Source organism: Mesoplodon mirus (genome assembly GCF_964341445.2).
Source record: "Mesoplodon mirus genome assembly, chromosome: 5".
NCBI classification, from domain to species: domain Eukaryota; kingdom Metazoa; phylum Chordata; class Mammalia; order Artiodactyla; family Ziphiidae; genus Mesoplodon; species Mesoplodon mirus.
In genome coordinates this window covers 74,629,133-74,690,080 of record NC_138980.1, presented here as the reverse complement: position 1 = coordinate 74,690,080, position 60,948 = coordinate 74,629,133, and the positions used below count along the sequence as shown (strand labels likewise).

Here is a 60,948-nt window from a genome sequence, read left to right as displayed (position 1 = left end):
ACCCAACAGGAGGGAATCCAGGGCCCAGAGATACCTAGGCCAGGCTGGAGGACCCTTGGATTTCTCTTTTTTAGCAAGGTCACCCACAGTAGTGGCCAGCACTGTTCATGCCATCTCCTCCCAGATCAGCATCTCTGAGAGGGCAGGCAAGCATGATCCTGATCATGTTTTCAGCCCTGGCACAGGGCCTGACCCAGAGAATGCAGAGAACATTATCCCACTTAACAGAGCAGGAGACTGAAGTCTAGAGGTGAGAGCATCTGCTTCAGGTCACACAGAACTTCTGGCCTCCAGACTCTTTGTTCATTCATTCATTCAGCTCATGTTTACTAATAATGTGCCTGGCCCCCTCCTGGGTACTGCAGGGACAGGAGAAACAAATAGGAAGCAGCAGTAACAGCAGTCCAGGGTGGTGAACGTGATGGCACACATTCAACCCAGGGGAGACCTCTTGGAGGAGGAAAATATTTGAGCTGGGCTCTTAAATCTTGCCAGGCACCAAAGTGGGGCATAGGACAGCACTCCCAGTCCTGGCTCTGATGTTGTCATGCTGTGCAGCCCTGAGCAAGTTTGTCCCTCTCTGTGTTCACTGGTACAAGTGGGGGCGGATCTAGAGGCTTCTGGGCATCAGGACTAACTAGTGATAAATCTGCTGCCTCTTTATCATCACAAGTGGCAACTTTCTGTTCTGCAAGGCCTCATGTCCACTCTATGTCCAGCCTGCTAGTGACCCTGAGAGCCAGTCAAGGATGGACTCAGCCACTTAGGGCCCAGGTTTTCCTGCAGCTAGGACATCTGGGCCATGCTTCTCTGATAGTGATGGACCCTCTGTAATTTGAGCTCTCCAACATTTTTGAACACTCTCCTATATTTTGATATTTTGATTGTATACACATTGTAAGTACCTCCTTCCCAAGGTAGAATCCAGAAAACCTTCTTTTCCAGCCTTCCTTGCAGGAACAGGTAGATAAGTGACTTAGACTGTACTGGTGAGATGAACCCTCATGAGCCTTTGATTCAAAAGCCAACAATGAGTGGGAGAGAGTCCTACATGTGGGCTCCATCTTGCTGAAACAAGGCAGAAGCAAGAATCCGCCTGCCAATGCAGGGGACACGGCTTCAACCCCTGGTCCGGAAGATCCCACATGCCGCAGAGCAACTAAGCCCATGAACCCCAACTACTGAGCCTGCACTCTAGAGCCCGTGAGCCACAACTACTGAGCCTGCGTGCCACAACTACTGAAGCCTGCGTGCCTAGAGCCCGTGCTCCACAACAAGAGAAGCCACCGCAATGAGAAGCTCGCGCACCGCAACGAAGAGTAGCCCCTGCTCGCCACAACTAGAGAAAGCACGCATGCAGCAATGAAAACCCAACGCAACCAAAAATAAATAAATAAATAAAATTAAAAAATAATAAATAAATTAAATAAAATACATTATTAAAAAAAATGATGACGCAGAAGACTGCACAATGACACAGAGAGATGTTTGTGGCATGTGGCCAGTTGAAAAATGCAGGTTATAAAACAATATATTCAGTATGATTCCAATTATATTTAAAAGCATTTATACATTCATGGGAAAAAATGGAAGAAAGGTTAATAGTGATTATCACTGAGTGGTCAGATTATAAGGGTTTTTTTTCTCTCTTCTTTGAATTTACCAAATTTGCTGCAATGAATAGACATTTTTGCAACAAGAAAAAAATCTATTATAAAAAGAAGTATTTCCAGAGCTCTCTCTTGGTTCAGAAAGGGTTGGGGTGTTTGAGAGGGAGAAGCATGTCATGGGAAGATCATGACAGAAATCAGAATGATGTCCCCTCCTACATGGCATGAACTACAAGGTGTGAGTAGAGGGTCAGTGCTATTGGACCCCTCACATCCTGACCTGTGGTCTCTTGGCATCTGCCCCAGTCCTCCCCTTCTCTGGTAGCCATTAGAAGTCCACATGGTCAGGACTGGAGGTGGCCATGAGGACCTTAAGAGTGACTCATGGCAGCCCAGGAAGATGTTATAGAGGATAGGAGGTGGACAGAGGCAGACCTTTTTAGAGGTGGTGGAAGGAGGAGCTCTCGAGGAGGGGCCAGTGCTGGGTAGTCAAAGGAGAAGTGAATTTTCAGAACAGGATGGTACATCTCCTGGAGGGAGTCAGGCTGCTTCCCAGTCTCAGAGCTTATTACAGGGAACCAAAAAATCAATGCCCAAGACACTGCCCACATTGGGCTCAGACCCACAGATAACAAAAAACAGTACTTTGAGAGGGCACCCTCAGGGCCAGGACAGAAACAAGAGCACAACACAAAGCACTTCAAAGATTAGGACTGACATATATACACTACCATGTGTAAAACAGATAGCTAGTGGGAACCTGCTGTACAGCACAGGGAGCTCAGCTCAGTGCTCTGTGATGACCTAGCTGGGTGGGATGGGGATGGGGGGATGGGAGGGAGGCCCAAGTGGGAGGGGATAAAGGTATGCATATAGCTGATTCACTTTGTGGTACAGCGGAAACAAACACAACATTGTAAAGCAATTATACGCCAATTAAAACAAAAAATAGGTGGGGAAAAAACTACTGGCTAGAAATCTGCTAGAAGGCACCAGAAAGGTGCAGAAGGGGGCTGCCAAAAGAAACGACCCCAAGGACCAGTGGCTGACTCCCCAGAAGAGCCACCTAAGTGGGAGCTCAACACATCTGAGCCAGCTGTCCCGTCCTCCCTAATCCCACAGAGGCCCAGGGAGGGACAGGGACTTGCTCGAGGTCACACAGAAAATTAAGACAAAGACCAAAACATGGACATTCTGACTCCCAGTCTAATGTGCTATCCATTACCCCCTAAGGAGAATTTTATTTAATTTGAAGACATAAATAATCACTATATTATATAAAGTATTTGAAACCATATAAAAACATTATTTATCATCTAATTCAATTTATGAAGTAAATATAGACAGAACTCCAAAAGTTGATGTGACATCAAACTTTCAAACAATTAAAAATAGATAGGGCTCTAGTGAGTATCACAAAACAGAAGCAGACTCACAGATATAGAGAACAAACTAGTGGCTACTAGTGGGGAGAGGGAAGCGGGAGGGGAAATACAGGGATAAGGGATTAAGAGGTACAAACTATTAGCTATAAAATAAGCTATAAGAATATATTGTACAACATGGGGAATATAGCCAATATTTTATAATAACTATAAATGGAGTATAAACTTTAAAAATTGTGAATTACTATACTGTACACATTTTACTTTATAATATTGTACATCAACTATACTTCAATTAAAAAATAATAATAAATTAAGAAAAAAAATTGATAGGCCAGGGACTTCCCTGGTGGTGCAGTGGGTAAGACTCTGTGCTCCCAATGCAGGGGGCCTGGGTTTGATCCCTGGTCGGGGAACTATATCACACATGCATGCCGCAACTAAAGATCCCACATGCTGCAACAAAGATCCCGCATGCTGCAACTAAGACCTGGCACAGCCAAAATAAATATAAATAAATAAATAAATATTTTTTAAAAATAGGCCAATATCAGATATAAATATGGGCACCAAAAAATCCTAAATAAAATTTTAACTGATGATTAAATATGTAACTTGAATTTCCACTAACATAAAATAGAATCTATCTCCAACGTGCCAGGCTGATATGGAACAAGTAGTCAGGGCAGTTCCTAAAGATTTCTCGAGCATCATCCAGGTGTAATTACACAATGACCTCATATTCTACCCTTAGCAACTCTAAGATATAAGGATGCTAGGATTATCTCTACAGCAGCTTCTTTAGGAAATGTTGCTCTCACTATGACCTTCAATCCATCCAAAGCTTTACAATGGGGGTTGTCATGTTCACACAGGTGACTCTGTACCCTGGTCACCAATGATTGGACAAAATGACCAATAACTGGAATAATAGCTGGACCCATTGTAGTTCTTCCCTGGGAATTTGGAACTGGAATTTTAGTCCTTTTCTGCAGAGAGTGCACATCTTCAGAGAACATGAAAGATGAAGCAAATACACCCAGAGAATCAGAGATGAGAAACAGAGGGAAATTCATTGTTGAGTTCTCTATGGGCCAGTGAGGGGTGAGGAAAGTCAGTGAGAGAAACAAGACGAGAAGAGGGCTCAGGCTCAACTATGCTGCATCTCAAAACAAATCCCCAGGGAAAGACTTTTTAGCCAGTCCATGCTAGATTCTGAACTTCTGGTGACCTGCATTTCCAACTGCGGCTGCATCTCTGATTCCAGTGTTCCCTGGAGGCCCAGGTGCATTCCTGCGTTTGGAGCATGTGAGGTACTTCCCAGTGACCTCTAATCAATCTTTAGATGGCTTGGGTAGGTTACTACTGCTTGCCATCATTTGTACTAAAATACCTAATTTTGCAGATGAGGATACTGAGGTTTAGAGAGCTGAAGTAACTTGCCTAAGATCCCACACTTAGCCTGAGATTTGTCCAAAGCCATCCAACTCCCAAGCCCGTGTTCTTTCCTTTATATCTATTAACAGGAAAATTGGCAAAAGTTATATTAAAGAGGAATCCACAACAATTCAACATCTTTTCTCAATAAAAATCTCTTAAAATTAGGAATAGAGGATTTCCTATGTAAAAAAGAAAAGCAAGAGTTAATTTCTTGGGAAGAGGAGACTTGAATTCAGGAGCCAATCTACTTTCTAGTGGGAAAAGATGGCAAGTATAACCCTAGGAACCTGAGTCTTTGCTGTCATCCCTAAAGCTATTAAAGCCTCATTGTGGTTTGTGTGGTGGTATACCCCAGAGAGAAGGAAAGAGAATATCCTGTGCATTCACAGAAACACTGGGGGGAACCACAAGCTCTCAGTGATGACATACAGCAGGGAATCCACCCAAAATACCAATTCATTCTGCATACATGTGCTGTACAACTCCAACCTCACTCAAAATAATTTCCAAAAAATCTTTTTAATCTGTAGAATGAAAGCTCCCAAACAAGGAAAAGGTAATGGAACGTAAAACACCCAGGATGGACATGCTGGGCCCAAGCGTATACTGAAGAGAGGACAGTTTCACAAGGTGAATTCCCAGAGAACGTGGGGTAAAGAGTGAGGGAGGTGATGCTCACCTGTGGGAGCATCAGACTGAAACCCACAAGGCCACCCTCTCCACCCAAGAGAGGCCTGCCACCTGCCACCTCCTCCACTCAGTACTCATGCTGGTATGTGCTCAGTCATCTGGCTTTCAGGAGACACTCAATACAAGTTGGGTGTTGTAGGATTTCAGAATGAAAGAGAAATCATGAAGCAGTTGTAAATACCAACAGGACCTGTTCAGGCGGAGAATTAGAAACAATTTGCCCTAGGGGCAGCATTTTTTTGTGCTAAAGTCAGCATGGGCCTTATAGGAGTGGGGAGGATGGACCTCTAAACTATGCCCTTGGAAAGGCTCAGGAAGGATGTCCTCAGGTGGTGAGAGCAGGCACTGGCACTTGAAGGAAGAAGGAGATTGGCAGACTGGTCCTCCTTCCAGGCACCTCTGCTCCCTCTGGCCTCCTTCCACGGACCCTGCCCAACAACCTATACACATTCAGCCCTCTTCTTCCTTGGGCTCTCCCATTCCCATCACCATGTTTCTCAAGGGCAGGTCCTCCTGCCAGAGCAGGAATTCAGGGCCTCCAACTAGCTCCAAATGCCTGTGACCAGATTCTACTGAACCTCCAGCTGTATTACCCACAACTCCCTACCATGTGCTCTCTGCTTCACCTGGTTTTTGCTCCTCCCAGGAGACCTGATTCCATGGTTCCTTGGCTGGGTAAACCGTGTCCGTCCTGTCTCACCCTAGACATCTATGCATCCAGATCAGACTCATCTTTCCAAGGTAAGCACAAATGATCCCCTTGGGGGAAGATCATCCATATTCCTCTGAGGACAGGAGTTCATGTTGATCTGTCCTCTGGTTTGAGGTACTCAAACTTAGTTCTTCCTCCACCTGTAGATGGAAGAGAGAAGGAGGAAAGACAAAAAGTGAGCACCTAGAGGGTAGAAACTCCAACAGAAGCAACTAAAAACTTTTGTACTACCCAGGAGTGTTTGTAAGGTGATTGAATATTTATTAAATATGAAAACAAATGTAACAGAAAATATATAGGGAAATATTTCCTTTACAAAAGCAACAAAGAAAAAATAGAAAATGGGAGTAAACAAGACATGTTCAGGACCTAGATGAAGAGCAAGAAGACTCCAATGAATGAAGAGATGAATGATATTCCTGGATTAAAATACTAAGTATTACAAAGATATCAATTCTCCCCAAAGTTTTATTTACATTTAATGCAATCTCATTTAATTAATCTCTTTTGTTAATTTTTAAACTTAACAAAATGGGTTTAAATTTAATTTGAAGAATGTTCATGTACAATACTGGCTGAGACATTTTTTAAAGTAGAATAATACTAAAAATTAGGGACAGGTGGTGGTGGGATGAATTGGGAGATTGGGATTGACATATATACACTAATATGTATAAAATAGATAACTAATAAAGAAAAAAAATTAGGGACTTCCCTGGTGGCGCAGTGGATAAAACTCCGTGCTCCCAAAGCAGGGAGCCTGGGTTCGATCCCTGGTGAGGGAACTAGATCCCACATGCATGCCTCAACTAAGAGCTCACACGCCACGGCTAAGGAGCCTGCTTGCTGCAACTAAGGAGTGCATGTGCTGCAACTAAGACCTGGTGCAAACAAAAAAAACCTAAAACACTGCCACAATAATAAATGTCACAATAAATAATGAATCACACAAAAATTAAATCTGTGGCACAGAAATAGATCAATTTACTAGAAAGCTCAAACACTAAACAAAAATACTACATGAGATTTTAAAATTTTACAACTCAAAAATATTTATTATATGAGGAGCTCTTACAAATCAATTAGAAAAATCACACCCTGAAAAGAATAAGGGGCAAGAAGAGGACTAAGCAATACAGAAAAGAAAAAAAATACAAATAGCTTGTAAACATAAAAATTAGCCAATCTCACAAGTAATCAAAGAAAAATTCAGTAAAAATAAGGTACATCTTTACTATTAATTATCAAAGTTTAAAACATGATAATAGATTCCACTGAAAAGGGTTGAGGACATGTGTTTAGATCAGCCTTTTGGGGTGGCAGGGCAATTAGACAAATGTATAGAAGTTTTAAGTAAGCACATTCAATCCAGCAATTGCACTTCTAGGAATCTATCTTCTCAAAGTAATGTGTAGCAATAGCTATATATGAATAGTCAAAGATGTTCAGCCTGATATTACCTATAGCATAAAATATTTGAGGCAACTTCAATATCTACCAATAGTGGGTTATATTTTTAAAATTATTATATACACATAGGATAAAATACCATGCAGCCATTAAAAATAAGGGTGTAAGAGAATACACAATAATGCCAGAAAATGGTCACATGGCATTAAGTGAAAACAAGCTGTAAAATCCACTCTTCTGACAAATATTTATTGAGCGACTCCCAGGTGCCACTGAATAGCAATGAACAAGATAACGTTCCTACTCTCATGAAAGCTTCCATTCCATTATAAAATTTATAAACTGGACTCTAAGCATGGTTCCAGCTAAAAAAAAAAAAGGAAGATGTGGTTTATAACCACATCTCCCTTTATATAAGGGAGTCAAAAAAGACACAAAATGATCTGTCAAGAGAGAAAGCTTGGGATTGAGGGTGGTTTTTGTACTCTTTTTGGTACTTTTCTGAGTTTTCCAAATTGTCTCTCATGAACATATATTACATTTGTAGCCAGAATGAAAATCAAAAAATGTCATCTCTTTTCAAAGAATGTGAGTGGGACCTATGCAGGCAGTGGCTGTAGAGAAGACAGGCCGGGTAGGCGTGGGCTGGCTGCTCTGGGGATGGAGTGAGGGGATGCAGGGGAAGGACCGCACTAGCGGAAGTGGGTGTGGGCTCCAGATAACGCAGGGTGAACAGTGGGAGGAAAGAAAAGTCCAGGCAAAGGAACATCGTATAGGTGTTTATCTAATATCCTCCCCCACAAAATCACATTGATCCTGATAACGGTGTCTTTCCCATGAGTCAGTGTCCTCTCATGCCCAGGCATGGCTGAGGCCCAAGTCTCCCCTGAGGACAGAGAGGTTGCTCACTGATTTGACTCAATCCTTCCTAACCTGGCTTTTTCTTTTTTGAATCTCTGCTGCCTTTTTGGAAATTGGGTTTCAGAGTTGATCACTCATTTGATCACTTGTTCACTTTCATTTACTAAATGTTGTCACTTTTGGGCTCCTTCTAGTGTCCAGGCAATGGTGGCCAAGATTCTTGGCCACACCCTGAGCTGTTATAGATGTCCCCCCTGTCATTCCCGTGACAATCAATCCAGCCACGTCCAAGCCAAGTCTCTCTTCCCAAGAGACCTGAGGTCCCAGAGTCAGCCATGGATAGATCTTTTTTTTTTTTTTTTTTGCGATACGCAGGCCTCTCACTGTTGTGGCCTCTCCCATTGCGGAGCACAGGCTCCGGACGTGCAGGCTCAGTGGCCATGGCTCATGGACCCAGCCTCTCCACGGCATGTGGGATTTTCCCGGACCGGGGCATGAACCTGTGTCCCCTGCATCGGCAGGCGGACTCTTAACCACTGCACCACCAGGGAAGCCCAGCCATGGATAGATCTTGCCCCTGGGAATTAGAGTGATGGTCTTTGCATGCTGACCATCCCTCAGGTGGCTTCTTTCACTGGTGTGAATGAAGCTCTGCGGTGGAGTTTGGTATTTCCTCTTTGCAGCATGAGCTAAGAAACAAAGCTCAGAAAGAGGTTAATACTTCAAAACTATCAAGGCACATGCGATAGCTTAGACTAGTTTATAGGGCTTCTCCCAGGCCAGGTATTACCATCATCTTAGGGCAGCCTCCAGGATGACCTGGACTTTTAGGACCCTGTTCCTGCCCTCCCCTTCCAGTCAATAACTTCTGCGACCCCGGTTCTCCCCTTTCATCACCCTTACCCTTATACATACCACACAAACAGGGCCTCATTACTTTCCAGCACTCATGCTGTTCTTCCCACCATGCTGGCCATTGGACCTCTACTGTCCCTCATCCTTCACTTTCATTTCTGTCCAGCCCAGCTGCACTGCTGCCCACCCCTCCCAACTCCCTATCAGTCATTTTTGTCAGAACCCAGGACTTTCCTCCTGTGCTGATGCCACAGTGAATAGGGCTTAGTCCTTTACTTCACTCTGCTCACCCCTGTGCAAGCCTGGTGCGTTGAGAGGAGGTGGATGTGGGTAGTCACAATATGGTAGGCTGCATGCTCTAACACCAAGTGGTCTGAGGGGCAAAGAGGGGCTCCTAGCCCAGGGCTGCTCTGAGTCCAAGTTCACCCCAGAACAGAGAAGAAAATGACTGTCCTGTGGTCAAGCTGCTCCCCTTGGACCACAACTCCATGGACCACATGGGCACTGAATCCAGCCACGATGACCTAAGTTTTACTTGATTTCATGACCCTCCCAGATGTCATACCTTTTTTCTTCCCCATTGACAGCCAAACTCCTTGAAAGAGTCATCTGTATTCACTATTCCACTTCCTCACCTCATAGTCTGTCCCTGAGGTGTCACTTGTCAAGGTCATTGATGAGCACCATGTTGGATCCATGTCTTTGTTCTCATCTTGCTTTTTTGCTCAGCAGCTTTCAACTCAGCTGAAGGAAAACATTCTCCTGAATATTTTCCTCTCTTAAGTCCATGATTACACATTCCCCAGGCTTTCCTTCTATCTCACTGGCTGCTCCTTTGTTCTCCCTTTGCTGGCTTCTCTTTATAAGAGTCCTTCCTTGAAATGTTGGCATGCCCCAGGGATGAATTCTCAGATTTGCATTTATACTCCTCAGGTATCCTCTTCTAGGCTCATGCTGTAAGTACTATCTATACACCAATGACAAGTGTTTATTTCCCACTCTGACCTCTCTCCTGAGCTTTGGACTCCTACATCCAGCTTTCCCCTTGGTAGTTCCTGTTGTACATCTAAGTGGCATCTCTAATGAACCATGACTCTGTGGACCTTAGGGCTGCTTTCCCAGCATCCATTCTGTTCCTCCCCTTTTTGTAAGCTGATATTCCTGTCCACACCTCCACGGACGGTCTCTGATTGGTGAAGACAACTAACATAGCCCCATTCCCATTTGCCACAGTGATTGGTGATCTAAATTGATCCAATCAAATTGAACAAAAGTTTAGAAATTTTGTTTAATGGTTAGGCAGTAGAAGCTTCTTCTTCTGGTGGGTGTTGAGACTGAAACAATAGTCATTTTATCCCACTGATGGAAGCCAGATTGAGGACAAAGCCAGATTAAGGATCCATGGATCAAAACATGCTTGAATTCTGGACTTTTCAGTCATGAGAGTCAATACATTCCACTTGATGTTTAGGCCAGTTTGACTTGTACTTTCTGTTCCTCTCCAATTGGAGCCTCATGACCATATGAGAGTAAACACAGAACTCTCATGTTCCTACCACCCTATCAACCTACTTTTCTGTTGTCTTCCCCATTTCAGTTCATGGCACCCCAATCCATTCAATGGTTCAGCCCAAATCTTCCAACTCATCCCTGACTCCTTTTATACTCTCACACCCTGTGTCTTGTCTGTCAGCAACTCTTTCAGTTCTGCTTTCAAAATATATGGAGAATCCATTCTCTCCTACTCTTGTCCCATTGCTGTCTACTCTCTCACAGCAGCCAGATGAATCTTTAAAAAACCTAAAATTAGATTACATCATTAGCCTGCTTTAAAATCCTCCAACTTGGAATAGAATTCAGAGTCCTTACCAGGCCTAACAACTGCATGGGATCTAGCCCTGCCTACCTTATTGACTCATCCCCTTCCACTGCCCCCTCCCCAACTACACTGGTTTCCTCTTCCTCAAAGTCTTCCTGTACTCCCATGGAAGGCCTTGGCACTACTCTTCTACATCCCCACTTCTTCCTGTGGTTGCTTCTCTCTTGTCACTTAGGTGTGGACTCAGATGTCCCCTCCTCAGGAGGCCTTGCCTGGGGACGCCACCTCATGATGCTCACCCAGTCAAACTCTATCACAGTGCCTTGTTTTATTTTATTAATGACACTTATCACTGTCTGAGATTGTCTTTTTTTGTGCATGCGTTCACTTCTTCTTTTTTTTTTTTTTTTTTTTTTTGCAGTACGCGGGCCTCTCACTGTTGTGGCCTCTCCCGTTGCAGAGCACAGGCTCCGGACGTGCAGGCTCAGCAGCCATGGCTCACAGGCCTAGCAGCTCCGCAGCATGTGGGATCTTCCTGGACTGGGGCACGAACCCGTGTCCCCTGCATCGGCAGGCGGACTCTCAACCACGGCACCACCAGGGAAGCCCATGTTCACTTCTTTATTGTCTGTCTCTCTCCGTCTCCTGGTTGCTTCTTGATGGCTGGCCCAGTCTTGTTCATTATTGTATCCTAAGACCTAACATTCATTGCATTTGGACAGATTGTGAATCTCAGCAATGTTTGTGGCCGTCGAAGAAGCAGCAGATTGTTGAGGCCTTGCTAATGTAGGACGCTGTGTCCCACTGCAGTGGAAGCCCCGAGTCCTCCACCAGGCTTCTGGGCAGAGCGGGGGTGTGGAGGTAGATGACAGGGCCCAGGGGAGAATCCGTGAGGCTTTCAGAGACCTGGGCTCCAGATGGTGGTTCACATTAGTTCCTAGCTGTTCTATGGAAAAAGCGTCAGAGAAAAGGGGCCCAAGAAACCTTTGCGGCCACAGTCACAGGAAGCCCCAGCCCAGAGAGGCCTTGGGGCGGGGTGTGTGGGGGGAGGTAACCAGTCACCCTGAGGCCTTTGGTCACAGATTCCACTACTGCTGGGGCTCAGAGTCCCTGGTGTCAGCGCCCACCTTGACCACTGCTGTTCCGAGGGCAGGCAGTGCTATCCAGGAGGGAGTGGGCACTGCTGCCATCACAAGGCCTTGGGTCACATCCAGGAGTCAGCCGGACTGAGGCCACTCAGGCCCAGGCCAAGGAGGGGCTGCTGCACACGTTTCCTGGCACATACTTCCTTTCTCCTTTTAGAGAAGCAAATGTCACTGGGGCCTTGGCCACAGCTTCCTGCCTCCTTCTGAGATCAGAAGCCACAGCTGCAGTCTCAGTAGCTGCCCTGCCAGACTAGCTTCAGAGACCCAGGGCCAGGCATACTGCCCCCACCCCCACCTTTCCCAAAGTGGATGCCCTAAGAGCAGGGCGTGCCTAGTGACAACCCGCTTGATATCTCCGGGGGTGGCAGCTCTGGCTCTGAGGGACCAGAGAGCCCTGGGCAGATCTGCACTCAGCACAGGCAGGGCAGAGCTCCCCACCACTCCAGCTCCATGCTCTGGAAAAAATCAACGACCCACTAAGCAGTGGGCACAGACGCACGTACTGAGGGGCTGCCTGTGGTCTACCACCCTGGGCTGAGAGCTTCACTCAAGTGCCCACTGGCTCCAAGATGGACACCTCTCCCTCATCCGACCCTGCCCTCCAGCCAGAGCATGTCTGTGGTGCTCCACTGGGCCACTCTCTCTGTCACTGCTGCCCATGCTGCTTCCTCCTTTCCCTGCCGTCTTCCCTCCTGTCGGCTGACTTCCCATCTTATCCTTCAAGAATCAGTTCACAGGGCCTTCTTCCTGGAAGCCCTCCATCAACCCCACCAGCTGGGTGGAGGCACTTCTTTCTGCTCCCACGACCTCAGCACCACATTGTGTTCTCAAGGAGGCTGCCACCAAGTTCCCCAAGGGTCGCCTTGTCCACCGTATTTTAATTCATTATCCCTCCCTCCTCTTCTCATCTTTTCCCAGATCCCTTACTCTGCTCTACTTTTTCCAAAGCATTTATCACCTTCTAATGTACCATATACTTTTTATTAGGACCTTATTGTTGTATTGTCTTTCTCCCTGCCAAGCTTCACAAGGGCAGGGATCTTTCACTTATGTATACTAAGCCCTCAGAAGAATGTCTGGCATTTAGCTGGTGATCAAAATATATTAGTGGAATGAATGATAGAAGGAAGGAACCATAGTTGTCTGTTTACTTGTTGGTGAGCTCCTCTAGGGCAGGGCCTAAAGATAAGGAATCTCTATATCCTCAGCACTCAGCCAAGGATTGTGTGCAGAGCAGGAATCAGTAAATTAAAGCCTTCAGGCTGGCATTCAAGGCTCCCATCATCTACAACCAGGATTCTTGCCAGCCTCATTCTGCAAAGTAAAGCAGGAAGGAAGTGGTTATGGCTAAAAGGGTGTCCACATGGGTTGGCTTTGCCATCCTCACCGTGGGTCACTCCTGTCTGCCCACTCTGTCAATGTCTGGATCACTGCATGAATGGGACAGATGCCCAAATCTCCTGTCAGTCATCAGTGGAGAGCTGAACCTGGGTGTGAATGATTCTAATATCTGAGTAAGTGTGTGAACTTCATCAGCGTGAGTTGTGTGACCATAAGATATGCTCTGGGGATACTCAGATATAACTGAGGGATATTGTAGGGTCCTGGATGTGTGTGGGAAAGGGCATTTCCTGCAATTGTCCCAATTCCTGGAATTACAGTGGGGAGGGGAATTACATATTATAAATCAAGGAGGAAGGAACCAATTCTTCATTAAATGGTGATGGACAAAATTGTTATCTGAGGGGGGAAAAGCCTGTTAAAATCCCTACCGCACACTACCCAACAAAATTAATTCTAGCTGCTTAAAACGAAATGTTAAAAAGATAATAATAGAAGAAAAAATATATATCCTCTCATTTGGTGGGAGAGGATTTTCTAAGAACAAAAAGCAATGAAAGAATTCATCCAAGAGAAATCAAAGTATATATCCACATAAGGACTTGTACTTGAATGATAGCAGTTTTATGTATAATAGCTCCCAAACTGGAAACAACCCATATTTTCATGGCTAGATAAATATTTAAACAAATTATGGACCAGCCACACAATGAAGCACTACTCAGCAATAAAAAGGAAGGTACTATACATTTGCAGCAACATGGATGGACCTAGAAATTATCATATTAAGTGAAGTAAGTCAGACAAAGACAAATATCATATGATATCATTTATACATAGAATCTTAAAAAATGATACAAATGAACTTATTTACAAAACAGAAATAGACTCACAGACATAGAAAACAAATATATGGTTACCAAAGGAGATAGCGGGGAGTAGGGCAGAGATAAATTAGGAGTTTGAGATTAACATATACACCCTACTATGTATAAAATAGGTAAACAGCAAAGACCTCCTGTTTAGCACAGGGAACTATACTCAATATCTTGTAATAACCTATAATGGAAAAGAATCTGAAAAACAGCCATATAAAACTGAATCACTTTGCTGTACGCTTTAAACTAAAACAACATTGTAAATTAGCTATACTTCAATAAAAAATCATTAAAAAAAGGAAGGTACTATTGATACATGCAACTGCACAGGTGACTCTCAAAATAATTATGCTGACTAAAAGAAGCCAGACGAAAATGACAACATACTGTATGATTCCATTTACATAAAATTCTAGAAAATGTAAAGCATATAGTGGTGAATGGGTAGAAGGAAGAGATTACAAAGGAGTACGAGGAAACTTTTTGGAGTGATGCATATGTTCATGATCTTAATTGTGGTTACGCTTTTACACTTGCCTTCATATGTTAAAACTTATCAAACTGTACAATTTTAAAATGTGCAGTTTATTGTATGTCAGTTGTATCTAAATAAAACTGCTTTCAAAAAAGTCAGTGAAAAAAATCACAAATAAAATGGTAAATGGATTTTTAAACTTCTGAGTTATACCTTACATGTAATAATATGTACAGGTATTATGTGTACAACTCAGTGAATTTTTATATATGTATACACTTCTGTAAGCAACACTCAGATCAGGATCTGGGACATTTCCAGTACTCCAGAAGGCTCCCTCATGTCACCCACTACACAATATCTCCCCAAAAGTAACCCAAAAAAGGCCAGTTGATTTGCTAGCATACAAATTTAAAACTTCTATGTGTGAAAAAATCACCTGGAATTACATTAACAAGGACTTAACATTCTGGAGAAAATATTTTCCACAGATATTACATACAAAGTGTTGCTAATATGGAAAGCTCTTACAAGGAAAATACTTGAGATGTCAGTGGAAAAATGGGCAAAAGACATGAATGAACAAGTCATGAAGGAAGAAAGGAAGGAGAGAAAGAGAAAGAGAACAGAGAGAAAGGAAAGAAGACATTTAACCAGTCAGTCAGTCAACAAGAATTTATGATAGGACTGCTGTCATCTAGGCACTGAGCTAGGTGCTGAGATTATAAGAGGAAAGAAGACACAGTCTTCATAGTGTAGTGAGAAAGGTGGACAAATGGCCATTAAAAGAGGTTGTCCAGTGGTTAGGACTCCGCGATTTCACGGTCAAGGGCATAGGTTTGATCCCTGGTCAGGGAAATAAGATCCCACAAGCTGCGCAGAGTGGCAAAAAAAAAAAAAAAAAGAAAAGGAGAATAAAGTCTTCAATCCACTGAGGAAGCACTGGGGCTTTCTGAGCCTGAGTAGGTGTCTGACCCAGCCGTGGAGTTTTCCCGGAGGAAGAAATGTCTGAGCTCAAGCCTGAGACAGCAAGAGGAGGGAGGTGTGGGAAGGTAGGGGAGGACACCAGCATTCGTTCTTGAGTGCAAGAACAAGTGAGTACAGGCCTGGATGGGAAGGAAAGGAGCATGAGCTGCAGGGGGAAGGGGAGTGATGGGAGAGGAGGCTGGAGGGACGAGAACCCATGGCCTTGAGCACCAGGCAACAGAGAAACTCTGAAGCATTTTGAGGAGCACGAGAGTGAAATCACTAGACCTGAATGCCCATGTGCTTCAGAGTGAGCAAGGCCTCCAGCAGTGCTCTCTTTAGGGTAGCCTTATTGGGTAGTGGGCTCACAGCACACACTGGAGCAGAAAAAAAGGAGAGATGAGGCTGGGGAGAGAACAGAACTGCCACCCAGACCTCAGTGCCCCTCCTTGTCACTTGTGGTCCCTAGGCTCTTGCTTTCCTTATTAACTTCCCGTATTTCCCAAGAAATCAAGGAAGGAAGAACTGATGACAATTACGTAAAAGGAGAACACTGGCAAATATTAAGCTAGTTCTGTTCTCCCAGTAAATTGTGTTGCCCCACAAGGCTTCCCCAATTCCTGCAGATGGAATATGAAGCACATAGGACTTCCAAGGATGGATGTTACCTCAGAAACAGAGAAAAGCCTTTAAACTTTCAAAAGCTCAGACTCTTAAGGATTCAGGACACAGGGAACAACTGCAAGATGATTTAGCGCCAGGTCTCTTGCCCAACTTGATAAAGGTTTCCTGGGCTGGTGGAGGGGTGTGTTCGGGGTAGGGGGAGCCAAAGTCCTGTCCCTTCCTTAAGTTTGGCCAGAGGGATTTAAGGGATCTCAGTGTAGAAGGGTACTCCCTTGTTTGGTTTAGCTAGAGGTTTTCCAAACTAGTAGAAATGAAAAAAATGATCAAAAAAAAAAAAAAAAAAACCAAAAAACTAATCCAAAAGAACAAAAATAAATAAATAGAACAGCCAGGAAAAATGAAAGTCACTAAGTAAGGTGATAAAATTTATCCAAAATATGACAGTAATATTACATTCGAATTAAAAACAATGAAACATTCCAAGTAAAAGATAAAGGCTGTCTGACTAGATTAAAAAGCAAAAGGAGTGGGACTTCCCTGCGGGTCCAGTGATTGAGACTCCAAGCTCCCACTGCACGGGGCATGGGTTTTGTCCCTGGTCAGGGAACTTGGATCCTACATGCCACATGGCACGGCCAAAAAACAAAAACCAAAAGGAGAGACATATCTAAAGTGTAAGAGAAGTTGAAAGCAAAAGACTGAAGAAAGATGTACCATGCAAGCAATAACAAAAGAAAGTGAAGTAAGACAAAATTGACTTTAAGACAAATATCCTTTTAGAAACAAAAGGATTTTAAAATTCATTGTCACTGGGCTTCCCTGGTAGCGCAGTGGTTGAGAGTCCACCTGACAATGCAGGGGACAAGGGTTCGTGCCGCAGTCCGGGAAGATCCCACATGCCGCATAGCGGCTGGGCCCGTGAGCCATGGCCGCTGAGCCTGTGCGTCCGGAGCCTGTGCTCCACAATGGGAGAGGCCACAACAGTGAGAGGCCCGCGTACCGCAAAAAAAAAAAAATTCATTGTCACTTTATAACAAAGAACTGCTCAACTCAAGAGTATACAATTTAAATATTATATGCATAACTTCAAAATATGTAAAGGAAACAGAACTATAAGGATGATTAGACAAATTCACAATCATGGTGGAAGATTTTCTCTGTGATTGACAGAATAACAACCAAAAATTCCAAAAATTCAGTAAGGATACAAAGACTTGAACGACACAGTAAGAAAATGTCCCAACAAATTTTGATGAATGCATTTTGTATAAAATGCTTTATTCATTAACTAAAGAATACAGAATCTTTTCAAATACACATGGAACATTTATAAAAATTGACTATATACTAAGCCATAAAGTAAGTCTTAACAGATTTCCAAGGGTGACATCATCTAGAGCTACACTATCCAATATGGTAACCACTAGGCACATGCCGAGGACTTGAAATGTGGCTAGTCCTAATTATGATGTGCTGTATGTGTAAAATATACACTGTATTTTGAAGACTTAGTATGAAAAAAAATCTAAAATATGGCATTAATTATTTTTATATTGATTACATGTTGATACTATTTTGGATATATGAGGTTAGATAAAACACATTATTAAAATTAATTTCCACCTGCTTCTTTTTACTTTTTTAAATGTGGCTACTGGAAAATTTTTAATTACATACGTAGCTTGCATTATATTTCTATTGAGCAGCACTGATATACAGCATATTCTCTGACCACAAAACAAGTAAGAAGGAATTACTAGGAAAAAAAAAGAAAGAAAACTAGAAATCCCCAAATACTTGGATACTAAGAAATACACTGCAAAAATAGCCCACATGTCAAAGAAGAATTCAAAATGGAAATTAGAAAATATTTGAACTGGATAACAAAATACAAAATACAACTTACCAAAATCCGTGAGATGTTGCTAAAGCAGTAAATATGGCAAATTTTAAAGCAGGGTTTGGCAAAATCCAGCCAATGGACCAAATCCAGGCCACAGCCTTATTCTGTAAATAAAATTTTATTGGAACTCAGTTACTTCCATTTGTTTATTTATTGCCTGTTGCTGACTTCATGTTATTATGGCAGAACTGAGTAGTTTTTTTGGTTTTTGTTTTTTTTTTTGGCGTTACGCAGGCCTCTCACTGTTGTGGCCTCTCCCGTTGCGGAGCACAGGCTCCAGACACACAGGCCCAGCGGCCATGGCTCACGGGCCCAGCCGCTCCGCGGCATGTGGGATCCTCCCGGACCGGGGCACGAACCTGTGTTCCCTGCATCGGCAGGCAGACTCTCAACCACTGCGCCACCAGGGAAGCCCACAACTGAGTAGTTTTGACAGAGATCTGTCAAGCTAAAATATATTTACTGGGACTTCCCTGGTGGCACAGTGGTTAAGAATCCGCCTGCCAATGCAGGGGACACGGGTTCAAGTTCTGGTCCAGGAAGATCCCACATGCCATGGAGCAACTAAGCCCATGCGCCACAACTACTGAGCCTGCACTCTAGAGCCCATGCTCCACAATGATAAGCCACCGCAATGAGAAGCCCACGCACCACAGCGAAGAGTAGCCCCTGCTCGCCACAACTAGAGAAACCCTGTGCCCAGCAATGAAGACCCAATGCAGCCCACAAAAAAAAAAAAAAAATATATATATATATGTATATATATATATATATATATATATATATATATATATATATATATACATACATACTATTTGGTCTTTTACAGAAAAATTATTTGGTTTAGAGCCTTAAGTACATACATTAGAAATGAGTAAAGAGTGAAAAGTAACAAGCATCCACGTCAAGAAATGTGATGAAGAACAGCAAAATAAACCCAAAGAAAATGTATGAAAGGAAATAATAAAGGGCAAACAGTAATGAAATAGAAAATGAGCATATGCTAGAAAGGATCAACAAAGCTCAAAGCTGGCTTTTTGAAAAACCTAAAACAATTAACAAACCTCTAGTGAAATAATAATAAAAAAAAAAGTAGAGAAAAGAATTCATAACCAGTATCAGGACCATCATTGCTGATGTTGCAGACATCAAAAAGATAGTAGCATAATTTGAAAAGCCATATGCTAACAAAACTTAGAAAAAAATCAGCAAATTAGGATAAAATTATAACTTCAAAATTGACTCAAGGAGAAATAGAAAACATGAATAATTCTACAACCTATAAAATAATGGATTCGGTAAGGAAACTCTGACCCCAAATGGGTTGAACAGTGAATTCTTCCAAAATATTCAAGGAAGACATAGTTCCAATCTTATACAGCCTCCTCTAGAGACTGTAAAATGAGGAAACACTGCTGTGATACCAAAACTGGACAGACAATATGAGAAGGCATTCTCACCAGAATAATGATATGCTTTATCATCCAAACCAGGGCACTTTTGAGAGTGAAAGAAACTGCTATTAATAATATCATCAGGATGACAAGTATTAACTGGGGTTGTCCCAAGCAAAACAGGACATATGTTCCCCTCAATCTCACTCATGAACATAGATGCAAAAATCCTAAAAAATATTAGGACACACAAACTAGCAATACATAAAAATGGTAATAATATATGATAACCATGTTGGGCTTTTTCAGAATACAGATTATTTTAACTCTAAAAATAATGTAATTCACCACATTAACAGATTAAAGAAGAAAACGCAGGATCATCGCAAAATATGTGGAAAAAATTTTGGTACAATTAACATCCATTCCTGATTAAAAAAAAACAACTCTCAGCAAACCTAGGAATAGAGGGAACTTCCTTAATCTGATAAGGGATATGTGCAATAAACTTAGAAGAAACATACTTAATGGTAAAACGATTGAATCTTTCCCTTTGAGATCTGTAACAAGACAATGATGCATGATACCACTACTTCTATTTAACTCTGCACAGGATGTCCTAGCCTGTATAGTAAAGCAAGAAAAATAAATAAAAGATATAAAAATAAGAAAAGTAGAAGCAAAATGCTGTTATTCACAGATGGTTTACTTGTATGTTTATAAAGTTCAAAAATATCTATAGGTAAAGTTTTAATAGTGATAAGAGAGTTTATAAATTTGCTGGATACAAAATCAATCTATATAAATTATATTTCTCTATACCAGAAAAAACTTATTAATGTGAATTTTAAAAAAGATATCATTATTAATGTTACACCAAAATACCAACTTCCTAAGAATAAATCTAACAAAAGATGTAAAAGTTCTCTACTGAGAAAATTTTAAACTTTATTGAGAGACATTAAAGAAATAAAAAAAGGATATACTATGTCCATGGATTATGTCTTAATATTTTAGAGGATACCATTTTACTTAAATTGATATATAGAATCAATGCAATCCCAAACTCCCAGCATTTTGGGGGGTGGGGTGGGGTGAGGGGAGAAACTGATAGGATGATTTAAAATTGACGTGGATAAAGAATAGCCAAGACACTCTTGTTTTTTTAAGATTTTTAAAAATTTGTATTTATTTATTTTTGGCTGTGTTGGGTCTTCATTGCCACGCTTGGGCTTTCTCTAGCTGCAGCGAGCGGGGGCTACTCTTTGTTGCAGTGTGCATGCTTCTCATTGCAGTGGCTTCTCTTGTTTCAGAGCACAGGCTCTAGGTACACGGGCTTCAGTAGTTCCTGCATGCAGGCTCTAGAGCGCAGGCTCAGTAGTTGTGGCGCACGGGCTTAGTTGTTCCACGGCATGTGGGATCTTCCTGGACCAGGGTTCAAACTCGTGTCCCCTGCATCAGCAAGCAGATTCTTAACCACTGCGCCACCAGGGAAGCCCCTAGCCAAGACACTCTTGAAGAAAAAGGACAGGTGGGAAAATTTGCTCTACCAGATATATTATACATTATAATAAAGATGAATTATAAAATTTAAGACAGTGTGATATTGGTTCAAAAAGAGACAAACAGACCAATGGAAGAGAAAAGAGAGCCCAGAAAGAGATCCATACCCACATATAAATGAACCATTGAAATACGATAGTGATAGTAATGCAATTCAACAGGGAAAGGACAGCCTTCTCAAAATGGTGCTGGGAAAAATGAGTATTAATATGGAAACAAACCAGAGCCCTACCTTATACTATCCCGGGTCAATTAAACACATCAATGTGAAAAGCAAAACTATAAAGTTTTTATGTAGTATATGAGAAAACCTCATGGCCTTGAGGTAGGGAAGTAAGAAATTAGTAAAGAACTTCATTTCCTCAAAAGATACCATGGAGTGACAAGAAACAGAGTGGGAGAAGATATATGCAGCATATACAATCCACAGAGCATTAGTATATAGAATATTTAAAGAAATCCTACAAATAAGAAAGTTGCAGACAATCCCAGAGCAAAAGGTTAGACAGATGCTTCACATTAGAGGAAATCCAAATGGTTGATAAACCTATGAAAAAGTTCTCAACCTCATTAGTAACCAGCACAAGGCAGATTTAAAGCACAATGAGATATTATTTATGTCTACCAGATGGTAAAAATTTTCAAGTCTGGAAAACCAAAGAGAATTAGAAAAGCTTTTAGAATGAAGAGAGTTTGGCAAGATAGTAGAACAATTCATTGCCTTCTCTACCAGCCTCTCTTCCTCCACCCTGAGCAAACTCCATGGCAGATCTAAATCTACTTAGCCAACATTCCCAAACATCAAAAGTATACAGCCTGGGGCTGTGCCAGATCCTGCCATAAGCAATAGGTTTCCAGCCACTAGAGCCATCTTCACGTGGTGCTTCCACCTGCTTGCTACCCTGATTGCCTGGTGTTCAAGCCCAGAATGTTTATTCTCACAGGACTCCCAGACTAGTCCCCTATCCCCCACCCAGGGCTCCTAGGGCACAGAAGGAAGCCGATGTGGCTCACCACGGAAACCTCTGGGCCTAGTACACACGCCCTCATCAACAGAGAGAACTGTAGCTAAAACCGAGCCATACAGGAGGACAGACATTGCTCTCTGGGTGGGTGAGGAAGCTGGGAGGGCCACACAGAGGTGACCATGAATTGAGTCTCAAGATGAAGAGGCATTCACCAGAGGGTGAGGAGCCAAGGACCCCCAGCTGAAGAAGGTCCAGGAATCAGGGTGGAGAGAACCCTAGGATTGGTGTTCTGCGGACCCTATTGCTACACTGAGAGATCTGAGCGATAGGAAACCTCAAGAAGAGTCCCAGGTCAACTGAGAAAACATCTAGACTAGATTATTTTTTAGGAGTAAAATATACATAACATAAAATTTACCACTCAAATCATTTTTAAGTGTACAGTTCAGTAGCATTAAGTGCATTCATATTGTTGTGCAACCATCACCACCATCCATCTCCTCTTCCATCTTCCCAAACTGAAACTCTGTACCTATTAAAGGGTAAGTCCTCATTTCCCCTTCCCCTCAGCCCCTAGAAACCACCATTCTACATTCTGTCTCTATGAATTTTACTACTTGAAGTACCTCACATAAGCAGAGTGCAATATTTGTCCTTTTGTGTCTGGCTTATTTCACTTAGCACAGGGTCTTCAAGCTTCATCCATGTTGTAGCATGTATCAGAATTCCCTCCCTTTATTAAGGCTGAATAATATTCCATTGTATGTATTTGCCGTATTTTGTTTATCCATTCATCTATTGATGGACACTTGGTTTGTTTCCACTTTTGGCTATTGTGAATACAGCTGCTACTGCAGACTGAAGGTTTTGTCCCTCCAAAATTCATATGTTGAAATCTAATCCCCAAAGTGATGGTATTTGGATGTGGGGCCTTTGAAGGTGATTAGTTCATGAGGACAAAGACTACATGAATGGGATTCGTGCCCTTATAAAAGAAACCACGGAGAGCTCCCTTGCCTCTTCTTCCATGTGAGGTTATAGCGAAAAGACAGCCATGTATAAACCAAGAAACAGCCCCTCATCAGACACCAAATCTGCCAGCATCTTGATCTTGGACTTTCCAGCCTCCAGAACTGTGAGAAATAAATTCCTGTCGTTTATTAGCTACCCTGTCTATGGTATTTTGTTAAAGCAGCCCATACAGATTAACATAGCTGCTATGAACACTGGTATATAACTAAAGACTAGATATTTCAAAGTGAGGGACTAATGCAATTTCAGTTAAGAAAACAACCATTAGGGAATTCCCTGGTGGTCCAGTGGTTAGGACTTCGTGCTTCTACTGCCGGGGGCCCTGGCTTGATCCCTAGTCGGGGAACTAAGATCCTATATGCTACGTGGCATGGCCAAAAAAAAAAATACAAAACAACCATTAGAGAGGCCAGTACAATTATTGGGTGGGCCAAAGCGTTCGTTCGATTTTTTCCATAAGATGGCTCTAGTAGCACTTAGTTGTCTTTAACTTCATTCGAAACAATTTTGTTAGATTGTATGTGACAGCTGTCATATCAGCATGCATTTAAAAAAAGACTTATCAAAATTGGTGAATTTTTGTGTAGCCATTTTAAAATTGAAGATGGAAGAGAAAAGCAACATTTTCGGCATATTATGCTTTATTATTTCAAGAAAGGTAAAAACGCAACTGAAACACACAAAAAGATTTGTTCAGTGTATGAAGAAGGTGCTGTGACTGATCGAACGTGTCAAAAGTGGTTTGCAAAGTTTCATGCTGGAGATTTCTTGCTGGACGATGCTCCACGGTCGGGTAGACCAGTTGAAGTTGATAGTGGTCACATCGAAACAATAATTGAGAAAAATCAATGTCATATCACCTTGGAGATAGCCCACATACTCAAAATATCCAAATCAAGCACTGAAAATCATTTGCACCAGCTTGGTTATGTGAATCGCTTTGATGTTTGGGTTCCACGTAAGTTAAGTGGAAAAAAACCATCTTGACCATATTTCTGCATGTGATTCTCTACTGAAATATAATGAAAATGTTCCACTTTTAAAACAAATTTTGACGGGTGATGAAAAGTGGATACTGTACAATAATGTGGAACAGAAGACATCATGGGCAAGTGAAATGAACCACCACCAACTACACCAAAGGGCCAGTCTTCATCGAAAGAAGGTGATGTATATATGGTGGGATTGGAAGGGAGTCCTCTCTTATGAGCTCCTTCTGGAAAACCAAACAATTAATTCCAAGTACTGCTCCCATTTAGAGCAACTGAAAGTGGCACTTGACGAAAAGCGTCCAGAATTAGTCAACAGAAAATGCATAATCTGCCATCAGGATAACACAAGACCGCATGTTTCTTTGATGATCAGGCAAAAACTGTTATAGCTTGGCTGGGAAGTTCTGATTCATCCACCATATTCACCAGACATTGTACCTTCGATTTCCAGTTATTTCAGTCTTTGCAAAATTCTTGTAATGGAAAAAATCTCCATTCCTTGGAAGACTGTAAAAGGCACCTGAAACACTTCTTTGCTCAAAAAGATAAAAAGTTTTGGGAAGATGGAATTATGAAATTGCCTGAAAAGTGGCAGAATGTAGTGGAACTAAAGGGTGAATACATTGTTCAATAAAGTTCTTGGTGAAAATGAAAAATGTGTCTTATTTTTACTTAAAAAACCGAAGACACTTTTTGGCCCACCCAATAAAAAACAAGCACATTTCATATTGTGTGGTGTGGGCTATACTCTTCTTATCCTGTAGACCCCTGGGTATGGCTCCCAGGAGGTGGAGGATGGCAATAGGGGTGAGGGAGAATCGAAGGCCTATTTAAATAGAGGTGAGGGGAATTTAGGGGGCCAGGATCCCAAACTGACAAGGACCACTTGTTTCCTGGTCTGGAAGGAGCCCTGTGGATCCTCAGTGGGGATTTCCTTAGGAGGAAAACTAGGCTATGTTTCTCTTGGGGCCTGGTTCAAGTAGGTTGACCAGTGGAGGACAAAGCCAGGGTGATATGAGCAGAGAAGTGTCCAGAAAGGCCGCTCTGACAGCTGTGGGAAATAGGGTCGGAGGTCAGCCTGGGAGCTGTGGTGGGAACTCAGGCAGCAAGGCCTGGGTCAGGATGTGGGTGCCCATGGGAATGATGAGAAGTGGACAGAGCAGGGAGGTACTAGGAAACAGATGCAGGCAGTGGGGAGAGAGTGATGAGCAGGAGGGTGAGGCCGATGGTGGCGACCAAGCCACGGAGAAGGAGCAGGGTCTGGGTGAGCCTGCTCAGGGCACAGGACAGGGAAATACTACGGATACACTCAGAGATAGAATCCCAAGAGGAATCAACCCCCCAGCGTTAATGAAATTAACTGCAGAGTGTGGGAATCATGATCCAGACTCAAGTCAGATAGAGAAACCTCTAGAAATGCAACACTGGGCACAAAGTGACTCTTTACAAAGCAATTATTTTTCCCAGAGGAGAAGGAACCCCTTTGAAATCTGAGATACAAATGAAAATGGTGTCTCACCTCCTGTGAGCTCTGCTCAGAGGCTCCTTAGAGGCCTCCATTATTAAGATAAGTAACTCCACAATAGGGTAGATAAAAGATAAATAAACTGCTACATAAACTTATGACACAATTGTTGGTAACCCTGAGAACAAACTTGAGCAGCCTGGTTCAGAAGCCAGGTGTTCCACAGCTAAGATGTGTGACGGAGCAGAGCAGTAACTGGAATATCAAGGAGGAGGACTGGGACCCGGGACCTGAGCCCAGCTCTGCTCCCTGGGAGGGCAAAGGCCTGGACTCGGGGACTCTCCACAAGGTTGTGAGAGTCAGTGGGCAGCTCGGTAAGGACTCCAGGGCATCATCCAGGGTTTTCAGGAAGATACTCAACTTCCTCAAGAACTCGTTAAAATCTCCTGCTAGGGTGCGCTCTACTCCCTTTGAGGGAATCACAAATTCGGGTCAGGTGTGGGGAATGTGGAAGGTGTATGGCAGGTGCCACGATCAGTCAGGGCAGTGGGCGCCCCAGCCTGGTTGGCAGCTTACCTGGGATGTGGTCTTGGGGATGGTCAGGGTTTGCAGGAGTTCCTGTGGACCACAGACAAGAGAAGCCAGTCAGCCTTTGGGGGAAGCCAGGAAGGCAGTGGAGGGCCTCTGTGACTAAGCAGGTATTGGGTGGCAGCTCTACCCCCAGCCCCGGAGGGGTTGGTCACAGAGGAGGGGGTAGGAATTGGGAAACGGGGGCAGAAAATCTGCTCCTGTTTGGGAAAGGGCAAGACAAGGTCACTCATTCTGACCTGGAGTGGACTCTTCTGGGGACGTGGAGACCCCGGTGCCAGAGGGACCCTCCCCAGCCTCACATACCTCACGCTACTTCAGATTTTTACTGATGGTTAAAGACACATTAAAGATACTGACAAACTTCTCTAAGGCGTTCCAGAAGGGAGCCAAGTTAGACTTTAGATGGGTTTTTCTCTGCAGGGGACCAAGAGTGTGTGAAGCAGGGCTGGGGAGCGGCTGTCCTCCTCGTGGCCTTGTCTGTCATCCCTGATGCCTCTTTTCTGGAGAGGTCTTCAGCAGAGCCCTCCACCCTCTCCCACAGCCCGCCAGCTCACCAGCTCTGTTATGACCCCAACCCCAGGAAGAACCCAGCTGCCCTAAGGGCACACACCTGAGGTGGTCACAGCATGTTCTGGCAAAGGCCAGTCAAGGCAGGGCCCATCCCACCTCCTGGCTCCAGGTGGCCTGGGGAAGGGGCTTGGGTGAATGGAGAACACTTCTTGAACCAGCCGCCAGAGAAGAACCCAAAGGGAAGGAAGCCAGCTTGCCTAAAACAAAATTTTAGAACTCCCACACTTGGGAAAACACAACTACGACACAACCCCACATGAGACAAAGAATAGGGTGATGGACGTATCTGCCATTAAGATGCCAGGTAAAGATTGAGACTCAGGTGAGACCCATTAATATGCCAGGTAAAGAGTTAAGACTCAGAGGAGACCATCCAGGTGTGCCTGACCCCAGAGCAGTGACCAGCAACACAATGGCAGTCACCAGCAAGGAGACAGTGGGCCCTCAGCTTCAGTGCTCACCTTCAGCATGTGCCACTGATCTAAGTGTTTAGATTCCTGCAGGGGAGAAGGGAGAATCCATGAGTGCCACTGGCCTGAGGTTGAGCCAGGCTGTCCCTGCCCCATGCCCAGCATGGCCCCAGCTACTCACAGAGGTGATCGTCAGGTTATTCTGGATTTCAGAGAGGATGTACCAGTAGCAGCAGGCCTGGGGCTGGTTTCAGGGGGTCCCTAAGGGCCGGGGGTTTGGGAGGCTGAAGGGAAGGAAGATGAGGAAGCAGGAGGCAGAGGGATCCTCACATCTCTGAGCTGCTGGGATCGACTGTGGTCCTCCCTGATCCTATGGAAATCTGAAATGGCCTGGCTTCTCTTAAAGGCCCAGTGGAGTCAGGGGGAGGTTGGGAGATGGGGTGATGGTGGGGTGTGTGAAGAAGCCCCAGATGGGCTGATACCCTTTTCTGATATAGAACCTCCACGACAAACAAATCAACCTATGCATCATTTTCTGGTACTCAAGATCAATAAAACTTGAAAAACTATTCTCAAAGCATTTCTTTCTTTCTTTTCTTTTTTTGGCTGCAAGTCTTGCAGGACCTTAGTTCCCTGACCAGCGATCGAATCTGTGCCCTTGGTAGTGAAAGCGCGGAGGCCTAACCACTGGACCACCGGGGAATTCCCTCAAAGGGTTTCACTTCACCTTACCAAGGAAGATAAGAGCCACTGCCCACTGAACAGAGTGGGCGCAGGTGAGAGGGCAGCCTAGCTCTGAGTTTGCCCAGGCCTATCTGTGCCTCTTCCCAGCTGGGATCTGGTTCTGTTGCCCTCTGACAGCTCTGACTCTCTGTCACCATCCTCACAGGCCTCCCACTCTGCCTGAGAGGCAGACAAGATTCTGCCTGGGAACATCTTCTACGTGGCTAACAATCTGTGTGAAGCCTCAAATACGTAGAAGAGTACATTTGACCCTTGACCAACACAGGGATTAGGGGCACCGATATCCCCACAGTTGAAAATCCACATGTAACTTTTGACTCCTCAAAAACTTTACTACTAATAGGCTACTGCTGACCAGAAGCCTTACTGATAACACAACAGTCAGTTAACACTTATTTTGTATATGTACTATATACTGTATTCTTACAATGAAGTAACCTAGAGAAAAAAATGTTAAGAAAATCATAAGGAAAATACATTTACAGTACTGTACTGTATTTATTGATTCCACAAGTTTATGTTGTATTTCTAAGATGAATTGTCTGCCTGTCAGTACCTACAACAATGCTGTCTTATACGATACCAAACACTGTCAATGTTATGTGTATTACTAACCGTAGACATCAAAAATGAAAAGATAGTATGAAAAAGAAATTCATACTTTTTACAGGTATAAAGATTCATGCATTGATAATGAAGAAGCAGCAATATGATTGCTTTATTGTAGCCCAGTGTAATCAACAGGATTGCTTCATGGTAGCCTGGCCTATACACTAACGAATAAATCGTTATACAACTGTCATGGCATACTGTATTACGGTCATATTCATAATATAGTATTGGAAACATTGTTACATTTTTTAAAAACCACCAATCTGGGCTTCCCTGGTGGTGCAGTGGTTGAGAGTCCACCTGCTGATGCAGGGGACACGGGTTCGTGCCCCAGTCCGGGAGGATCCCACATGCCGCGGAGCGGCTGGGCCTGTGAGCCATGGCTGCTGAGCCTGCGCGTCTGGAGCCTGTGCTCCGCAACGGGAGAGGCCACAACAGTGAGAGGCCCGCGTACTGCAAAAAAAAAAAAAAAAAAAAAACACCAATCTGTGACAATATGCTGATACGAAATTTCTCCAATTACAAGAGAGAGAGGCATACTGTAGCATAATGCGATTCTTTGAAAGCAAAGTTATAAAATAGTAAGAAAACTAACACACTATTAATTTTATATTAAATGTCACTCACTTTATGCCTACATAAGGATAGACTAGTATCCACATATATTTTATGCATTCATGACATACTTTTTCTTAATTTCTTCAATATTTCTAGGCTCCACAGCTCATCTGTCAATTTTTTCAAATTGTTGCAAATCTCCAAAATTTTTTCCAATATATTTATTTAAAAAAAAATACATGTATAAGTGGAACCACACAGTTCAAACCCATGTTGTTCAAGGGTCAACTGTATTTTTTAAGAGCCTGGAACATTGTGTTACTAGCATTTAAATCCCAACATTGTCACCTCACAGTTTTGGGGCAGCTTCCTTGAGAATGGGGACTGTGGGGCTGAGGGCCCTATATGCCTGTCCCTCCCCTGGCTCTTGGTTTCGTCTGAGATAAATATAATGAACACAGTAGGAATGAATGCATGTCCCAGGTCTTTGTGTTCCAGGTGAGCAACAAGAGAGTGACAAGCACCAAATGCCTATACATTAATAACAAGAATGACATGGACACCCCCAGTTCCCCAGATACTGGAGCAGTGGCTAGTAGGGTTGAGGTCAACAGACAGAACATCTGCATCCCCAAACCCAGATCTACTTGGGAACGCTTCCTCTGCGACTTGCCTGGCTCCAGACCATCCTTGAGATGTTAGCTGTCCCTTCCTCCAGTCCTCCCCCACAGTCCAGATGGGAGAGGCTGCCCCACTTCTGGGCTTCCCTTTCCTACCCCACCCCTACCAGGCTTATCATCCTAAACTGTGCTTCTCCATCTGTCTTCTCTATTAGACTGAGCTTGGGGAGGAGGTCCATTCGGCACAGGTGTGCCCCAAGGAGGCCGCATCCCTGCAGCATGGGCTAGAATGCTGAGGGTGCACAGGTTGAGGTTGTACAGGCCCCAAAGAAGGAGTACAGAGCTGGGTGGGACAGGAAGCCAGTCCTCTGCATCTGAGCCCTCCCAGGAGGCTCCTTCCTGCACGCTCTGCTGAGATGGACACGTGAAACTGATGACACTGATTGGCCAGCCAGGAGCCCTGAGCTGCCTTCTGTATTGACAAAACCAGGTGGTGTGGCCAGGGCCACCAGTGGAAGTGCAAGTGAGGTCATGCGGAAACTAAATCTGATACATGATGCCATGGAGAGGGTGACAGAGGAGCTAGTCATGATGACGGAGCCCTGGGTCCCTGCCAGTGGTGGGCACCCAGAAACTCCACCAGGCCTATGGGGGTGAGTGAACCTCTGGATGAATGAGCCCCAGGGGCCAGGACCTCAGACACTGTGCCCCACTCTGAATGTATCTGGGCAACAGGCGGGACCAAGCCAGACCTGCAGGGGTCTGTAGGACGGGGCCCAAGGACCCACTCTGAAACCCACAGGGTCTCTTCCTGCAGACCCCAGGCAGCAGTTCTGGGCTGGCTCTCCTGCCCCAGCTCTAGCAGGGCCTCCCCTGTTCCCGCCCAGGGCTGGGCACCCTTAGTTCATTTCCCTTCGTGATCACAATCAGCCAGCCTGTGGAGGAAGCTTTCCCTGGGCTGGGTTGACGCAGGTACCTGGGGTGAGATCACTTTCTTACAGGGGGCCAGGCTTCTCCCAATGGGTCAGGCAGGACTGTGGCCTGCAGGGGAGGAAAGGAGGGTTCCTGTGATTTCACCTGAAGCAGCTTCTTTAGAGTCACGCAAACCTCAAAGGAGACTCCTGGAGGAGGCCCAGGCTCTGCCTGCTTCCCCTGAGAAGCTGCAGAAGCTCTGTGGAAGGTTCCCACCTATCCTCCACAGGGGCAGCTGGGCAGCCCTTCTGAATCACATTTGCTTGGAGGAATGTGACTCTGTTCCTCGCACAAATGTGCCATCCTTGCTCCCTTCCCAGCCCTTCATGGCCTCCTCCCATGGCCCCTTCACCCTGCCTCAGGGGCCTGCCTTCCTATACTCTAGCCCAGTGAAGCCTTGGATTGTCCCAACCTCCTCACCTTCTGACCCCTGGAATGCCAGCCCCTCAAGGTCATCCCCAGGAGTCAGCTCACATTCCCTGACCATGCCACCCTCCATTCTTCAATGGCTGACTTGGTCTCCTATTTCCCAGGGAAGACAGAAGCCACTGTCCCCTCCTGCCACCAAACCCACTGCACCTTCCCAGACTGGGCCCACCAGGCAGCCCTCCCCTGAGCTCTCTGCTCAGGTGGGCGTGTGATACCTGATGTCGGGAGCCCTCCCTGTGACCATCCCCCTCAGGCACTCACTGCACTGGCCCAACATCCAGGTCTCTCACCTAGTCCCACCTCATCTCCAGCAGAGAGATACTCGAGTTTTCCTGCCTGGAAAGATCCTTCTCTGACCCCTTGACTTCTCTAGCTGCCTTTCTCTCCTTCTCTTCAGAATAGATCTTAGAAGAGCTGCCTGCCCTCTCTGTCTCACCCTCCTTTACTCCTCAGCCCACTGCCACTGGCTTCTGCCCCCACTATACACTAAAACTGCTCTCCCAGAGGCTCCAGTGGCCTCCTTGTCAATAATCCCAGTGGCCACATCTTATCTTTTCCCTATTGTCCCCCTCCCGCCACCCGGCATCACCTCCTAATTTGTCACTTTCCAGTGCTGTCATGGTGGGTGCTCAGCCTCTGGGGTCAGACAGACTTGCTTGCATTCAGCCCTGGGCGATGTTGCTTCCTAGCTGCATGAACTCAACCTCTCTGAGCCTCAGTTTCCTCTTCTGTAAAATGGGGATCATAATCGTCCCTGCCTCAGGCTCATTGTGAGGATTAAATGAATTAACCCATAAAAAGAACTCTGTGCCCGGCAGTGGAATTTAGCTGTTAGAGTCTTTACCTGCATCTGGTTTTCTCCATCCCCACCAGAATCAACCAGCTCCAGCCTTCCCACTATCTGTGGTCCAGAGAACTTCCCCGCCTCCTCACTGGCCAACCTGCTGTCCTGATTCTTCCCAGCCATTCTCCCCACAGTAGCTAGACTGGGCTTCCTGGGACCCAAACCTTCCAGGGACCACACCTGTCCCTGGCTGAAAACCCCACAATGCTTCCAGTGCTCCTAGCATGAAGCCTAAACCTCCTCCTCCTTTCATAGACTTTATAACTATTTTTAAAACAAGAGGCAAACTACAAAGGTCAAGATTTACAATAACACTACTCAGAATTTTTCTTTGCTACAATACAACGTGAAGTCAGGACTATTTAAGAAGGCTTGCAGGAATGTTCGGCCTCCATAGCTTTAAAATTCCCTCAAAAAGCTCATTTACATAAAAAAGAGGTTTTTCTCTATAAGAAATCACATTTTTTGTGTGTGTGCACAGGTCCCAAAACTCTTATATAGAATGTAATACCAAACCACAGTTGAGTATTTAAGCAGCCCTGGGTCTCTGGGACATGAACCCCTGCCCCTGCCTGAGCTGAATACTTTAAATCGGAACTTTTTTTTTAATTCTTATTTTTCTTCCACACTTTAAAGTTGAAATATAGTTAATGTACAATATTATGTTATAGGTGTACAGTACAGTGATTCCCAAAATTTAAAAGTTATACTCATTTATAGTTATTATAAAATATTGGCTATATTCCCCATGTTGTACAACATATCCTTGTAGCTTATTTTATACCTCATAGTTTGTACCTCTTACTCCCCTACTTCTATATTGCCCCTTCCCCCTTTTCTCTCCTCACGGGTAACCACTAGTTTGTTCTCTATATTTGTTAGTCTGCTTCCTTTTTGTTATATTCACTAGTTTGTTGTATTTTTTTAGATTCCACATATGAGTAATACGATACAGTATATCTTTCTCTGACTTATTTCACGTAGCATAATGCCCTCCATGTCCATCCATACTGTTGCAAATGGCAAAATGTCATTCTTTTTCGTGGCTGAGTAACATTCCACTGGGTATATATATGTACCACATTTTCTTTATCCATTCATCTGTTGATGGACAATTAGGTTGCTTCTATATCTTGGCAATTAAATCAGAGCTTCTTAAATGTCATGTGAATCACCCGAGGACCTGGTCAAAAGGCAATTTTTGAATCAGAAAGTCTGGGGTGAAGTCTGAGGATCTGCACTTCACACAAGCCCCCAGCTGATGGTGAAGCTGCAGGTCCGAGGTCCAAGCTGAGCAGGAAGGCTTTATGTCTCTCTCTGCCCACAAGATGGTGCATCTCTTAAGGAGAGGAACTGTGTCTGCTTTAGTCACAGTGCCTGCACAAAGCAAGTGCTTCGTAAAAATTTGTTGAATGAATTGTTCTTAGTGGGTACCCAGTCCTAAGGCTCCCTACTTGTTTCTGTTGCCTCATTTCACTCATGCCTTTGAGACACTCCCCTTGCTTTTTGAGGATGCTCTGGGCCCAGATCCAAGGGCTGAGCTAGGAGCCACGTATATCGGCCACAGGCATTATTCTCATGACATTTCCTTGCATCACAGCCTCTTCACCTGCCTCTGCTGCAACCACATCTTGGTCCTTGTCTTCACCAGATCTCCTTCTGCTCAGAAGCCTGAAACACCCAAATCCCCCGCCTCAGCATCACCTCCTATGCTTCATCTCCCCACAAGGATCACATCACACTGCACCCCAGCCCCTGGCATTTCCATCCTGTCTCTCTTCTCCCCCGCTGCCACAGCCCCAATCATCTCAAAGAACTCTTCCCCACGTCCCTGTTACACTTATCCCTTTACCAACACCCCCTGTCCTGGGCCTGTGTCAGGGCCTGACATGCCCCATGGAGCAGCAGTTTACCTCTTCCTTCAGTGGCTGCCCTCTAGGCCCCTCACCTTCCTAGTTTGCCTGCTTCCCATCTGGCTGCTGCTTCTCTGGTTCTTTGTGGACTCCCCCGTGGTCTATCCCTGCCCTCTGCCCTGTTCAGCAAACCCTTCCTTCTGGCCTGCATCTGCCAAATCACACTTCAGCACAGACTGGGATCCAGACCCCTGAGACACAACTCTCTCCTTTGGTCACTGGACCCCATCACCAGAGGCCCAGCATGAAACCTCTCTTCCTTTCCCTCACCCTTCAGACCTTGTCAATCCCACCACCTAAACCTCCCCAGGCCAGCCCCCTCCTCCTACTTCCCAGTGACATCTTCCTCAAGGGCCCCCATCAACGGGCCCCTGAGCCCAGCTCCTCTGTGCTACCAGAGGGACTGCCCAGGGCCTGCAGCCAGGCCTCCACCAGGGGCTAACATCCCACAGCACAGGGCAGAGTTGGGCTGTGCTGTTATCACACCAATAAGAGAATGGGCGTCTGGTGCCTGAGCTCCATCTGCCACCCACCAGGAACAGAGAGTGTAGAGGAGAAGCTGCCCAAAGCCCGGGAGGCAAACCACTGGGGGCTTTAACACCAGTAATTCAGCGCTAGGAGTGGGTATCAAGAGATGTGCTCTCAGTGGACGGGCCCACAGGTGGATGGTTAGCCATGTGACCAGCTGCCAGACAAACTCTTGCCTGTTCCACTGGGCCTTCACCTGGCCACCCATGCAGAACCAGGCAGTGCCAGGTGGGGAGGGCAGCAGAGGGTCAGGGCTGTCCAGGGGATGGCAGGACCAGGTCCCACTGGGCAGGAGGCTCAAAGGAGCTCAGAGTCAGGGGGCTGCTCCCCTGTCAGAGAGGTCCTTTTACCTGTCCCCACTCTGCCCAGTGACCTGCCTGTCTCTTAGCCTCCTTGGCAAGATGAGGAGATACCCTGTGAGTAATTTTTTTTTTCCAAGTTTCACTGATTTTGAGTACTAAAAAGTGATGAATAAGTCTGTGGTTTGCTATGGAGGTTACATGTCAGATAAAGATTCTTCCGAAGCCCGCCCGCCACACCCCCACTTGCCCGTGGCATGGGCCCGCTGCATAAAAGACGGCGGCTGTCTCAGACACTTCATAACGCCACGAAGGACCTGGACAAGACAGAATCCATCCTGCCAGCCCAAACATGAGCAGCCTCCCCATCCTGCATTGGCTCCTGTTCCTGCTCGCACTCCATGCCCCTCAAGCACAAGGGGCACCGAACAAGACACCAGACACCCAACAATGCTATGTACTCAGCCTGATCCGGGAAATTATAACTGAGCTAGACAAGCTACCTGTGGCTTCAGAAGTGAGTAGCTGGGATAAGGTTGGCAAGGGGTAGGGAAGGGCTGGCAGGTGCCTCAGGCCAACAGGACTCATGGGCTCTCTCCCTCTGCCCCTACAGGACTTCTTGAACTCAAATGAAAAGAGGAGGCTGATGGTAAGAGTTCAGCCCCACACATGGGTGCACTTGGGTGGGTCCCCATTCACCTCCTGCCTGGGTGACCTCAGGCATGTCACTTCACCTTGACTAGCTTTGGTGTTTTCATCTGTAAATAGGGTTAACAGCACCTGTCTCAGTGGGGTTGTTGTGAGGATTAAATGCACACTGTGCGTCAAGTTCCCAGACCAGTGTCTGGTGCTTAGCAGCTGCTCAATACATTTCCCCAGTCATGGCTATAATAATGAAAATGATTTTTTTAAATTACAAAATGAAAAGGCAGTTCTAGATGAACAATATCAAAGGCCTTAAGCTCAGTTTTCAGTGGAGCATCCTCTGGGCTGGCAGACTAAAATATCCTTCAGGATCATGCTTGCTTCCCTCCTTTTCCTTGAATAATTGTATTTTCAACTCTGATCAGCCCTAGTTATCATCATTTATAGTTATTTTTCCTAAAGTGGTTATCTCACCTTTGCTTGCATGGCATTATTTGGGTAAAACAAGAGGTGGAATCTCTCCTGAGTTTACTGGCCATTTGTATTCCCCCTCTCTTAGGCACTCACAGTTCACACACTGCACCCGTTTCCTTGCTGGGGCCTCTGTGACTGTCTTCCTGATTTCTAGGAGCCCTTAATTCAGTCAAGGCCTCTTGCTGCAAATATTTCCCTTGGCCAACCCTTTGCCTTTTTAGAGACTGTTTTGGGAAATTTTTTCTCCCCAAGTGCAGAAAGATCCACCCAGGCCCTTCATGCAGCTCACAGGAGACAGGGGCTCGGGATGTGGGTGACATAAGGCTTGCCTGGGGTGTGCACTCACCTCTAGGCCTGTGCCCTTCGGAGCAGTTCAGGGACCCACCTGGGGCAAGAAGTGGACAAGGAGGGGATTGTCCAGGGAAGTCCCTGAAAGCACGCTTGGAAAACTGTGGGGATGACTTCAGCCCAGCCATGGGAAGGACACTTTCCAACCTTTCCCCACTTACATGAATTCTTTGTCCCCTTAGAAAATAAGCCTCCAGAGGCCAAACCTGGAAGAATTCCTGACATTTGCCACAAATTCCCTTGGAGAGGATTCGAAAATCACGAAAAATCTTAAGGTATGTGAAGCTGTCAAGGGTTCTGGGATCCCTGCCTTGGCCCTGCCCTGCCTCTGGGGAGGAGGGTAGCAGGTCCTGCTCCTTTTCCAGGCAAGTCTCTGACTGTCTCCTTCGGTCTCTTCCCACAGGAAATCCAGTCAATCCTGCCCACAACCATGTCCACGGTAAGTTGCCCCCTAGATGTCCCTGCAGGTGATGCCCTCAGTTACGACCTGACCCCAGCCTGTCATCCACCTTCCAACCTGGCTCCATCTAATGCCACATTCTTGGTTTCTTCACAGGAAGAGCCAATCCTTATTGAGAAGGATAACTTGGGTGACTTCCAGGTGAAATTGAAGGAATATCTGTCTGCCATTAGAGACTCTCTCAATTGTAAGAACACATAGAGCCCTAACGTCTGAAGTCCGAAGCTCAGCTCCCTCTCTGGAGCCTCGGAACGTCAGTAACAGCCGATTGTCCTAAGTTTCTTGGATGTCTCTCGCACAGTTTGGGACTGGAAGAATTTCATTTTCTCCTGTGGAGTCAGATTAATTGTTAATTATCTAATTCCTGAAATGTGCTGCCCCCATTTGTCCTTCTGTGATTATTCTCATTTTTATTCTATTGAGACTATTTATTTATGTATTTATTTATTACCTTGTGCAATGTGAAGGGTATTTATTTTAGCAGAGGAGCCATGTCTTGCTCTTTCTGAACAAGATTCAAAATGGGGACTTCGGGGCATGTTCATTTGTACCTCAGGTTTTAAACTGGTTTCTACATGTCTGTGAAAATAAACCACACTTTCTGAACAAATGCTTTGTTGCTAGTGTCTCTTGTTTACTCAGGTCTTAGTAACTCTCTTGCCTGATGATTTAACATACCTCCCTACCACCAGATGGGCCTGGAACCCACACCCTGGCAATCTGTGGTCCACGGGGGAGCCAGATTGAGTTTTAGAAAATGCAAATATGACCAGGTTGGTTTATACTTCATTTTCCAGTCCTCAAAGTCTTCTGGACCTTGTCCAGATCATTTGGGTAGCATAAAAGGCCTGGTTCCACCCAGTGCTTCTATTTCCTTTCTCCCACAGCTACCTACCTCCTCGATGCTCCAGGTAACAGAAGCTCTGTGGCTTCCTAGAGGAACCACACACCTTGCTTCCTACCTCTAAACCTTTACCCACACTGTAACCTCAGCCTCGTATGCCCTGATCCTGACTCAACATGCCCAGGTTCATTTAAAGAAGCTATTAACTACTTGAAGTAACAAGTAACACTCTGATTATTTAAAGAGCCCTTTTCCAGCACGTTTCTAATGCCTAGTCATTAAAGGGATGAATGAAGGTAGAGAAAAAGAAGGTGCAATGTAGTTTTTGAATTAGCTCAGAGTGAAATCTTTCTTATTAAAGTAGACCAGGAATAACATAATAAAGACAAGTCCGACAGAAACAGTCTCCTGTATCTTATAAAGGATGTGAAAATGTGTGCAGTAATTCTTTTTTTAAAAAAATTTACTATAAAGTGTCTGTGCTTAGGGGGATTTGGAATCCTATTGAAAAAGAAAAAATGAATACATGGAGGAAAAAAAGACCAGCTCAAATGTTGCATACCTCTGGGTTACCCACACTACTCCAGGACAGAGCTCTTCTCTGGAACAGGTGGGTAGGCACGGACCCACTGGAAGGACAGCCAGTGTGGCCCTGAGGTGGCACAGACTGACCTGAATGATGGAGACTGGGGCATCATTGAATGTGGCTTCAGTCTGCCACCTGACCGTTGGGGTCCCACTGACCCTTTAGCTCTGAGTGCCTCCCTCTCTGGTTCCCCTGCACCCTGCCCAGGTGCACTTCCTCCAGTCTGGGGGTTCAGGGGAGAAGAGGCAGAGCACACTTTCCTCTGTCACCATGCTAAGGAGTAATGTCATCCTCTCTTGACTCCTCACAAGGCCCATAAGAGCTTTGGGTGCTGAACACCTATGTGTCAGGCCCTCTACTGGACACTGGGAATATGGCAGTGACTAGACAGATGGAAGGTATCCAGGGAGCTTGCTTTAGATTGAATGGCCTGGGAAGGTCTTTCTGAGGAGGGGACATATAGGTTGAAACCTGAATGACAAGAAAGTGCCAGCTATGCAGCAATCAGGGAGGAAAGAACTCTGGAAAGAGGGAACAACACTCAGTGCCTGGAGACTGAAATGTGCTGAGAGCACTCATGGAACAGAAGGAAGAGCCCACAATTCTCCCTCAGTTTCTCTCCCTTCCCTCCTCAGGCTTTATAAAAATTCAAAACTTACATTGGTGTGTATATATTTTTTCCTGAAAATAAAAACCTCATGAAATTGTCATAGTGTACACATTTTTTTCTTTTTTTCTTATTGTCTACATACCAGAGTTTTTTAAATGCTGTATTTTAATTGTTCACATTTTACTTTAAAAATATTACTTAGAATTACCTTGTGTTTAAAAATGAATATACTGTAGAAAAGATACATTCTCATTTATTATTGATCAAAGTGTAAATTTTTCAAACTCTTTGAAAGGTAAGCTACTATTATCTACTTAAATGTGACAGGCATACCTTGTGATTATTTGTTATATACATACGTGTGTATATATGAGCACAAATAATTATTACTCTATTGATATATGTTTTATAATAATAATCTATATGTCATTTAATAGATAATTTGTTAAATAACATAGTTATGAAGTGGATGCTATCTGGTTTCTGACTATAGGCACATTTATGTATTTGTCTAGCTATCTACCTCCCTCACTTTATGTCTGTATATTTTGTTATAAAATTAACTACTTCATGGTTAAGAATGGGAAAAAAGAAAGATGTAAAACAGTGTGAAACTATCTACCATTTGTGTTAATTAAAAAATTTAAAAAAAAAAACCCAAAAAACCAAAACTGCAACCTGTGTTAGTGGCGGATGACTGCAGGAGGTGGGGGTCAGTGGTCAGGTCAGACAACACAGACTCGGTGCAGAAAGATCAGAGGACATGGAGTGTGAAGTCAGTATAGGCAGGACCTGGGTGGAGGTGACATGCTTGAGAAGGGGGTGGGCCTTTTCAGGTTTCCTGGGGGGTTTTCTTGCCCTTCTTGTACAGCAGTCCAGCCTGCTTCAGGTTGAAGTGGGACGAACATGAGCCCAGCACACTCAGGCTCATCCTTGACCCCAAACCTCAGACCCTGCCTGGGTCTAACACAACCAGGCCCAAGCACAGCCCTGGTCCTGGGGCCCAGAATCAACAGGTGGTCAGTTCCCAGTCAAGTTAGGGTATTTTCACATCATGTCCATCTGCCTTTAGGGAGAGGGCTGATGACTCCATGACCCAACGGGAGGCCCTGGGGTGCTTGAGTCTCTCCTGAAGGTCTTTTCTCAGAGCCTGCCCAGACTGTCCTTAGTGCCAGGTCTATAGGTCCAGTTGCCACAAGGGGGCACCAAAGCCCCATCATAAGTCCCACAATGTCCAAGTGAAGGCCAAAGTTCCCACCTTCCCAAATCCAGCAGGAAAGTAGATAACCTCAACCAGGAATTTTATTTTTTAATTTTAAAAATATTATGGAAAAGAATCTGAAGAAGAAGAAAAAATATATATATATATAAAACTAAAACTGAACAACTTTGCTGTCACCTGAAACACTGTAAATCAACTATACTTCAATTTTTTTAAATTATAGTTTTTTTTACTGCGAGGGCAATATGAGAGAGCATAGATGTGCTTTACTGATAAACTTTGAAATACAGAAAAATAAAGCAAAGAGAAATTGCCAGGAAGGCAAACGCCTGAGGAGAGAACTCAGAGAGGCATTGCCCACCTCCCTCCATGGTGCGAATCCTCTTGCTCCAGGAAGGGGTTCTGCTCCTCCCACCCTAGCCTTGAATCTGCATTTGACTGAGTTCAGCAAACACCCTGAGGACCCTCCACAGCTTACCCAGGCTGCTGCAGGGGATTGGGGAGACACTGAGTCAGGCCTCCGGGGGCCTCTTGGCCATGTCCAGTTGGCCCAGGATGGTGTGGTAGGGGTTATTACATACAGAGCGATGGATGGATGGGTGTGGATCTCGTCAGAGGTGCTTCTCTCAGGAGGTAATGCACAGGGAGCTTGATAAAGGAGTAGAAGTTCCTCAGGCAGCCAGAGGTGCAGAAAAGGACGTCAGGCAGATGGCACCAGGGAGTAAGGGTGTGGAAGTCTAAGAGCATAGGGTGAGTTGGGGGTCACAGGAGAGTTTATGCAGTTTATAGGGCCACAGTGTGGGTGCCGGGTGGCCAGGTAGAGACAAGTCCCCCAGAGCTCCCTTGGTAAGGGAGCCCCAGGCACCTCTGGGTCTCAGCCTGGTCCCTTGCCATTCCTCCCTCTCTTTGCCTAGCCTAGCCCAGCCTGGCCTGGACACTGTGGAGACAGCAAGACTAGACAACCATGCCTGAGGAGTCGGGGGTGTATGGAGGGGGAGGGATAGGATGGGGCCACATCATTGTTTTTAATGCCAACAGGAAAGAGCCAGGGCAGAGGGAGAGAAGCTGGAGGAAAGAGGGGCCAGCCAAGCAGAGCGGGATCCCTGGGGCCATGGTGGGAGGGAGGGAGGGAGAGGCAGAGGTTGTGTGGGCCAGAGTGGAGGGTTGAGTGAGTCCTCACCATGGGCTGGGGCCTCAATTTTCTCCTTGAAAACCTCAGGTCAGGCTCATGGAGGGGAAGATGGATCAGGCAAAGGGACTCAGAATCCCCTCAATGACCAGATGAAGTCTATGACTGCCTTCATTTTACATATGAAAAAAAAAATGAGGAACAGAGAATATGACCCCAGAACCTCTGAATCCTCAAGCCACAGTGTTTTGGCCAATGCCCAGTGAAGCAGAGGAGCCCTCTAAGTCTGGTTTAGGGCCCACCTGGGGTCTCCTTCTTGACTGGACCCAGGCCTCCAGAGGTACCTACTGGCTCCAAGACCTCCTGGTTTCAGCTCCAGGGGCGCACAGCACAGCCGTGGTACCTCAGCTCCATCCTCCATTCATTGAACCACCACGTTTATTGCCGAAATCCTCTACAGGCACACTTGTCCCTTCTCCTACCCAGCACCCCCCACATATGCACACACACTGGGCTTAGATCCAGGCTCATTCCCATCCCCATGCCTCATGGAGTTTCTGGGAAAGAGACCACTGGCTCACAGCCACCCCCTGCCTTGACTGGTAGTCAAGGCTTCCTCTCTCCCACCCAGCTTCTCAGAGATCCCAGACTCAACTTCCACCTCCAGCCTTGGCTCATGCTGTGGCCCTCCAAGAGCCCTCCTTACTCCCCAGGGTCCACAGAATCCTAGCCCGAGGCCTTCTCGCCTCCTCCTCAGACGGGTGCCCTTGACCATGCCACCGCTGGGACTTCCTTCAGCAGACAATGGGCGAGTGTCTCCACTCACCCTGCCCTAGAGGGCACCACATGGGCCATGCCAGAGATGAAGTGGTGCAGCCAGGGACAGCAGACCGTGACAGCGAAGATGTGTACCTCTGCAGGGAGCTGTGCCAGGAAAGGAGTGTGACTGTGCCCGTACCTGTGCCCAGGTGGGAAGCACGGGGTTGTAAGAGCACCTGGTACTGGGGCACTGGTGGCAGAGTGCTGGCAGTGAGGGTCCACATCCAGGGGTGATGCTGGTAGGGTGCTCCTTCTCCTTCTGCTGTATCTGTCCTAACCCCTATGGGGAAAAGGACTAGGGCTCCCTTGAGCACGGTAATAAAACAATGGATCCCTCAGAGGGGCTCTGAGCCTTGAATCGGGGTGGGGGAAACACTTTGGTCAAGCCCACCCCACATCAGTGAGCATCCAATAAATGTGACTGTTCTCCCCAGGCTGAGGGTCGGACTCAATGGCTGCTTTTTCCTACAAGGCAAGGCCCTGGGCCCTTGGCAGGGCCACCTCCTCCTACCCAGGACAGGGGGCAGGACTAGGGAGGAAAGTGCTCTGTAGCCGTGTTGTCAGTTGGCTCTTTCCAGGAAAATCCATTTGACTGAGTCATTTCCAGTCTGCTGACCTTGAATACCCAGGCTGCCTGGCAGGGTTTGCTTCCTGGGGCTGGGCGTGGGGCAGTGTTGGGGTACTGGGGAAAGGTCTGCACAGGAAACCTAAATCCACCCTTACCAGAAGCCTCTACCAGCTAAGCCTGTGGCCAGGGAGGCAGAGAGCTGGTGTGGCCTCTCTGAGATGGAAGGTGACTTTCCTCCTGGAAATGAGTTGTCACAGCTCAATTAGTCAACAAACTTTTCCTATCTGCACCAAGCCCTGTGCTGGGGAGGAGGAGGATGGGACCCTCCCACTAGCCCTTCATCTGGTCCTGAAGACTTTCAGTCTTGTAGGGGAGCAGTGGACCCTCCCATTGTACGGTCCAGGCTGGGATGGGGGGAATTCAGAGCTGAGGAATCTCAAGGAACCACTTGTCCCAGCTTGGTGGTCCCAGGGGCCAGAGACTTTTCCTGGGAGATGCTGCCTCCCAGTGCTTGCTGAAAGGGCAAGTAGAGTCAGGTGGGTGACAAGTCAGGCTGTCAGAAGAAGGAGGAGCATAGGACAGGGGGAGAGTGTTTGGGGCACAGACAGGCAGAGAGCTTTAGGAACAGGTATGGTGAAGAGGAGGCAGGTTACAAAGTGTGCTGTGGCGTGTAAGCGAGAAGAGTTAGAATTACTGTCCATGTGTCCAAGGTGAGGACCCAGGGGATGAAAAAGCAGGTCTGCAGGGTCTAAGAGCCCACAGGAGGGTTCGACGGTTCAGAGGCTACGTGTGTAGGAGACAGACTGGGAGCAGTCCCCGTTCACATGATGGCTAAGGCCACAGAGCGTTATTCGGGAAGAAGAGCTGAAGGCCACGACAGCAGTGTTCAGGGACCAGAGGCATGATAGCTGGGCAAGAGACTGGCCAGTGGCCAGTGGTCCTGGGAGAATAGGAAAGGAGGAGCAGGAGCCACAAGGAAAGGTCCACACCAGCAGGGTGGCCTATGGGCATTGAAGTTGGAACACGAAGGATAGGAGTCCATGGGTTTGGCAGTGAGGTTTGTGGGGAGCCACACATCTTTCTTCTGGAAAGGTGACATCAGGGCTGAGGCCATGACATGGGCAGGCATTCCTAGATTGCATGGCATGGAAAGTGACAGCGATAACTTTGAGTGGGTGCACTAAGGCGAGGGTGGGGGTGAGGACCTAGATGGGCAGTGTGACTCCTTTTTGGCACGTTTCCCACAGGGTCAGGAGAAAACCCTCTGGAAGGGGTTTCCTATGGGTGTCCCTCCCACAGACTCTGGGGGAAATTAGGGGCTTGTGGCTTCCCTGGAATCTTTTTCACAGGGGAAGTTATGAAGGGGAAGGAAATGGACCTCAGAGTTTCTCACATCCCATGGGACCTCTGCACAAGCATCTCAGCTGATCTCACCCTCCCTGGGCCTGCCACCCCTTGTCTTCCCTGGGGACCTGAGACACAAAGGCACAATTTCCCCAGCACAGCCTGCCATCCAGGCATCTCTATGTCTCAGGCTTGGACTCTCCACCGCTAATCCCTGGGTAGCCCAAGAAAGTTCCTTCTCCCTGATCCTCAACTCCCTCATCTGTACAATGGGTTTAATTATCGCTGCCTCACAGAGGAAACTGGAGTTTTCAGGGCTAGCTACCCTTTGCCCAGCTGCAGCCCTAGATAGCATTTTTCTGGACAGATGTGGTGAGGTGGAGAGCCCAACCACCACCCATATTCAGGGCTCATGGGGTGCTGCATCACCCTCAGGAGAACCCAGTGAATGGCTCGTCCTTCTTGAGCGGGGTTTCTGGTCACCTCAGGCCATACCATACACACAAAGCTACATCTTTGACCTTTGTGGTTGCAGCTCCAGTTGGAGCCTTCCTGCATCTCCTCTAAGTCTCCAGAGATGCACCTCAAAAAGGCCAGGCTGTCCAGAAGAGCAATTCTTGTCCTGCTCTCTGGGTATCCCCAGATCCCTGGCACTGGCGAATCCTGATTGGTCTGGGAGGACCTGAGGGTGGTTAATCCCCAACCATGTGTGTGTGGACTCTACATCCATATAGCCCAGCTTCCAGGGAGCTGGAGGTGTGGCCGACCTCACAGCCCCCTGCACTCAGAGCTCACTTCTGGTGCTCATGTTGGGTAGGGGGTAGGGAGGACAAGGCCCAGACTCATGGGCACAGTGTTAAGGGTACCAACCAAGATATGCACAGAGGATGAGCCAGGAGGGGGCGGTCATGAATGAGAGTGAAGCAAGTTAAGAGAAGGCCTTGAGGGGACTCACTGGGTGTGTGGGTTGGGGGTAGGAGGTGAATGAGGAACCTCTGACATCGGGGTTCTGGTTTAGGCATCTGGGCAGACAGCAAGGCCATTTGCTGTGATGCGGGAGACCCAAGGTATCAGAGAGGTTTGGGGAGCCAGTCCAGACTGGACCGGATGTGGCAAGTTTGAGAGGCCAGGGGAACTTAAGAAGACTCAGTTGTGGCCACATGGGCCCAAAGGTCAGAGAGAAGTCATGGCACAAGACATCTGGAAGTCATTGGTGAAGAGGAAGTTCCCTGCACCAGAGCACTACACAGAGTGAGCCAGGCCTTGGGCAGTGCCCAGGGATGCCAACTTTAAGGCGGAGCCAAGGATAATGAGATGTCCTTTTTCACTTCACTCCTTGGTTCTTGGAGCTTCCTTGCTGTTTCCCAGGATCCAACAACTGTACACTCAGGAAATGACACTCCAAGAGTGGGTGTGCACCAGGCCTGCCCTCCCCCAACCTATGCCTCCCACCCGCCCAGAGGACTTCCTCCAGGGCTTGAAATGCATTCCCCACCTGTGAATCTCTGTCCCTTAAGCTCATCCCCAGCTAGGAGTGTCATCAGATAGCTAGAAGGGGCTGCTGGCTTCATCTGCCTCCTTGGGATTAAAAAAAAACCACTGGAGGCGTCATTAAAAATTAAAAGGAAGAGAAATCATTACCAGAAGCCTTTACTACTTCCAAAGTCCTGAGGATGCCCCTCACTGCCCTCTATGTTTGGGGCTGGAGTCCAGGCAAAGGTGCTGGGTGGGAGCCTGGGGACCCTGGCCCAGCTCCCTCACCAGTCCCTCTGGAGCTGATGGGCCAGTCAAGGTTGCAGATGCAAGCTTTCTATTCTGGGCAAGATGGTTGGTTCTGGAACGACCTTCCTTCAGGACTTTTCTGAAGTGTCAGGGCTCCCTCGGACTCTCCCTTCAGCCCTGTTTGGGCAGGTGTGTCTCCTGTTTCCAGTTCTGTTCTTCAGGTCCGAGGGCCCTGGCCTTGAGCCCCGAGCTCCCTGTTATGTACCTCTGCCTCTGGAGAGAGCCCCCTACTTCCTTCCAGCACCTCCCCCAAAGGCCCCCCAACCCCTCACAAGGGTGACAGTCCCCCTCCCAGGACTCAGACTGAGGGCCCAGCAGGAGTAGTGATAAAGGGGTCAGTGAACTGTGGGGAAGGGGAGGGAGGTGGCCCACAGTGTCTCTGGGATGACCGGAGGGGTCCTTGGGGATCTCTCCTCTCAGCCCTGGGGCCATCAACTCATAACTCCCTCTCCCTAAACACACTCATCCTACTCCCTCAGGCCACATCTTAGTGAGGGTGTGCCAAGTCCCCTGTGCAGTGCCGGGGGCACGGCAGCTGCCTTTGTGTTGGATGCAGGGCTGGAGCCTGCCTTCAAGCTTTGCCACTTCTCACCACATGATTGTGGATTGTTACTTATACCTCTGGGTCCCAGTTAGTTTATCTCTGCAAGGAGGTGAAGGCCCACTTTGCAGGTAACAACTCCCTAACAAGGGAGTTCTGAGCTGCATAAGGGGATATTTTCTGTTTTGGCTGACTGGGTGCCTCCCTCTTCCCACTTCTGTCTCCCTTTTGGAAAGAAAGGATGAGAGGGGAGTGACGGCCAGTGTCTGGGCCAGTCTCCGTATAGCCTGTGGTCCCCATCCTCCACCACACAGCCTCCAGGGCACTGTGTGACACAGACCTCCACACTGTGTGGCATTTTCATCCAGTGTCCTTGACCCTCTGTTCCCCACTGAGTGCTTCCTGGTAGGGGCTGAGGAGAAGTTTCATGGAAAAGGTAGAGGAAGGGCCAGGGCCTTGACATGCCACACTCTCACCCCGAGCCTGGCCACCTAGGAATGTCCCATCAGGCTCAGAAGGGTAGGGCTGGCCTCACGGTGTGCCCCAGATCCTGGCAGGGACTCCAGTGGGGTCTGGAGGACTGAGGCCTGGCTTCCGTGTACAAGGGCAACAACTCTCTTGCTATGCAGTGAAACTTGCCAGGGCTGCAGGCTCGGGCCACAGTACTCAAACCATGAGTTCTACCTGCTTCCCAGGGCTGTCCACTTGAGCTCAGCAGCATGTCCTCGCTTATGTCTGACCCCATCAATCTAGGTTAAATCACCCTCTGGGGCCCAGAAGCTCCCAGTGTGGGGAGCTTCTCCTATATCAGAAGGGCACCTGCAGAGGCATGGGGGCTCACACAGATGCACCTCATGTAAAACATCCTCCCCTCCTGACACATCTCTAAGTACAGACATCAACCATCCTGGCACACAGACACTCAGAAACGTAAGTGTGTGGACCCATATCCCTTCGACCACAAAACTCATGGCACGGGGAAGTAAACACCAACTCGTGCTGTGCTCTCCAAAGTCCATTGTGAAAACCAAACACTTGTCAGCCCCTCAAGAGCCTGTGACTTTTCCAGAAGCAGTTCCTGTTCCAGAGGGAGGCCTCTGGAGCTGGAGGTGGGCTGGGGCAGGGGCCACATAGGAAGCTAAGCCCAGAAGACCTTGGTTGAAAAGCCATTGTCCCCTGTACCTCCTGTGGATGCAGCCATGACCCTGTTGGTGCCTAATGCCTGCCAGAGGCTGTAGCTAGCAGCACAGTGCCCACCTCAGAGGCGACAGTCTGCCCTGCAGAGGGAAGCGAGGTTCACATAACTCAAGGGAAGAGTCACTCAGCAAGGTGGAGTTGGAGGCAGGATTTGAACTCAGAACCCTGACCCACCCCCACTGAGAGCCCCAACTCACCTCTGCAGCTTGGGAGCTGAATATGGCTGTTTAAACCAGGATTGTTGCTGTTAGATGAGATCTTACCATGGAGCAATGTTCTGGAATTTTGCTGGCTGGACTTGCACATGGTTGTCATTCCCTCAGCTCACAGGGGCTGTGGGGCAGAGGTTCCTGGCTGGCAACAGCTTGCCGACTGCTCTGGGTCCTTGGTGGGAGACGAGGTGAGTTGTCACAGGACTATGTCATTTGGCTGGAATCTGCCTAGGTGGACAGTGGGGCAGGCCTGTGAGAGTCCTCCTCACACTTATATCTCACTGTGGCCACAGCTACGGGCTCTAGGAAGAGAAGGGGAGGCTGGAGTTGGAATGGGCCCCAGTGTGGCACAGCCGGCCCAAAGGTCTCTTGGGATAACAGGCAGGATGGGAAGCCGGGGAGGGGGGTGGGGGTAGAAGCTCGATTCAATGTCTCCCAGGCCCTGCCCCCCAGCCACTTCAGGCCAGGAAGTCCAAGCTGTGCCCAGAGGCCCCTCAGAGGGAGGGGGAAGACTTGGCAGGTCAGACTGCCCAGGAGGGCTGGAGAACACTCAAGAAGGCGGGCAGGTGGGCTGCCAATTCTTGGAAAGACTCATTAACGAAAACCCCCAAGGCTGACCACCTTGGGGAAAGGCTCACCTTTCCATGTATAGCTGATAAGGGCCAGGAGATTCCACAGTTCAGGTAGTTCCCCCGCCTCCCTGGTGTTTTGTGGTCACCATTAATCATTTCCTCTAACTGTGTATATAAGAGCTCTTTTGCCAGTGAGCCCAGTGCTCAGAGAGAAAGGCTAAAGTCCTAAGGAGGATGTGGCTGCAGAACCTGCTTCTCCTGAGCACTGTGGTCTGCAGCACCTCCGCACCCACCCACCCACCCAGCCCTGCCACCCGGCCCTGGCAGCATGTGGATGCCATCAAGGAGGCCCTGAGCATTCTGATCCACAGTAAAGACACTGCTGCTGTGATGGTGAGTGAGGGAGGGAGCACAGGCCATGCCTGGGTCACCTCGCTGGCCTGGACCTACCATGCCTGTCAGCTTGATAACACAACATTTTCCTTTTCTACAGAATGAAACAACAGAAGTCATCTCTGAAATGTTTGACTCCCAGGTAAGATATCTCTCTGACACAACTTCTCAAAGGCCTCGGACCTGGGGAGTGATTCCATTTTAGATGGACCATCACAGGGTTGTCCACTTTCTCTCCAGTCAGCTGGCTGCCAGAAGGAGGGTTGCTCAGGAGGCCACTGGCCTTGCCCCTGTGGCAGTCATGTGAGCTTCTTTATTAGCTGACCAGCCATGGACAGACCTAGCATTCAAGGGGCTAGAGGTCACCAGGGGACAGGTGGGTAAGTGGGGGTTATGTCATGAGACAGGGGATGTGGGCTTGGGGCACTCACTGTGGCCCGAGACCAAGCCCTGTGGACACAGTGCTGGCTACTGACGGGCACAGAAGGGTTTCAGGAACAAACTTTGCTCACACAGCAGGTCTGGGCGAGGGCCCCCTCCTCCTTCCCCCTGAATGCTGGGAGGACGGTGACCTCTTTTTTCTGGGGACTGGGACCCTCTTGAGATGCCAGGCCAAGGGAATGTGGCTGTGCTGGCTGGGAATGGCCTGAGCTGAGTGGTGAGGACAAGTCAGACTCATGCCTGCAGTGGACAGGGGGACAGGGCAGTGTGTATAACCGGGTCCAGCCTGAGATTAGTCAGGAATAATCCTGTGCCCCTCCCAGGCCCTGCTCTTGCGAGATAGGGATGAGAACAGGAAGGAGTGATGGGGAGGATGTCCTGTGCCTACCAGAGCACACTTGGCCACTGCTCACCAAAGAATGGACATTTCCCCCAGGAGCTGACATGCCTGCAGACTCGCCTGGAGCTGTACAAGAAGGGCCTGCGGGGCAGCCTCACTAGTCTCGAGGGCCCCTTGACCATGATGGCCAGCCACTACAAGCAGCACTGCCCCCCGACTCAGGTGAGTGCCCACATCAGGTCCCCAGGCGGGAAGGTCTCATTCTAGGAGGGTGGAGGAATGGCTGGGGAGAGACCTTTGGCTGTGGGTGTTCACGACCCCAAAGGGTTTCTGAGTCAACAGATTTGTAATGACTAGCCCCTCCTGAGAGGGAGCAACTCTAGGAGTTAAAGCCCTGGACTCGAGAGCCTATGGCACTCCCTAGTGGGAGCTGCTACTATCTTTATTATTACCATTAATGAGGTCAGAGGTGAGGCAAATACAAGGAAACTCAAGACCTTCCTAAGGCCCAGAGGAAGTTCTGGGGCGCAAGTGCCACCTCCTAAAAGCACTTTCCCCTGGCCCCTCCTGGGATGCCTGGATTGCATGGGAGCAAGGAGGAAAGCTTACCTGAAATGGAAAAAGGCCCCAAACATTCCTTTCCTGTGGGAAAAGAGTGAGGCCTGTGGCCTTGACTCCTGTCCCTTCTGGGCTCCTAGAGATGGCCTGGGCCCAACTGCTGTGACCTGGCCTGGGACCAAAGAGGCAGTGGCCCAGCTGCCCAGCAGACCAGCCTCCGGCTTGCACTTTATCAGGCCCCTGGCCCCGGCTGCCATTGACAGAGCTGTGCACCTTTTGGGTGACACATGGGTGACAGCATGTCACCTGACCCAGGTCAGCAGGTAGGCCCCAGACAGGCCTTCTGGCCTCTGAGTTCTAAGAGGCAGCACAGAAACATGCTGATGCTTCCCCCACATTACCCACTCATGCCTGGACTCAAGTTTTATTTTTTTTTCTTTTCTTTTTTAAGGAAACTTCCTGTGAAACCCAGATTATCACCTTTAAAAATTTCAAAGAGAACCTGAAGGGTTTTCTTTTTACCATCCCCTTTGACTGCTGGGAGGCAGTCCAGAAGTGAAGCAGGTCAGACCGGCCAGAAGCCAGCCTGGGAGCTTACCTCACAGATCGCTGCCCTCCCATCCACAAAGAGCCAAACAAAACTCAGGATCTTCACCCTGGAGGGACCACAGGGTTGGCCAGGGCTGTAGGGACCACAGACTGGCTCTGGGCCATGTTGACCCTGATACGGGTGTGGTAGGGGAAACAGGAGATGTTTTACACGGGCAGGGATCAGTAATATTTATTTATATATTTTTATGTATTTTAATACTTATTTATTTATTTATTTATTTATTTTCATACCCCATATTTATTCAAGATGTTTTACCATAATAATAAATTATTAAAACTCTGTTCTTATTTGTGCAGTTTTTCAGTTTGTTTTCTACCATGAGCAAACGCTCAAGGTGCTCTCCTTTACCCAGGTCAGGGAGGGGAGGAAGCTGGGAGTTGGGGCAGGGAAAAGGGGCCTGCAGCAGATCAGGCACAGTTGGGACAGGCAGTGCTGTCAGAGCACAGGGGAGGTGACAGCCCTCCTGGGTGTAACATTCTGCACACCTGGACATGCTTCCGCAGATGCTCAAAGGTTCCCACCCCAGAGAGAGGATTCCAGGTTCACTTGGAAGTCCAAGTAACCCAGACAGTGGGAATCTTGCTCCAGAAAAGGGGGATCATCCTTCCTGGGCAGGCGGGGGGTTCCTGGGCTTGGCTGGTCACTGGCTGAATGGGCAAAACACCTGTGCCCTTCAGAGGCCTGGACCCTGTGGCCATGCCCTGTCCCTCACACTCAGGGCTTCAGCCACTCCCAAGGTGAACCAGCAGATAGACTAGCTGTTCAGGGAAAAAGAAACCAAACCACAGGGGTCAGAGCTCAGTATATTTACCAAACTTTCCCCAAGATGAGTGATCTTAATCTTTGAGAGTCAGAATTTAAGTTCATAATTTGTTGGTACATGGCTCTAGTGTGGCATGTTTTGGAGCTAGTTTTTGTTTTTACATGAAGTTTTGCATGTAATTAGGCATTTTCCCCCCAAATCCACGGCCTTCAGGCTGAGAAAATAGTAGCTCTCCTTCCTCTCCTTGCTTTGCCAATGGGGCTGGAGGACTTGTTCCTGAACCTCTTCTCCTGTGTCCCTCCTGGGGTCTGTGAGGAAGAGGGTGTGTCCCCAAGTGTCAAGTGGGCAGCAGGGCCAGCCTTTACCTTGATGGGTGGGCCCGGGGAAGCTCGTTTGGTGCAGTTCTAGCTCCTGCCTGGCTCTTTCTCCATCCTACTTGCTCCCTCTGCTCTGGCTATCTGATCTGCAGACAGCGCCAGTCCTGGCCAAAGACCTGCCCCACACACAGGCAGAAAGGTCATGACTTCAGATGTGATCATGAATAAAACTTCTTAGACAAAGCCTGAATTTCATCAAAGACAAGAATCCACTAAGTATGCTGTAGTCATAGAAAATGCATGAAAAACACATCTTGCCCAGAGATAAGGTAGGTCCTCTTTGGCTTCCATATAAACCAGTGTTAACTGATAAGAGATTTAGCATTTCCTTAGACTCTTGTATATAGGTACCTCTCCCCACAGAATTGCTATCAAGCCCAGGGCTCAGATCAGCTTGGAGCCACCCTCAACTCATACCATGTACCTGTACATGCTCCTGGGGCTTGGAAAGCCATTCCACCCCAATGAAGATAGCCAGTGTGTCTCCCCAGGACAATCACACAGCAGTCTGTGCTGAGATTCAGAAAGAACTCATGGCTGACAACATAACATACAATGTAAGTCTGGGTCTTCATCAAACATCACTTTGCTCTTAGTGGCCCTTTGGGTTTCTAATCAACTTTTCCCACTTCTAGGGTTCCTTCAAAAGGCCCCAGAACATCAGTGAGGTAAGGAGCAGTCACCCCATGGTCATTTCTGACCACATTTGAAAGGGATCACCCAGGGCAGAGACAAGAACAAAAGTTGTTGGGTCAAGGAATCTGGGGAGAAAGCTGGGAGTTTGAAGATCAAGTCTCTGGCTCAGCCAGCAGATGAACCAGCAGCCAGGTTTTGCCGGGCTCTCTGATCACCGTCCCAGAGCAGCTCTGTGCCTGGAGGGAGACCAGATACCCACTGCAAAGCTCACAGGGCCCATGGGTCTCCTGTGGGAGAATCAGGGTAGGGCCTGAATTTGAGTCCAGGGCTCCATCTGGCCAGGGTAACCAGGGATGGATGAGGTTGAGGGTCAGTTGATGGTTTGCTGGGCACCACCACCAACTCAATGCCCCCAACCCTGTTTTAGGAGCTCTGCTATGGGAAGTTTAGAGAGGGCTTCATCTCCACCCTGAATGAAATCTCTAAGAGATATAACAATGATTACCACATAGAAAAGGACATGGAAGAACTTACCAAAATCTGCCCAAAGCTGAAAGTAAGTAGCTGTTTGCTCTTAGCGGAACCTGAGACATCTTTTCTCCTGCCACCACAGCCAGAGGCCCAGTGGGGCAAAGGGCCTTCTTATGGCCCTCACCTGCCACATGTGAGGCTTCAGGTACTACTTTCTGATCCAAAAGAAGTTCACTCACTGACAGGGGCTGAGGCTTAGGGGAGTGGGGATTCAGGTGTCGTTCTAGAGGTTTCCATCATGCTCTCTATCAAGCCCCTATGCACAGGTGTCAGTGTGCAACAGGTCAGAGCAGGGCTGGTTGTGGACTCAGCCTGGGGAAAGGGAAGGGCCAACCCCAGCTGGGTGGCCAGTCTAAACTGGCTCTGGTTTGCCCTGCCCTTGGGGCCCCTTCTGGGCTAAGGAGCTCCACTGGGAGCCCACAATGTGGGGATGCGCAGTGGCTTAGGGGGACATGTTGTGGGGAAACAACTGAGGTGCCCTGCTTTCTTTGCCCACCTTGCTCTTTGTCTGCTGTGTCCTCCCGCCCTGCATGTCCTCATGTCCCTGTCCTGGGAAGCCACAAGACCTCCCCACACCCTGCTGGGTCTCTCCCCAGAGCTATGGATGGTCCTCAGACCTGGGGCTCCACTATCACCAGATGGTCCCCAGTGCCCTCCCTAAGACAGATGGGGAGGCCCTGCCAGAGTTACCTCCTAGGGGATGAGGGGGGGTCTTACAGGGCCTTTATGGCTGGGAGAACAGAATTTGCTTTTATTTTTTTCTGCTAAGAAGATAAATATGTATTTCTTATTTAGTCAACAGAACCACACAAGAACTGTACTACTGAGACAAGTAATTTCTCAAAGTTCAAAGAAGCCTTACAGAGCGTTGTCATATCTATAGAAGGATGGAAGTTTGTAAAAGGACCAAGGGCATCCTCTGAGACCTCATCCTCTCACGTCCTGGTGCCCTAGAGTTTCAGGAAATGGGACTGGAGGAGTCTCAGGAACAATTTACAGCCAGGGTGGGGTAAGAATTTGCTGGCCCTGGGTCAGCAGATGAGGCTGAGGGTGGGTAATGATGGGGGTGTGCTTGAGGAAATATTTCTGTAACTGATACATCAGCACTTGCTGCTTTAATAAAGCTGGGGTGTGGAAATGCTGGTGAGTAAGAGTCGATAGTGTCCACTCTCTCTGGGGCCTTGATACATTGGAAGGGGCAGGGGGCTGGGGTTGATGGCCCCATACCAGGGCTCCTGACCTAGAGGGCCAGGGGTCTCTCAGGAAGGGACACTCAAGAAGGCGAGTGGGAACCCCACCTCATCTGCCCCTCCACTGTACTTCCAGTGCCAGTGGACACACAGTAGGGGCCCCATCAATGCCAATGCCAGCTTGTTATTGCTCCCCTTCTCCCTGTGTCCTTCAAAACTCAAATCAGATCCTTTCCCAGACACCCCTCCCCAGCCTCACTCAGCACCCACCTACGCCTGATCCAAAGGTCCAAGGCCCTCCCTCCTTCGGTCTCTACTACAGCTCCTGGGGAGCTCGAAGTCTAGTTCATCCCCACCGCCACCCCCCGAGGACTCATTGTGGCTACAGAGGGTCAGCCCTAGTAAATGGCTCAGGAGAGTGGGGGATTTCAGGCTACTCACAGAGGACTTGGCACAGTGGGGGACCTGGACCAGGTCGGGGGGCCCATGGGGGCCAGGGACATTTCCAAACCCCCAGCTTCATTTAAACCGGCAAAGAACTCTGACTTCAAAGCCCCTCCCCTGGCCCGCTAAGCCCCTCACAACAGCCTCCAGTGTCTCGTTGGCAAAACAGCTCCTCCCCGACTACTAACACCCTCATACCCCCAAAGCACGGGGCCCTGCCTGTGGGAAATCCGCCAGTCACTCGGGTCCTGAAGGGCTGCCAAACTGAGCTACCAAGCTCTGACCCCCCACCCTCAATTCGAACTCTAACCCTAATCATTTGCACAGTTTATTAGAGGTGACTGGGATTACCCCATGATCTAAACAGCTTCCTACAATCCAAACCTTCAGACCAAACCAGGAAAGATAAAGATATATTGTTCTGGACTATAATTAGGCATCAAGCTGTAACCACAACTAGGCCCAGGCCAGCCTTGTACAGAGTCTGCACATCTACCCATTGACAGATCTTGCTCAGCTATAAAGCTTCAGATTGTGCCTACAGCCAGCACACAGATCCACCACAGCCCCGCCCACCCTCATCCCTTGCCCCAGGATTTTCACGCCTCTCCCTGCTCATCTCCACTGTGAGGGCCACTACAGGTTGCAGGTCAGCAAGTGTGACTGAGGGAAGTTGCCCAATTATCTCAGAACGTGGAGGATGGACCTGTGATTCAGGTTCAGCTGGTACAGGGCCAGGGGCCGAGGCTGGTTTCAGCCCAGAGAAAGCCCATGGTCCAATCCTCAGAGGCTATGAGCTCCTGTCCCTTGAACAAACCATACAAGTGCTCAGAGTTTCCAAGGCCACTACTGTCTGACTGGCAGTAGGGTCTGTGGGGTGCTTGGCAGCATGGAATTGCTGAGACATGCTGGCAGAAAGAACTGCCAGGTGGGAGGGCCATGTGGGTACGGCTCTGGACCCACCATCGTGTGGTCCCCTAGGCAGGCCTGAGCCCACAGTTCCCTGGGAGCCTAATGGCACTTCTGCCTCAGGAGCTAAGGATAGGCTGGCACATTGGAAGGCCAGAGCTCTAGGCTGGACACATACGTACAAGAGGCATAGCCCTGACCATCCTGGGTACCCCCTTTCCCTAGGAGGCCAGGAAACAGGTCCAAATTATATTCTTCCATGGGAGATAACCATGGGCAGGCCTGCGGCAGGCCCACTTTAACCCTAAGGAAACACTCTTGGCTGTGCCAGGCCCACCTCTAGGCCAGAAGGAAGAACAGGGCTGGGTGGTCTGAGGAGATAGGCACATCCATACATCAAGACTTCCCAGGACACTTGAACAGTCCCCTCCCTTCACAGGGGCCTCCCCAGGGACCACCCCAACCTGCTATCGCTTTCTGCCTCCTGGGTGCCCCATCCCCCTTCAGAAATCAGTGGTCCTGAGGCTGGAACCAGGAATCGAAAACATGCACTAAAGCAACAGTGCAGCCCTCTCTCATATGCTACACCTTGAGAACTGGAATAGCCCCATTGGCAGCCACATGGCAGTCTCTTTCAAGGGGCATAGTCTGTCCACATCCTTTGGCTCAGCATTCACATTCAGGGAGATCACGCAAAAGACAGAAGGAGGGAAGCTTCATCCACAGAAATAACCAATCTGCTAATCCATGAAATAAAATGACGGACACGAAGCTAACATGACAACATGTCAAGGCACCTGTGAAAGGTCCAGAATGGCACTGATGCCAGGATGACCCCCTGTGGGTCAAGAGCTGGAAGGGAATTTAGATGATGATTTAGGTGGTAGGATGGCAGGTGAGTTTTCTCCTTGGTTTTCTACCCTGTGATGGCTGTTAGTGTGGCCACGGCTGGATCTGAGGAGAGAGGCAGAGTGCCAAGGTCAGTGGGCATCATGTGGTCTCCTTGCTTATAGAAAATTTGCATCCTCAGTGTCCCCAGCTAAATGGGATCCTCAGTGATGGCTTGCATTGCATCGACTGATTTCCCCAAATTGGTTGTTCAGCCAAGATGCTGGTGATTAGCGTGCAATTGGGACTGCATCTCTCAAAGCCCAGAGCACTGATACCTTTTTTCTGAGATAGCAATGGATAGCAAAAGAGGCCTGTCTGCTCTTCCTTGGCAGGCAGGGCAGCTCTCAGTTTGGGCCTGGAGGTTGCAAGGTGCTGTCCAGGCAACCTTGATTATCCTCACAACTGTCCTGTGTGTGGAGTCTCTGACTGGGGCTATACATCTGGCCTGCCACCCAGCCCCAAGTGAGCAGGACTGGCCCTGGAAATCAGGGCCTGAGCCCTTACACCTCTCGCTTCCTGGTTGCCTGCACATGTATGTGCTTGGGAATTCGAGGTCCATATAATCGGAAGTGGAAGGCAGGGGCTGCATGGACCAGGCACATACTGTGCCAACCTGGGCTTCTGAGCAAGCTGTTATTTGTGTTGAATGCACAAGGATGGTTGTTGTAGATCCAGAAGCTCCTCCTCTGGACCCTCCCACCTTGTTACATGGGCTTCACAAATAAGAAATCTGGCATGTAGGTCTCTTGGGGTCTCAGTTTTCTTATCTGTGAAATGGGGTTGTGGCAGGGGCAGAGAGGCCCCAGACCCAGATCGGCCTGACACAAGGAGGCCCAGACAGATGCAGGGCCCTGTTGCCTGAGGCCTAGGTCAGAGCTCTGCTGAGAGCACCCTGATACTGGCCCTATTCCTCTGAGGAGCGGGGAGGCCAGAATGCTCATGGCATCGAGGTCTGCAGAGCAGGGCCAGCCCCCACGTGGGAGCTGGGGATGAGGAAGGGCCATCTCACCTACTGTCAGTGCTGGCAGCTCTCTGCCCTAATGCCCAGAGAGGCCCAGGACTTCCTCAGGACAGTAAGGTGAGCCAGACAGAATCCTCAGAACTGGTTCCACAGAAGCCCCCTTTCTAGGCCCTCAGAAGGGCTGCTGGGCACAGACCTTGCCCTTGGAAAAGACTGACCAATTTCCCTCCTATGTGGAGACCCCGAGTTATGGCTGCCAGTAAAGATGCAGCTTCACAAGTTATTTTTCATTGTGGTTTGAAATAACAACAGTGAAACAGTTTCATGTTGCTGCCACTGATGTTATCTCTGGCCCAGACCTGTTCTTTCAACCTGGAAATGATTAATCAAAATTTTATCTCCCTTTTCTTTTTCTCAAATTCAAAGAAAGATGAGTACAAACTCCCTAAGTTCTGCCCTCAAACACAGCTCCTGGGTCCTCACCCAAGGCGAAGGTTGGCATTTCCTTCAAGATCCTGCAGTTCTTCTAGAGGCAGAAAAAAACCTTTTAAAATTATTTTACTTTTTAAAAATTGAGTTATTGTACAATAAAGTACACAAATCTTAAGTGTACAGTTCAGTGAACTTTTATGTATGTTTATACTGATATAACCAGCATCCACAGCAAGACACAGAACATTTTCCAGCACCCCAAAGGCTTCCTGTGCTCTCTCGCTCCTAGTCAGTATCCATTCCCCTAAGTATAGCCACCTTTCCAACCTCTTATCACCATAAAGTCGTTTTGCCCATTCTTGAACTTCCTTTAAGTGGGATCATAGGCTGTGCTCTCTTTTATGTCTGACTTCTTTTGTTCAGTATTATATCTGTTCAGTTCTTTCTGGTTGCTGCATGTAGCTGTAGTCTGCTCCTTTCTGTTTCTGTATAGTATTCCATTGCATCCCAAATATATTTTCTCATTCTACTGCTGATGAATATTTTGGCTGTTTCTGCTTTCTGGCTAATATTAATAAAGCTACTATGAACACTCTTGTACTCATATTTTGGTGAGCATATGTACGCATTTCTGTTGGAAATGCTGGGAATGGTGTGGAATTACTGGGTCATATGATATACATATTTTAGCTTAGTTGGTACTGCCAAACTTTTTTGCGAGGAAGTCTTTTATAAACAACATTGTTGTGGATTTTCCTGCCTTCTGTAGATACTGCTTGTCCATCAGACACTGGATCTCTCCTCTTCCTTCTCATGGTCTGAAGCTATTTCCCAAACATTCTCATCATTATTGGAAATTCTCCTCTACATTGTTCAGTCTCACCCAACCATCAACATTCTGACAAGCCAATTGTTGGGAAACAAAACCCAAATCCGAATAAGCCTGGTCCGAGGTCAGCCTTTGCTCATAGGGTTGTGGGGCCTGCCCTTGGGGGCCGTGGCTTGGGCAGGCTGCAGTGAAGCATGTGCACTGAGAAGAGCAGAAGTTAGCCAGTTAATTGTTCTCCAGTTGCCCATGCTGTCATGGTTGTGGGTGGGCTGCCTCTACTTCCAGCATCTCCAGTGTCTCCTTGGGGCAGTTAGCTCAAGAAGGGCCCGACCTGACTTGGGTGTGGTTGTTGTCTTGCCAGTGCACTGTGGAGATGCACTGGCATCATCCACAAGTCTCTGGCCCCAGAGCCTCTGGGAGGCCTGAAGAAACTGTTATGTACCACTGTCCTAGGAGAGAGACCAGGCCAAGGAGCTCGGCTTGGGGTCCTCTCGGGGTCTCAGTTCCCTAGTCAGTCTCCAGTCTCCTGCCATGTCCTGGTGCTTTCACCTTCCTTGCCCCTTTCAAATCTTTCCACTTCTCTCTATCCTACAGCCTTGCCCTGGCCCACCCCACCTCTCCCACACGACGTCTACCACGATTGTCCCATGGGCACTTGTCTCTAGACAGGTCCCTCCTGCTTTGCTCCCCAGGCAGCCAGATGGATTCATGCACCTATTAATTCACTCAACAAATATTTACTGAGTCCTACAAAGTGTCAAGAACTATGCCAGGCGCCGCAAAGAACCCAACACTTGAGGTGCTTATATTTTAGTGCATTAGTCTGGCTGTGTCCCATATGGGCTGCCTGCTGGCTCAGTATGAGCTCCAAGCCCTTTGGTCTGGTCGAAGACCCTGCTCTACCATTCTGGCCCCACGGTCCCGGAGACCCCTCCAGCCTCACTGCTCGTAGCTCTCTGTTTCCCTCACCACAGCCCTGGGCTCCAGGAACAGGAACCAGCTGCAGCTCTCCTACCATCTCCAGGCCCTTGTGCCTGGAATGCATCCCAGTCAAATGGCTGACATTTTTCTCCCAGTGGGACAGACCAGTGTCCAGTGGGAGGTGGACACATCCTCTACTGGGGCATCCTCCTCCTCAACGTTTATTCTGGGGCTTGCTTGGCTACCTTCTAGGTCTTAGGGGAGCACTATCATCTGTTGGGGGACTGTGAGGTCTCTGCTCTGAACTACAGCTCTATCCCCCAGGTCTGGGGAGGACCACTCACTGCATGGTGCTAGCAGTGACTGTGTTCCAGAGTCTGAGGAAAGTGAGCCTCTTCTCACCTCTGATTAACAGAAATATTTACAGGTTTTATGGAAGTCAGGATGGAAAGGCAGCATGAATTTCCCAAAGTTTAGAAAATGCTCTGTGGGGCAAAGATCAGCACCAGGCTATAAGGTACTCCATACACAACCAGGGATGTTGTTATCATTATCCTTATCAACAACAGCATCTGAGAGGTGAGCCGAGAGGATGACCTTGGGTCACCCGGGAGGCAGTGGAGCTGAGAACCCAACATCAGCCTAGCTGCCTGCTCCCTCTCCCACTTAACGGATTTAGAAACTATCTTAAAGGAAGCAAGGGAAGGGAGGGAAGCCCAGCTCCCTGGCAATGTGTCATACTTCCTCCTGCCCAGAACCTGGGGCAGCCCCGAGTTGTCCCGGTGGAGGCCCTGACTCCCGCCCAGGCCTATTGCGCCAGCAGGGCTGGATAAGTGTGTGGTCATTTCATGTGCCGGGAGTGGAGGCCAGGGAAACAGCAACTGTTGCTGGAGCCAAGCCACAGCTTCGACTCAAAAACTACATGATAACTCATAGTCTTGCCCATCCCCCCACACCCAGGACGGTCTCCCCGACTGACCCCACAACCCTTAGGCCCCTTCTCCTACTGGGATCTCCATAGGGAAGCTGCTGTAGGTCCTCCCAGGTCTTCAACTGAAACAGAAGCTCTAGCCCTCCTTAAGGCCAGAGGCGGGGCTGTGCCCAGACTAGCTTCACAGAAGACCTGTGACTCAGACCCTAACACCTCCTCTCACAGGTCTAACCCCTGGAAATGCATACCAACCAGTTTTGGAACCCAGGCAGAAATCAAAGGAAGCTGCAAGAGCCTCAGGCCATGCCCTGAGCCACAGTCACACCAAAGGCTCCCACACCTGTGAAGCTTAGGGACAGAGAGAGATAGGCTTGGGCTCCAGACCAAACTAAAACACTAGGCATGGCTGTGGGCCTGGGTCCCCTAGTTATCATGAACCTCCACAGTAGGAAGGAGCATCTTTCCTGGTGTCGGCCAGTTGGAAAGTCCAGGAGTCACAGGCAGACAGACAGAACAGGGCCATGACAGTGACAGACAAACAGAGAGACACAGACTGAAGCTCCTGACAATAAGAGATGGACAGACCCTGACACTGACAGATTCAGGCAAAGCTTGGAAGGGACAGATGGAAAGACCACCTGGGGACAGTTGCAGTGACAGACTGACAGACATACAGGCAGATGAACAGACTTAAGAGTCCCAGCAGGTACAGACAAACACACAGCTGCTGCTGTGGTCAGGGTGAGAGGTGGCAGTTCTGCCCTGAACTCAGCCCTAGAGGTTCTTGGAGTTTCTCTCTCTTGGCACTGCAGTCAGA

The 60,948-nt window shown here is 47.6% G+C and overlaps 1 protein-coding gene and 1 long non-coding RNA gene across 2 annotated transcripts; one reads left to right on the top strand and one right to left on the bottom strand.

The window, feature by feature from the left end:
* Positions 1 to 20,789: 20,789 nt before the first annotated feature.
* On the bottom strand, positions 20,790 to 47,634 carry LOC309804151. The gene is made up of 3 exons (XR_014294087.1): positions 47,385 to 47,634; positions 26,105 to 26,146; positions 20,790 to 20,960 (listed from the first exon to the last, which is right to left on the bottom strand). It is a non-coding gene; the product is annotated as an uncharacterized lncRNA (long non-coding RNA).
* Positions 47,635 to 48,205: 571 nt separating this feature from the next.
* Positions 48,206 to 50,262, top strand: CSF2 (colony stimulating factor 2; the record flags this gene model as incomplete). Its single annotated transcript, XM_082621699.1, has 4 exons — positions 48,206 to 48,364; positions 48,465 to 48,506; positions 49,242 to 49,367; positions 50,155 to 50,262. 4 exons carry the CDS (start codon positions 48,206 to 48,208, stop codon positions 50,260 to 50,262), a joined length of 435 nt encoding a protein of 144 aa, XP_082477825.1.
* Between the last annotated feature and the right edge of the window lie 10,686 nt (positions 50,263 to 60,948).